This window comes from Lactuca sativa, chromosome 1 (assembly GCF_002870075.4).
Source record: "Lactuca sativa cultivar Salinas chromosome 1, Lsat_Salinas_v11, whole genome shotgun sequence".
Lineage (NCBI taxonomy): Eukaryota > Viridiplantae > Streptophyta > Magnoliopsida > Asterales > Asteraceae > Lactuca > Lactuca sativa.
In genome coordinates this window covers 199527259-199599347 of record NC_056623.2, presented here as the reverse complement: position 1 = coordinate 199599347, position 72089 = coordinate 199527259, and positions in this window count along the sequence as shown.

Genomic DNA, 72089 nt, shown 5'->3' with positions numbered 1-72089 from the left:
TGTTCTTGGTATTTTAACTTGTATTCCCCCCCCCCCCCCCCCATAAAAACTTGAGAAAACATGAAAATATAGGGGTATGAACTCACCTTGAGTGGTATCAGTAGATGAGTGTTGAAGAAGAGAAGTGTTCAACTCAAGAACACTTGAAGATTCGAAGATCTAACAAGAATGTGATGATGTTTGTGTAAGGAATCAATGATTTGAGAAAAATGAAAGTGTAATAATCATAGAGAGGATGAATTATACTTACCAAAAGTGTGAGAAAACTTGATAATCAGCCTTGAATCTCAAACTTGAGGGAGGAAATTGGAGAGAAAAGGTTGTTTGATCTTCTTGGTGAAAATGAGTAAAATGTGTGAAGTGAAGAGTGAAAGAGAGTTCTCCAGCTCTTTTGGATGTGGGTGGCTGGGGAAAAAGAGGGGTAGTGTCTTGAAGTGACTAGGAGTACAAGGATTGGTCAAAGGAATGGGCATGGGGTGGTGGTTTGTATCAAATATTATGGAAAGATTCACACTCCACCGCAAGATCTCACTTAAAAGATTTTATTCTTAAATAAATATTTCCATAAAAATATGCCCAAATTATGAATATTTAGGGTCTTATATTGTTAAAATATGATTTCTGGAGAAAATCCCGCGTTAAAATGATTAAAAACGGACTTAAAATAGAGAATTAGTCAAAAACCGGGTGAAAAACGTGAAATCCGAAGTCCAGGACCGGAGTCTCGGTCATCAGCAGCCAAAACCGGAGTGGCTTAGTCACCTGGGTGCGGTCCGAGGGCAAGGGGAGGCTGCGGATCCACGCTACTACTACAGGGGACTCGCTGGCTGAGGTCGGCTCCGTGCGGCTCGCTGACTGCAGTCGGCTTCCTTGGCTGCGGCACCGGATGGCTTCTCCTGGGGCCTCGGTTCTGCTCTAGACCTCGGTTCAAGAGGGACTTGGCCCTTATGGGGAGGCTTCGGTCCTAAAGGGTTATTTTCCAAAAAATTTCCCTTCTTTGAGTGATTCCTTATCAAGCCAAGTATCGGGATGCCCTAATTGATTATAAAAATTTTAAGAGAGGTTTCGGGAGAAATTTGGGAGAGATTTGACATACTTGGAGAGATTTCTCATACGGAGAGAGATTCCACATTCTTGGAGAGATTTCTCATACAAAGAGAGATTTGGGAGAGATTTCACATGTGGAGAGAGATTTGGGAGAGATTCCACATTCTTGGAGAGATTTCTAGATAAAGAGAGATAGAGTGAAAACGATTGTGAGAGGTTTCGTGTGTGACATTTGTGAGTGTTTGGTTCCGTAACCCAAGGTCCGTAAGCACCGTTAAGCCATGTTTAAGGATCTTACACACTCCCAATGAGTATGCACCATTGTTTTATCGGTTTGGTTTGTTACTTACCACAGTTTTAGGTTGAGGAAATCTAGATATACGAACTTTCGATTTATGATCTCTCATTAGAATAACGAGTTGTTTAGTAATTATATAACGTAAGCCTTAGTACTTGTAACACTCGTGTTTCTAGCCTAGGCATTTATATTGAGTTGATAGTCTAGGTTAACCTTTGTAACTCATTTTGAAGAAATGAAAAGGAATTATGTGAATATTATGTGAATTATGTGTTTTATGCTTAATTATTAGGAATTAATTAATTAAGAATAAAAATAAGCATCAAAATTAAAGTGTAAGATAAGTCTGATATCTTTACATAAAGTTGTAGTGGTCGAAACAAGGATTTCGGGGATATAAAGAATACCAGAATCCGAGTTATAACGAAGCAGTTATGACCTATCGAAGTTTCGCGACAAAACCGGCACGGTGCTGAATGTCGTAAAAAGTGAGTTTTCGATAAACTACTTTTTAGCCTTAGTGATCTAAACAAAAGTCGTAGTATTCGTTAAACCGAGAAGTTCGATAAAAAGAACGCCCAAATCTAACTTCGTATGACGAAGTTATGATTTTTCGAAGTTTCAGCTTAGCAGTAGACAGCTAAAAACTCGAATTTTAGATCGAGCGATTTTAGCCGACACAACCTAAACGAGAATTGAAGGTCTCGTCATTAGGATCACAACGGTAAAAAGTCTGATGAAAACGGACGTCGGATGAAGAAGTTATGAATTTTTAACGGATTTCCTATCCCGGTCTATTAAAAATAATAATATAAAATTTAAAGTCAAAATTAGCCGACGAAGTCTAAATGGAAGTTGTAGAGCGTAATTTTAGCTACGCGTGCATATAAAGAACGTCAAAAATGGAGCTCGTATGCGAAAATTATGGATTTTAGAAGTTTTGGTGCGAAAATCGAGAAAATTCACATAGTCACACTTTGCCACATCACCCTCGCCTTGCATGCGCCACGTGTCCTGCTGAGTCACCAAGCTGCTGAGTCACCGATGCTACTGAGTCATGCGAAGCCACGTGTCGGATTCTGATTTGACCGAAGGGAGGTCCAATCCGAGGCTAGCATATGGACCGAACCTCGCACCCTAGCTCCGAGCCTCCCATGTGTGATATGACACCGCGGTCCAATCAGCGAGTGCCACCGAGACCTTCGCACATGCTGACCACCTGCGCATCGGACACATGCCTTGGTCCACTTAGAAGCTGCCAACGAGCCCTCGCATGCGCAGACCATGTGCGAGCCACCCCCTCTGCGAGCTTCGGATCTGCGACGCGTGTCTTCCTCCTGACCATCCGATCAGAAGCCTCGCCCCTATAAATAGAAGGGTGCGAGACCTCCTGGGTAACTTTGAAATTTTGCCATATTTAACCCCTAAACCCATATTTTCTTCATCTTAACATCCCGCAAAGCCCCGATAAAATAAAATTGATGAGAGGCCTCGATGTGTTTTGAGATCTAGTCATCTAGCGGAGTTTGGATGACGACCACGGACTTTCTAGACAGTCCAGTGGGAAACATTAGCAGGTCCGCAACCTGTAGGTGTTAATGAACTGAGAGTGTTCATTTGCTGTACTCCATCCCCCTCATGGTTGCCTTTAGGACATGTATGGCTAAGGAAACCCCTTAGCAGTAGTGTCCATCCCGATGATATTCTTTAAGCTAGGTCCCTTGTGACAAGTGTTTAGGGACATAAAGTGAGGATAACGGGAACGGGTAATCAGGGTTATTGTTGATTGATGAACTTAGTAAGTTTATTATTGTTGTGGGTTGAAAACCCTATATGATCACCAGGCTCCCAAGCCTGACCCACTCAGCTTTTTATGTTACAGGTAGTGGACCCCGAGCATAGTCGGAGGACGACGAGAGATTTTTGGATTATAGGCCAGTAGTTGTAAATAACTGTTGAAAGGCTTATAATGTCTTGTTTATGCTTTTGATCTGTATCGGAACATGACATCCCGAGGTTTTGATATATATATATGGAAAACATATACCTTCTTAATGAAGGGGTTTGATAAACTTTTATCATATTTTGTTTGGGGACCAATTCCGCAACATCTTTTAAAAAGATTTCTCTGATTTTATTTTAAAAAGCATAAATTAAATCGGTCTTTTCTGGCCGAGAAATTAGGGGATGTCACAGTACTCATGGGCTAATTGAGTCGGCCGGTTTGACTTTTTGAGTTTAGTTGACTTTGACTTGACCGGAAATTGACGGTAGTCACATGCTATGAGTGTAGCTTCCATCATCTGGGTAGTTGTCGTCCGTTACACTGCTTTAAGTGCAACAAGAATGGACATACTACCAGCTGCTGCAGGACACAAATCCAACACATTACTTCAACCACCAATGTCCAAACCTCTCGGATATGCCATCTATGTGGCGTCATGGGACACTTCAAGAGGGACTGCCCAGCAGGGAAGAACGATGGCGAATCCGGAGGAGTTTGACCTCAGAGTGGAAAGAGGCAACGAAGGACCCTACTATAGTATAGGTTCCCTTCCAATCGTCAGTATTTTGTATGCTTTTAAAACATGTTTAAGACTAGTGCAACTCGAGTCTTATCTTTTACGATATCCCATCAGTTAAGGGACCCTCATGCTGCGTATACTTGCCTTTTGTAGTATACCTTGTTCGCAGCGATAGTCTTGTTGTAAATCTAAAGTATTGTAACTCTGTTAAAGGTTGCACTGTGTTATTTTTTTCTGTAACGCCTTATGTTCATTTCTAATGTCTTTATTTTCCATATGATTCCAACATTTTCGTGCAACTTGAGTCAATTCGAGCTTCACAATATCAGTTTCGTGCCTACATCTCTTTCTCCGAAAACGTCTTGCTAGCGAAACCATCATTTCAGAGCTCTGAAGTACTCATGCCAGAAGTACCTCATCTTCAGAGACCTCAATAGGACTTCCATTAGAAATCATTACTCTATGCCACGCATAGATGAATCAGTTGAGCAACCGCAAGGAAAGATGTACCTTTCAGAAATGGACCCGAGATCTGAATATCGCCAGTTTTGAGTGTTAGCGAAGGATATCCCAAAGACTACCTGCCGAACTCGATACGGACACTTCGAGTCCGTAGTGATACCCCTCGGATAGAACCAACACGCCCATAGTATTCATGAGCTTAATGAATAGGGTACGCCATTCTTACTTGGATCAGTTAGTCATCCTCTTTGTAAATGACTTACTTATCTACTCCCGTAGTAAGAAGGGAATCGTAAAGAGCATCTACAACAAGCCATGGAAACAAGGCAATTAGAGAAGCTTTGCACGAAGTTCTCTAAACTCGAGTTTTGGAATTGAAGAGTTAAATTCCTAAGACACACTTTTAGTGAGGCGGAAATCCTTGAGAACTCTTTCAATTTATCAAAACCGTTGAGGATTTGTCGGCACTGAAGACGCCGACAGAAATTCGCCAAATTCTAGATCTTGCAGACCTACTATCGTAGTTCATTTAGAACTCCTCGCGAATTACAGAACCCCTTACGACTTTGACTCAGAAGGGAGTAGCCCTTGACTAAGAAGAGAAGCAAGAGGGAGAAACTTTGGAATCCCAAGTGAGACAAAATCCTTTTGGAAGCCTCACCCTGGGAATGCTTGATACGCTTCAGAAAAACATGAATAGCTAAATCCAAGAGAGCTAGGACCTCTGAGATTCTTACCCGAATCGGCCCTGTAACTCATAAACAAAACCTACATCGCGAACTCAGTAGCGTACATTTTACCCTTCACATCTCAAAATTGAAAGACGTACCTTTCCATTAGGACTCTCGTAAGTCCACTCAATGAGATCGAGATTAACGAGATCCTTGCCTACATGGAAGAACTATAGTGACCATGGACCAAGAGGTCGTGCAAACGATTCATAGTCGTTTCCCTTTTAGTGAAGGTTCGCTGAGATGCCAACCAGGGACTCGAATTCACTTGCGAGTGCGAGAATCGATCGATTAGGAAGTATCCCCACTTCTTGGCTTGATAATGCATGCCTACTTCCTTACCTAAATTCTAATTTCGGGACGAAATTCCTTCTAATGGGGGGATGATGTGACAACCTGAAATCTTCATTCAGTAAAACCCTAAAGTCAATCATTTCAATTTATAAGTCAAGTTCACTTTTATTTGTTTTTAGAAAATTTAAAGTTCGTTTGATTATTTTACATTTAATCTTTAAACGAACGGGTGAAAGGAAATGCTGTCTTGCGTCTTGAAATTTCAAGACCACAAGTATCACGTAGTTGAGAAATTCACAGCCAAACTTTTATGTTTGGGTCAAAAACTTTCTCCAAAAGCGTAAACTCATGCCTTAAGCATGAGTAAACTCCAAAAACTCTCTCAAGTATCATCCAATTTTTTGTTCAATATCTTCAATCTAGTAAGTGTTTCTAGCCCTTTCAAGTTAGTATATCACTTAATCTAGTGATTGTACATCTTTTCATCCATCCATTTATGTGTTTTGACTAGATTTCCAAAACACCAAAAACACACACTAGTGTTCTTGGAACCTTAGCACCTTTTCGAGCTTCTAACTTGTAAGTGCTTTTATCCTAGAGTCTTACAAGCTTTGTTACACTTCTATACATCTAGAAATAGTCCAAGAACACCACGATCAAAGGTGTTTACAGTCCAAGAACACCTTGGACCGTAAACCCTATTTAGGGTGCCAAAGTGTGTTTTCTCTTATCCTAAGCCTTGGGTATTAACTTAGAATCCTTCCTTGATGTGTTTAGCACATGAAAACCACCAAAATCCCTCATTTATATGTGTTTACGGTTTGGGGATCTCCCAAAACCGTAAACACCCCAAAGAGGTGTAAAAATGGCCCTAGTCCCTTCACAAGCTTAGGAAACTAGTCTAGATTTATTCCTTGTTATGCATGGGACTTGAAAACATCAAAATACCTTAGTCCATAAGATTTTACGGTAGTAAACTCATGGAGAAATGGTCCATGGACCGTAAACTCCATTTAGGAGTGTGTTGATGCCACAAAACACTTCCTAAGGCTTAAACATGAAGTAGAAATGCTTGGATTAGCTTAGAAGGCTTCAAATAACAAATGTTCACAAAGAGGGTGAGCTTACGACCGTAAACCCTTTTGGTTAAGACCACAAAACCATAAACTCCTTAATGGAGTTTTCCTTGAACCCCAAACACACTAGCCTTTCCCTACAACACTTAGATGCAATCCTTGAGACTTATAACACTTGTATAAGGTGTTTAGCATGCCCTAGGGTGTCTTGACTTTGTTTATTAGTTGTTTAAAGACTAATTGGATACATATATGTAATATTATATGTTAACTAGGATCATAGAGTGTGTTCAAGACTTCACTTGACACCTAGCAGTCCTACATCTTCAGTTCATCCAAACCACCATCTACAGGTGAGTTCATATCCCTTGATTTAACCTTTTAAATGTTCATAAATGTTTATAAATGCTTTATGGGGGATACAAGTTGAATCATGTTTAGTTATTATATCAATCACATGTGATTAATAACTAACACGTGAATGGTTTTACTATACGTTAACTGTTTTACCAATCAGATTTCTTCAATGTTTATCTTAAACGTTTTAGGTGTTTAAAAACACTTTATTAAACTGTTTATTAAACACTGTATGTTCATTTTAAACCATGTTATATTTGTGTTTCAAACAAAGTTTCCTTTATACTTAAACCGTTTTTGTCAAACAAATACTTTCAAACCATTTTATAAACTGACATCAAGTCCATCTTTTCTTACGTATTAATCTTTTTCAAAGGTTTTATAAAACTCCTTATATGCTTTTATATTGTAAATTGCATGCATGTATATGTATAGTTATATAAATAATGTTTAAAAGACTTAGGAAGGCTAACCCGCTCTATTTCCTTTTCCTCGATGGGATGTGGTTTGGTAAGGTATCGGGTATCCGTCCGAAGGTCGTTTAACTATCAGTTATATATCATGTATACCTATAGAGACATAAAAGTTTATCCTTGGTCAGTTCAGTACCTTTGGGTAGCAAAGGCATACTTCAGGTTATACATGTACATGGTTAGTAACTATTATAGGTATAGTTAGGAGATACCACTTACCATTCCAAGTACAAGAAATCACACAAGAGTCAGTTCATTCATGAGTCTATACTAGTACATTACATGATACATGAGTACGTTTACATAGATACGCTTACATGAGTACATTTACATAGATACGCTTACATGAGTACATTTACATAGATACGCTTACATGAGTACACTTACATAGATATGCTTACATGAGTACATTTACATGGATATGCTTACATGAGTACGTTTACATGAATACTTTTACGTAGATAATATATGAGGAGTTACTATTACATATTATATGTATAGATACTGTTATATAATTCTCCTCCTTATCTTTAATTTGTGATTCAATCACATGATCGACGAGATAGATTGGACTTTATATCCTCATTCCAAAGGATACTTTGCGGGACTAACTATTCCTATCACCACTGTTAGCTACAGAGGTAAATGCACATCTACGGATGTCTTAGGTTGATACCTTTACAGGTATACTTTAAGTGACTAACTATTCCTACACCCAGCTGTTAGCAACAGAGGTAAATGTACATCTACGGATGTCTTAAGTTAACAGTGTTAGTTATCCTAGTACAAAAGGATAATACTTAAGTTATTATGTTTTTTTGTCCCTTTACTTTGTGACACATTCACATGAACAACGAGGTAGGATATCTTTGATATAGAGAACTATTTTCCTTATTACCTTTATATTGTGACTCATACACATAAACGATGAGGTATACTATAGTTTTATACTAATGGTTAAGCAGGGAAAAACCCTCACATGTACCGAGATACTTGCTTTCAAAATAGTAGGATCTTGGTAGAAGACTGCTTTCAAAATAGTAGCGTCTTGGTAGAAGACTGCTTTCAAACATTAGGGTCTTGGTAGAAGACTTCTTTTATAGGGATCATAGGGATTTCTAGGGTCATTCAAACGCTTAACATTACTTACAAACATTTCCGTACTTATACGAACTTTCTTTCAGAACAATGTCAAGTCTTTCATTACAAGTTTTACAAATCAAAGACACATTAATACTTATGAATTCACCAGCTTTTTGGATGATACTTGCTTTCAAAATAACTTGTATTCTCAGGTCACAAATAGACAGATACGACGACCAGGTTTTGTGAAGACGGAGTTGTTTAGACTCGTCTTATATTTTGATGATTCATTATGTTGTCTTATATTATGAAGGAACACTCTTGTAATTAAAATTATACTATTAATGCAATGGATGATGTTGTTGCTTGTTTACTAATTTGCATTGTTGTGATACATTACAGGACGTCCTCCGCCCCAAAACGTTTCCTTCGTTCTCGGTTTTGGGGTGTGACATACAATCATGTTCTGACATTAGCAAAATCATGGTCTTACATAAAAATGAAGGGTTTTGAGAATTCTAACACTTGTATGGTGTATGTGCAAACCTAGATGCTTTAGATCTATGTTTTCTCTAATATACATGTAAATTTCTCTTTTTCAAAGCATCATCCTAACTAGCATACAATGGAGTATCTTTACTACAAAATTCTAGTTAGATAACATATCTTTTGTTGTAGTTGGAAGCCTTGGACCTTTAAGAACTTATTGCCCCAAGTGTTGCATCTTAAATAGAATCACACAACACCACCAACAATGGAGGACTTGAGAAGAGATTTTCTTGCACACACAAAAATCGACTAGCCCTCTAGTGTCTCACTTAAGTGTCGATTTCATGCACTAGAGAGGTTCTTATATAGTGTGGCTTAATTAGGGTTACACCATGCAAACCCTAATGTGCATGACCTTCCATATTCCCCATGATCCATGGGTTTAAACCTCCATGGATTATCCATGGGTCACCACATGGGTTTAGCCCAACATAAAGAACTATGGATCATAATCCCACATTATAAGAATGAATGATTTACATAATCAATCCCTATGTATTTAATTAGTCTCTTTTGATCACAAAATTAATTCCAAATTAATTCTTGATCAATACTAATTAAATAATATGATTTCATATTAATATATTAGAGCTTATAATATATTAATATACCATAAATAACCTATTCTCAATTATCCATCCTTCAGATTGTTCTGGTGCCATGCAGCCCAAATGGACCATGCTATTCTCGGTTCAAGTACATACCAATTATATTTATGGACTTAGACACTAATCCAACAGTCTCCCACTTGAATAAGTCTAATAACTATTTTTACAAGTACGTCTCCACAACCCGACTAGCAATCGTAGCTCTTAAAAGCCGATGTCGAACTCTGACCTTGTTAATGACGCATCTATTAGATAAGGGATCATATATTCCTCCATTTTGGATATCATATGGACTGAGACATGGATTATAATATTTCTAGTTGTCCATCTTTGGTTTCCTGATTTCCGATTTATGACGACCGACTAATTGAACAAATCAAATCAGTCCACGCTTGGCCAAGCACATAAGGGTGTCATCACTAAATCATCGACGGGCCCACAAGTATCGCTTTTATCCACATGGGGTAAAAGGAACGGATAAACTTTGACCCAAATGCTCGCTTGTACGTACTCGTCAAATCACACACAACAATATGTTTTATAACACCATGATACTGGTGCATTTACATATGTCAATGTGCAACCGACTCGCAACTACAACTCACATGTCTACGTTTGAAGAATATAAGATATTATCGTCTCACAATCACTCGTGGTAAAATCCATGAAGTGATTCATATGAGCGTCGGTTGAATCCAATACACGAATCTTATTCCAGGAGTACTCATGAACATTGTAGCAAACTTGTGATATGACTAAAACACATCTACATACCCATTCATCACAGTCTTGCCTCAATACCTACTTCCAAAGTATGATTGACTGTGGATGGTTTGAATAACCTAGTTATTCGGGAAGTAAAAACATGCAAAGTGAAACACATGAATAATACTAACCCTATATGACCCCAAAACTTTTGAGTGTCATATTGATTACTCATTATTCATTATATAATGTTTCGATTTATCAACTTAATATTTGAATTAAAACAATAGCTATGCCATGCTCCAAGCATGCACACTATGTTTGTCTATGGTCCTGACTTTGTGAAATAGATCAATTGAAAAATATTTCAATGACACTCATTTCACAATTCCAAATCCTTATTGCAAGTGTAAAAATTCCATATTCTTGTCACTGCTAGAAAGTATTAGATTCTAAACTATCATGCAATGATTCTTTTGTAATGTTTAGGTACCAAAAGTCACAGAAACTTGACCAATGATATTACAAATATTCCTTTGGAGATTGTTACAAGACAATTCCATGCAAATGAAGTCTCAAATTCAAAGTACATTCCTTTGAACATCCTTCATTCATAAAATTTTCTAACTTTCTCATCTATTCTTCAACTCCCAATATGGAAACATTCCATATTTTCCAAATGACAACTCATTATTAATAGACTCCTGTCTATTCATAATAATGTCAATATGGTCCGTCCATTACTATACTTCCCACTGTCCTTAAGCGGCCAATCCTTGGCGAACCTTAGATTGTCCTTAACAGTTGTTTAACCACTTTAGTCATGTCTGGTTCTATTCTTTTTTCCTCTTAATGCCCTAGTCATTTTGAAAATTAGAACATAAGAATATTATACCATATGCAATCGATCCTATACCCGAAGCATATAGGACATGATTCATAATGTCTAACATAAAGACATGATACTTGATCAGTCATTTGCTACAGTATTTCTATTTGCCATGTTATCAAAATTTTGATTATGAAGAGGGATGTCGTAATCATAACCAAATTTTGAGAACGCAATTAACCTTTCCATGTATAGAATTTGCTTATGTTGAACCATTCCAACATAACATTCATATATATATATATATATATATATATATATATATATATATATATATATATATATATATATATATATATATATATATATATATATATATATATATGACTAAATTTGATTAAAAACTCAATCTAAGCATTTAGATTTTGAAATGAAGTATAATTTCCTCTCCCTTAATTATAGCAAAACAACTTTTCAAACCTTGCAACTTTGCGATTTGAAACCTTTTGTTTTTCTATAATTAACATTGCTAACTTGCAACACTTTCCGTAATAATTATGCTCCCACTAGCAAAATAATCATTTACAAGCATAACACTTATGCTCCCATTAACTTCGACATGTATTCAGAAATCAGTTGGACTTATAGAAATCAATGCATATTGACTTTCATTACCAAAGTTCATATTTTTGATACGAGATGCTTCAGTAAGACTTTATCTAGGATTCTCAAACTCATACACCTTTCCTTTGATAGCTCACATGTGTGTCTAAACAATTTCATAACTTACAACAATAAGTCTCAAGTGTTTAGACCTTTTCCATTTCTTGTAATTCGAACTGTCAAGAGGGATGTCGTAATCATAATCGAATTTGAGAATGCAAATATCACAAATGCTATCTCCTTAAAAACCACTTAGTGAAAGCATTTCCTCACAATCATTTTCATGAAGCAGAGAGAAACCTTATGACACTTAGATTTTATGGTGTATGTGTTCCTATCCATGTGAATTTTTCAAAACCATAATCACAAGACAAGGTTAGTGATAAATCCAAATTCATCTGGATTGAACTTGTTCAATCTTAATTTCTTGCTACCCAGTAGCACGAGGGCTTGTCATTACTTCCAAGTTGTTATGCAACCAATTGAGAACTCATAGAACTCACACACATAGTCAACCAACTGGAATGGCACAGAAACAAGAATATGTCAACTCGATAGGTTGCAAACCTCAAGTCGTGTGCTAGTGTTTAACAACAGGTTCACTCTTGATTAGTTCTTGAAACTTTCTAGATCTTTAAGACTCCCACTGACCTCTTGACATATAAGATTGACTTTGTCAAGGAACATTACTTGACACATAAATATTCAAGAGTTAGTGCGGATTCTAATCAAGACTAACACTTCTCACAATTGGTATTAGTTGGTCTCTGTTTTATCCAAAACATCACAACTTACCAATTTCAAATGTACAGGAGTATAAAACATTTTACTCTACATTTAACAAGTGTTATAAACGTTTCTTAAGATTATGTCAACCAACTTACAATCTTGGAGTGTGACTCTAAGACTTGTTTTGGAACAAAGTATGACTCATCTTCTTGATTTAACCATTTCAACAATTCACGATTCCTCTTGTTAGCCATATAAATGCACTAAGATATCCTTAGAGGGTCAATCGTGATATGGTTTTAAATAATCATTAAGATGATCAGAAAACACGATACTAAAGTACTCCCACATCTTTTCAGATCGGAGAAACTTTTATCTTTCTGCCTAATTCGATTCTTCTCATCATTCTGCCATACACTGAACCTTTTCCAATGTTTCAGAATTATACTTGAACTGGTAAGCATAACCATATTTACCAAACTTTAGTAAATCATGACTAATAATCTTATTGATCCTTGTGGTGGACCTTACCAGCGCACAACCAAGTGTACCCAATCTCATAGTCCTTCACTTGACTCACACATTCATGTAAACAAGGAATTAGTCTTAATTTTTAAAAGACAAAGGTTCTCATTCATCACACAATCCGAGTTGCATGATTCCAAGTTTCTATCCAACTGAAACTTGGGTGATGAGAATCTTTCCTTATTTGGCAAATTCTCGACACTACCACAAAAGAAAGTATCAAATTCATATTGCTAACATAGAAACATACAAACATCAATTTTTCATAGATGCCATTGTAATGAGTTGTAATAAAATAAAAAATAAAATTTTATTTATTTATAAAATACAGAAAACTTTTCCTTACAATGCAATTACAAATGAAAACTATGTTATTACAAATTGTTGGATTAGTGTCTAAGTCCATAACTATTATGGAATGTACTTGACCCGATTATGAGCATGGTCCATTTGGGTTGTCTTCACCATAACAACTTGTAGGATGAATTATGGAGAGAGAGGATTAATTATGATTTATTAATATATTATATGAATAATATATTAAAGGAGAAATCATATTATTTAATTAATATTGGTCAAGAATTAATTAAGAATTAGTTTTGTGACTAAAAGACATTAATTAAACTTAGGGTACTGGATTTGTAATTATAAGATAATTGCAATTGGGCTATGGATCACCTGATAATATAGGTTGGACGAATTCTATGGGAAGCCCATAAGGACTTCGTCCAAGGGATATAATTAAAGGAGTCCGTGGACTGCTTAGGGCCTAAGCAGTCAAATTAGGGTTTCCTAAGTTCAAAACCCTAATAGCCTAAGTATATAAAGACCCCTAAGGCCCCAAAAGCGGGGGGAATGAATCCTTTAGGGTTTCTAGTCATTTTTGGTGCCTCCTCTCTCCTTCTTCTTCATCTAGTTGCTTAGTGGTGTTTGTGACTCCATTAGAGGTGCAACACTTGAGGCACTAAGCTTTATGAAGCCAAGGAATTGATTGTTATTACTATATAATAATCAAAGGTAATCTCTAAAACTTATTTCAGTTCATTATATGTTAGATCTAGGGTTTATGGATTTGGATAGTCAATTGCATGTTCATTAGACAAACTAGATCCAAAAGCTATTAGGGTTTGCATGTACACCATAGGAATGATGTATTGCTCGAAACCCATTAGTGGTATCAAAGCCTAGGATGGCTTATTCTAATGTATTTGATGCAAAGTTTTTTCGTTCATAGCTGGAAGTTTTCATTTTTTCGAATTTAACCAGTTTCACGTCGTGAACATGTTGTTCATGTCGTGACATGTTGTTCATGTCGTGAACCCAGTCTGACAGCATGATTTTGAAAATCTTGCCTTAATTTGCTTTGGATAATTACCATAAATTGCTTTATTCAAATAAAAATCATATTATTTGTTATGGTAATTGATATCCTAGTCAAATTAATGGATAATTGTCAAAATTAAGATAATTATTTGTTTTATTAGATAAAGATTGAATATTTGTAATTTTTATTTGGATTATCTTGTAAAAAAATTTAACTTAGGTCAAATTTAGATAATTCAAATTATTTGATTAATTTAATTATTTGTATTTTGAACTAGATAGTTTTGAAAAGTTTCAAAACTTGCCTTCAAGTTTTGGAATTTAAATTTTGATTAAAATTTTAATTTTGAAATATTTAAATTCTAATCCCTAATGTTTTGAAAAATTTCAAAACTTGCCCTCAAGTTTTGGAATTTAAAATTTGATTAAAAGATTGATTTTGAAATATTAAATTCTAAAACCCTAGTACTTTGAAAAGTTCAAATTACACCCTTATGGTTTTATTAATTAATTAAAGTGTATAATTTATTAAATTAAACAACTTAGTATTTTAAAAGTGTAAAATACACCCTATACTATATATATATATATATATATATATATATATATATATATATATATATATATATATATATATATATATATATATATAAAATTAAAAGTCTAATATTATATATATGTATAAATAAACAATCAGACTTACCGTTAGTAGGCCTCATTCACGAAGCTGGTCTATAAGTGGTGTTTAGGGAAATTGCCTATAAAATAGCGATTGAATGGGTATCCACTCGTACCCACCGCACTCTTGACTAGTGGAGGGTCGTTAGTCGAACGGGTAGGATAGGATGAAACCTTCCATTATAAGCATAATGAAGTACAAAGTAACTAAATGTTTTTCAAATTCCCAAATCATAGTTACTTTAGGCAAAATGTGAAATTGTATGCTAATCCATGGAATGACACTTTGTACCCTTATCGAGACGTTAGTGGAGCGTGTGTGGTTAACCGGCACACTAATTTGAGTTTGGCGTTGGTGGTCAAGGGTGACTCGATGTTTATCGTAGATCAATGGAGCGTGTGTGGCTAACCGGCACATTGATTAAGTGATAGTAGCATTGAGTGCACCTCATAGATTCGTATGGTTATTCACACCTTTTTGTGATCATCGGCATCCCAGTCACAAACTTAAAGGGCATAATCAAGATTAAACATGCCATTGAAAGGTTTAATGAATCTCAAAAGATCTAGAAATTTCAATTCCTTTAAAACTTAAACTTCTTTTTCGTTTTTCATGGTGGAAGTTGGTAAATCGTCATTTATCTACCTTCAAATATTCTGCAACTAGATTATTGCATCAATCTTCTAGGTTGTAGAGTATTGTTTTGGATCCTAGCATTAATATCACATTTGGGTGTTTTATTAAGGACTCAATCAATTTACCTTGAATTTTCTCCCGTTTTTGTAGATGTCTAGTTCTGACAATCATGGTCTTCCTGAATTCTTTGAAGATGATATTCCATGATATGATCGAGGAACAAGAGATCATGCTTCACTTCCTCCACCTCCTCCAATTCTTCTCCCTAACCCACAAGTTCGAAGGCTTGAAAAGTTCATGCTCGCTCAAGCCCTTTTAGCAAGTAAACACGAAGATGGGAAACATGTGTGTGCACACGTCTTAGAGATGAAGTCACACATTGATAGGTTAAGGATGTTGGGTGTCGAGATTCCAGGTGAGTTGGCTGTTGACTTGGTTCTTCAGTCACTTCTTGAATCATATAGTGAGTTTGTAAAAGAGTACTATATGATGGAGCACGATGTGACCCTAATTGATCTCACATATTTGCTTATAGCTGCTGAATCAACAATGATTTGGCGTGCTGGTCAAGCAAATTTGTCTGGTGAATCAAAATCCCAAGATTCAATGGACACTAGGAACATTGGATGTCCAGAAAGGACTAAGTATGATATTGTCCTATGTAATGTGCCAAACGAGTCCATTTGCTTTTATTGCCAAGAGAAGGGGCATTGGAGACAAAGTTGCCCAAACTACCTAGAGATCTAAGAGATAGGAGAGTCATGGCATATGGCTCTACTACAGGTAAAATCCACTATCTAGCTCCTCTTAAGTTCCTATTCTAGATTCTTAATACATGATGTGCTAAGATTACATTTTGATGTTTTGCAGGATCGAAGAATAGAAAGGAAGCTTAAGAAAGAAGTGTGTTGAATTTGATCATGAAGAAATGGATTTCAATCGCATAGATTCAAAGATCAGATTTTTGAGCTGCTACTTTAGAGTTAGAATAAATTGCTTAGGAATGTGTAATAGCATAGTTTTCAGTTGAATTGCATTGTAAGGACAAGTTTTTCCGCAATAAAATTAATTTTTATTTTTATCTTATTTATTTATCCTTTCAATGGCATGTGTGAAAATGGATGTTTGTATTTTAGCAATGTTGAGTTGGATATGATTCTTGTTTTTTTGCTATTTGTGGAAATGTCGAGAATTTACCAAACAATGAAAGATTCTCATCGCCCAAGTTTCAATTGGACAGAAACTTGGAATCATGCACCATGTATTGTATGATGAATGAAAAACTTTCATGTTTGGAAAATTAGACTAATTCTTTGAAAATGTATCAAGTGAAGGACTAGGAGATCAAGTACACTAGGTTGTGCGTTGATCAAGTTCACCACAAGAGTGATAAAGATATTCGTCATGACTTACTAAAGGTTAGTAAATATGATTATACTTATAAGAATAAGTGTAATTCTGAGTTGATTGGAAGATTTTCAATGAATAGCAGAACGAATAAGAAGAATCAAGTAGGTAGAAAGATAAAAGTTTCTCTATTCTAAGAAGAAGGGAGAGTGCCTTTTATTGTGTTTTATGATCATCTTAATGATTGAGAACCATATCACGATTGATCCTCTAAGTGAGTCTTAGTGCATTTGCATGTCTAAGATGAGGAATCGCTAATTGTGGAAATGGTTAAATCAAGAAGTCAATGATACTTCGTTCCAAAAAATCAAGTCTTAGAGTCATACTCCAAGATTGTGACTTGAGTGACAAGTCTTAAGTAGGTTTGTAGCACTTATCAAATGTAGAATAAGAAAGTTTCTTACTCTTGTACATTTGAAATTGGTAAGTTGTGATGTCTTGGATAAGACAAAGACCAACTAAGACCAGTTGAGTGAAGTGTTAAACTTGATAAGAAGCTACACTAACTCTTGAATATTTGTTTTGTCAAGGAATGTTTCTTGAAAAGAGAATCTTATATGTCAAGGAGTCAGTGGGAGTCTTAATGGTCTTGAAAAGGTTCAGGAACAAATCAAGAGTAAACCTAGTTGATCATCACTAGCACGTGACTTGAGGTTTATAACTTGTCATAATCTTATTTATGTGCCATTCTGTCACACCCCGAAACCGAAGGCGGAAACGTCTCGGGGCGGAGGTGACTTCATGAAAATCATAACCAATGTACATAGTAAGCGAAGTAAAACACAAACATTTACATTACATAGATTTCATTACATCAGTTGAAATGTAAAATAGTACAAGTTTTCATAGATACATAAATTAAACAAAAGAGAGACGAATCTTCTACGCTTTCCGTCTTCACCAAAAGAGATCGTTGGGTACCTGTCTAAAACGGACCTGAGAATACAAGCGGTTTGAAAATCAGCATAAAGCTGGTGAGTTCATAAGCGGTTTGTTTTATGAAAAGAACGAGTTCCTTTAGTTTCCTGAAAAAGCGGTTAACCAAGAAAATCCCATATTTTCTTATATAAACATAGTTTGTAAATCCGAAAGTAAAGTAAATGATGAATAATAAAAACATGATTATTCATTGATTTTGTAAATTATAATTATTTAACTCATTACACTTTTAAGGTTACAAACTACTGTTACTCAGGAAAATCCTATATTTTCCTATGCGTGTAAGTGTGTGTGCTATTACTGATTTCGATTATGTTTATTATTATCCATAGGAAAACCCCATGTTTTCCTGGATGTGTATGTACCATTACCAATTCTGATTATGTTCATTATTATCCATAGGAAAACCCCATGTTTTCCTGAATGTGTGCCATATCCCTAAATGTACCTTAACTTTACTACGTACATAAAGTTAGTAAAAGAGTCTAAAGTGTTAATAATCTAGATTGCGAGTCCTTAACCATACTCAGACTAGATATGACTCGCGTCGGGGCCAGTATCCTTTTTTTATGACTTTTGTCACCCTTTAACCTTTCGGTTCGGCTGTAGCTAGCAGCCAGGTGCGGGATTGTCAGTCCCGTATAGATCTATACACTCAAGCCACGCTCTCCTACGAACGGAGATTCTGGTTACAGGGTTAGTCCTTCACTATCTCGTGCCGAGGGACGTGTTACCAAGGACGTGTCTCCAATCTTTAAGATTACTCATCACATCTCGCCTAGGGAAGTGGTATCTATGACTAACTAGGTTCTAACGTACCTGTCCTTTACACTCGGGCCTAGGTGTTTTATTTAAGACATTACACTCGAGCCTAGGTGTTTTATTAAAGACATTACACTCGAGTCTAGGTGTTATTTAATGTTAATTACTCATTTACACTCGAGCCGAGGTGCATTACTAAAGACATATTGAAGTTTTCTGAGTTCTTTATGGTGTCTGACTTATATACTCGTACCTAAAGTATTTTATTACAGACTTTACAATGTTTTATGTTTTCTATCAATATAAGTATGAACAATCAACTGAGAAGTATACAATATGACAGTATATAATAAGAATTGAAAATCGGTTTTAAACAAACAACCTGGAAGTCAAAATAGTTTACTAAAAGGGTTTTCAATCCTTAAAATGTACAAGTATGAAATTATTTAACTAAAATCATAAGTTTAAGTACAAGATATTCTTGTACTCTTGCTTGTATTCCCCCCTAAAAACATTGAAAAAACATTAAAAAAAAGGTAGGGGTATGAACTCACCGGACGCGGAAAGTGTCGAATGGGACGCTAAACGTCGAACCGAGGCTTGAATACGAGCGAGGTTCCTATGTAATATTAAATAGCATACAAATATATCTAATTAGAGTCACAATTTCTAATTAGATATGAAGTTACACTCCAATGAACGAAAACGCCTCAAAACGGTTGTTTGGAGCGACCCAGGTGACATCTACGGACGTGTATTGGCATTAGGGACTCGGGACTTGAGTTTACTCCCCAAGAGTAAACATTTAAATGAGTTTACAACCACAAAACACACCCATACATGAGTTTACGGCCGTAAACTCATGTTGGTGTGAGTTTGGGTGTTTAATGGCTTGTTTGGACATGGGGATTGTTGGAATGGATTTCTAAAATGCATTGGAATGGTTTGTTTGGATTTATAACATTTAAAAAGGGAGTTTACGGCCTTAAACATGGAGTTTATGGTCGTAAACTCTATTATGGTCAAAAACAATTCATTTTAGGTACAAAGAACAATCACATGTGATTCTAGTTAATTTTCTAAGCCTTGTTATGAATTTAGAACATCATTTAACATACTTTTAGGAGTTTACGGCCTAGAAGCATGTTTTATGGCCGTAAACTCTCCTATGCTCTTGAAAAAATAGTTTTTGATGTTTAAAATAATCACATGTAATTCTAGAAATTTATGCAAGCCATTAGAGTGAATTTGATGCATCTTTTGACCAAGTTTCATGAGTTTACGGTCAAGGGTATGCTCCTAGGCCGTAAACTCTTATATGTGACATTTTTAATGTGTTTAAGGCCTCTAATCTATTTTTGGTTGGTTCCCTAATTTATTCCAAGGCTTTTGGTGGTGTTGGATGGCATTCTAACACTTTAGAAGTGATTTTACACACAAGTTTGAGGAGTTTACGGCCCAAGCATATGCCTTGGCCGTAAACTCATACAAACCTCTCAAAATTGATGTTTAATGAGTTCCAAGTCCATTACACATTTTCTAAAAATCATATCTAGGGCTTGATTGAGTCTAGGGAGGGTTAAATGGCATAAAACCCCATTTTAGAGGAGTTTACGGCCCAAGAAGGAGTCTTGGCCGTAAACTCTCTTTTGTCTCATATAATTCATGTTTTAATGGTTGAAAGTCTCTATTTGCAAGCCTTAAGGTCCTATCTAAGTCCCAACTATGATTTGGAAGGGTTATTTGGCTCCAAAAACCCCTTTTATATGAGTTTACGGCCTAGGCTAGTTCTAGGGCCGTAAACTCATGTCTATGGTCTTGTCCCATGATTTAAACACAAAAATGAAGCCTAAGGTTTTTATACTAGGAGCTAAGATGTTTACCTTGAAGTTTTAAGGCTTGAAATGGTTGATTTTTGGCTTAACAATATGGATTTTAGGAGAGAGGTTAGAGAGAGAGTGAAAAAGCTTCAATTGAGGTTTAATCCTCTTTAAATATGGTTTGACTTGGATACACGGTGGAATTTTACCCGATACTGACGTTAATCAATGCTTTGGGTCGCACCTGATTAAGTTGCCGTTACGCGATATAGTCGAATCTAAAATTTTTCAATTTACTAGTCTGGGACGTTTTCTCTTAATTCCAACCTATTGGGATACTTACCAAGTCAAATTAAAGGTTTTGACTTAATTGACTTAGTTTCGGACGAAATCGGAACACTTTGCTTAAGACGAGTTTTGGCGGAAATGGCTACGGCGAGGAAGCAAAGGTTCGGGTTGTTACACATTCCAGTTGAGTTAATTATGCATGTGAGTTCTATGAGTTCTCATTTGAAGGCATAAAGAAAATGAACCTTGATCAATGGAAAGTACATTGATATGTAAGGGTGAGTTGCTTGGAAGACATGGTGGGCATTCATGGTACCATGAGGCAAGGAATCAAAATTGAACAAGTTCAGTCCAGATGAGCTTGAATTTGTCGCAAACCTTGGTTTTGGCAAAATTCATATGGATATGAACACATACACTATAACATCTAAGTGCTATAAGGTTTCCCTCCTTCATTAAAATGATTGTGAGGAAATGCTTTCACTAAGAGAGATTTTAAGGAGATAGTAGTTATGTAAATTGTATTCTCAAATTTGATTATGATTACGACATCCCTCTTCATAGTTCGAATTGTGAGATTTGACAATTAGTCTGAACATTTGGGACTTAGTAACATAAGTTCTGAATTTGTTTAGACACACACGTGAGCTTTCTAAGACAAAGGTGTATGAGTTTATGAAGCTTAGATAAAGGCTTATCAAAGCATCAGGTATTAGAAATATGAACTTAAGGAATTCAATAAGCATTGTCTTCTGGAAGTTCAATTGTTTTCTTATTACATGGCAAAACTAGTGGGTGCATAAGTGTTATGCTAATAAGGAAATAATCAGCGTGTTAGTGGGAGCATGATTATTATTTTAACTATTGCAAGTTAGCAATATTAATTATAGAAAAACAAAGATTCAATTTACAAAGTTGCAAGGGTTGAAAAGTTGTTTTGCTATAATTAAGGGAGAGAATATTATACTACATTTCAAAAATCTAAAGCTTAGATCGAGAAATGTTAATAAATTTAGTCAAGGATACATAGTGCATTCTCAAAATTCGATTATGATTACGAAACTCATCTTCATAGTTCGAATTGTAAGAACATGGCACATAAAATATTATGGCAGAAGGATTATAAAGTATCACGTTTTTATGTGAGACATTATGCATCGGGTATAGGATCGATTGCATATGCTATAATATTTGAACATTCTAAAATTTTCCAAATGCCTAGCACATTAAGAGGGAAAAGGGACTAGAATTGGTTTTGACTAAAATAATTAAACAACTATCAAAGGACAATCCAAAGTTCGCTAAGGATTGGTCGCTTGTGAGTAGTTGGAAGTATAGTACTGGATGGATCATATCGACATTATTATGAATAGATAAGATTCTATTTAGAATGAGTTGTCATATGGAAAATATGGAATGTTTCCATATTTGGAAGTTGGAAATTAAGAATGTATGTATATATTAGAAAATTGTATGCAAAAAGGATGTTCAAAGGAATGTACTTTCAGTGAGAAACATCACATCTATAGAATTGTTTTGTAACAATTTTTGATAGTGAACCTTGTAATTTCATTGGCCAAGTCTTGGTGACTTCGTGCTATGACATTATGAAAGGATCGTTCCATAAAATGTTAGAATCTAACGTATTCTGATAGTGGAAAGAATTTTGTATTCTTACACTAATAATGAGGATTGGGAATTGTGAAATGAGCATCATTGGAAAAGTTTTCAATTGATCTATTTCACGAAGCATGGACTATAGGAAACATAGTGTGCATGCCTGGTGCATGGGACAACTATTGTTGAAATTCAAGTGTCAAGTTGCTTATCCGAAACATTAAACAATCAATAATGAGTAATCAATATGGTGTTTAAATAAAAAGGTGTTTTATTTACGCTCAAAAGTTTTGAGGCCATATAGGACTAAGTATTATTGTTGTGTTTCACTTTGCATGTTTTGACTTCCAGAATAACTGGGTTATTCGAACCTCCACAGTCGGTCATACATTGGAAGTAGGTATGAAGCAAGATTGTCATGAATCTATCTGTAGATTGTCTAGAGTGTTTAGACATAGCACAAGTTTGCTGCAGAGTTCATGAGTGCTTTGATAAGATTAGAGTATTGGATTAAACCCACGCTCACTTGAATCACTTTATGGTTTTTATCACGAGTCATTGTGAGATGATAATATTGTATATTCTTGAAACCAAGACGTGTGAGTTGTAATTACAATTCGGTTGCACATTGATAATATGTAAACACACCAGTAACTTGGTGTTATAAAACATATTGTTGTGTGTGATTTGATGAGTAAAAGCAAGCGAGAATTCGAGTCAAAGTTTATCCATTCCCTTTACCCAAAGTGGGATAAAAGTAATATTTGTGGGCCCCTCGATGACTTAGTGATCACACCTAAGCGCTTGGCCAAGCCGGGACTAAGTTGATGTGTTCAATTGTAGTCTATTCTTAGTCGTCATAAATCGGATGTCGGGAAATAATATAGAGAGAATGATTAAAATCCATGTCTCAGTCTATATAACATCTAGAATGGAGGAATATATGATCCCTTATCTAAAGGACACACGTATCGGATAAGATCAGAGTTGACAGCGGCTTTTGAAAGCTACGATTGCTAATCAGGTTCTGAAGTCATGCAAAATAGTTCTTAGACTTATCCAAGTGGGATACTGTTGGATTAGTGTCTAAGTCCATAACTATTATGGAATGTACTTGACCCGATTATGAGCATGGTCCATTTGGGTTGCCTTCACCCTAGCAACTTGTAGGATGAATTATGGAGAGAGAGAGAGAGAGAGAGAGAGAGGATTAATTATGATTTATTAATATATTATATGAATAATATATTAAAGGAGAAATCATATTGTTTAATTAATATTGGTCAAGAATTAATTAAGAATTAGTTTTGTGACTAAAAGACATTAATTAAACTTAGGGGACTGGATTTGTAATTATAAGATAATTTCAATTGGGCTATGGATCTCCTAATAATATAGGTTGGACAAATTCTATGGGAAGCCCATAAGGACTTCGTCCAAGGCATATAATTAAAGGAGTCCATCTACTGCTTAGGGCCTAAGCAGTCAAATTAGGGTTTCCTAAGTTCAAAACCCTAATAGCCTAAGTATATAAAGACCCCTAAGGCCCCAAAAACGAGGGGAATGAATCCTTTAGGGTTTCTAGTCGTTTTTGGTGCCTCCTCTCTCATTCTTCTTCATCTAGTTGCTTAGTGGTGTTTGTGACTCCATTAGAGGTGCAACACTTGAGGCACTAAGCTTTTTGAAACCAAGGAATTGATTATTATTGCTATATAACAATTAAAGGTAATCTCTAAACCTTATTTTAGTTCATAATATGTTAGATCTAGGTTTTATGGCTTTGGATATTCAATTGCATGTTCATTAAGTACAAGATATTCTTGTACTCTTGCTTGTATTCCCCCCTGAAAACATTGAAAAAACATTAAACATCATTTAACATACTTTTAGGAGTTTACGGCCTAGAAGCATGTTTTATGGCCGTAAACTCTCCTATGCTCTTGAAAAAATAGTTTTTGATGTTTAAAATAATCACATGTAATTCTAGAAATTTATGCAAGCCATTAGAGTGAATTTGATGCATCTTTTGACCAAGTTTCATGAGTTTACAGTCAAGGGTATGCTCCTAGGCCGTAAACTCTTATATGTGACATTTTTTATGTGTTTAAGGTCTCTAATCTATTTTTGGTTGGTTCCCTAATTTATTCCAAGGCTTTTGGTGGTGTTGGATGGCATTCTAACACTTTAGAAGTGATTTTACACACAAGTTTGAGGAGTTTACGGCCCAAGCATATGCCTTGGCCGTAAACTCATACAAACCTCTCAAAATTGATGTTTAATGAGTTCCAAGTCCATTACACATTTTCTAAAAATCATATCTAGGGCTTGATTGAGTCTAGGGAGGGTTAAATGGCATAAAACCCCATTTTAGAGGAGTTTACGGCCCAAGAAGGAGTCTTGGCCGTAAACTCTCTTTTGTCTCATATAATTCATGTTTTAATGGTTGAAAGTCTCTATTTGCAAGCCTTAAGGTCCTATCTAAGTCCCAACTATGATTTGGAAGGGTTATTTGGCTCCAAAAACCCCTTTTATATGAGTTTACGGCCTAGGCTAGTTCTAGGGCCGTAAACTCATGTCTATGGTCTTGTCCCATGATTTAAACACAAAAATAAAGCCTAAGGATGTTATACTAGGAGCTAAGATGTTTACCTTGAAGTTTTAAGGCTTGAAATGGTTGATTTTTGGCTTAACAATATGGATTTTAGGAGAGAGGTTAGAGAGAGAGAGAGTGAAAAAGCTTCAATTGAGGTTTAATCCTCTTTAAATATGGTTTGACTTGGATACACGGTGGAATTTTACCCGATACTGACGTTAATCAATGCTTTGGGTCGCACCTGATTAAGTTGCCGTTACGCGATATAGTCGAATCTAAAATTTTTCAATTTACTAGTCCGGGACGTTTTCTCTTAATTCCAACCTATTGGGATACTTACCAAGTCAAAATAAAGGTTTTGACTTAATTGACTTAGTTTCGGACGAAATCGGAACACTTTGCTTAAGACGAGTTTTGGCGGAAATGGCTACGGCGAGGAAGCAAAGGTTCGGGTTGTTACACATTCCAGTTGAGTTAATTATGCATGTGAGTTCTATGAGTTCTCATTTGAAGGCATAAAGAAAATGAACCTTGATCAATGGAAAGTACATTGATATGTAAGGGTGAGTTGCTTGGAAGACATGGTGGGCATTCATGGTACCATGAGGCAAGGAATCAAAATTGAACAAGTTCAGTCCAGATGAGCTTGAATTTGTCGCAAACCTTGGTTTTGGCAAAATTCATATGGATAGGAACACATACACTATAACATCTAAGTGCTATAAGGTTTCCCTCCTTCATTAAAATGATTGTGAGGAAATGCTTTCACTAAGAGAGATTTTAAGGAGATAGTAGTTATGTAAATTGTATTCTCAAATTTGATTATGATTACGACATCCCTCTTCATAGTTCGAATTGTGAGATTTGACAATTAGTCTGAACATTTGGGACTTAGTAACATAAGTTCTGAATTTGTTTAGACACACATGTGAGCTTTCTAAGACAAAGGTGTATGAGTTTATGAAGCTTAGATAAAGGCTTATCAAAGCATCAGGTATTAGAAATATGAACTTAAGGAATTCAATAAGCATTGTCTTCTGGAAGTTCAATTGTTTTCTTATTACATGGCAAAACTAGTGGGTGCATAAGTGTTATGCTAATAAGGAAATAATCAGTGTGTTAGTGGGAGCATGATTATTATTTTAACTATTGCAAGTTAGCAATATTAATTATAGAAAAACAAAGATTCAATTTACAAAGTTGCAAGGGTTGAAAAGTTGTTTTGCTATAATTAAGGGAGAGAATATTATACTTCATTTCAAAAATCTAAAGCTTAGATCGAGAAATGTTAATAAATTTAGTCAAGGATACATAGTGCATTCTCAAAATTCGTTTATGATTACGAAACTCATCTTCATAGTTCGAATTGTAAGAACATGGCACATAAAATATTATGGCAGAAGGATTATAAAGTATCACGTCTTTATGTGAGACATTATGCATCGGGTATAGGATCGATTGCATATGCTATAATATTTGAACATTCTAAAATTTTCCAAATGCCTAGCACATTAAGAGGGAAAAGGGACTAGAATTGGTTTTGACTAAAATAATTAAACAACTATCAAAGGACAATCCAAAGTTCGCTAAGGATTGGTCGCTTGTGAGTAGTTGGAAGTATAGTACTGGATGGATCATATCGACATTATTATGAATAGATAAGATTCTATTTAGAATGAGTTGTCATATGGAAAATATGGAATGTTTCCATATTTGGAAGTTGGAAATTAAGAATGTATGTATATATTAGAAAATTTTATGCAAAAAGGATGTTCAAAGGAATGTACTTTGAGTGAGAAACATCACATCTATAGAATTGTTTTGTAACAATTTTTGATAGTGAACCTTGTAATTTCATTGGCCAAGTCTTGGTGACTTCGTGCTATGACATTATGAAAGGATCGTTCCATAAAATGTTAGAATCTAACGTATTCTGATAGTGGAAAGAATTTTGTATTCTTACATTAATAATGAGGATTGGGAATTGTGAAATGAGCATCATTGGAAAAGTTTTCAATTGATCTATTTCACGAAGCATGGACTATAGGAAACATAGTGTGCATGCCTGGTGCATGGGACAACTATTGTTGAAATTCAAGTGTCAAGTTGCTTATCCGAAACATTAAACAATCAATAATGAGTAATCAATATGGTGTTTAAATAAAAAGGTGTTTTATTTACGCTCAAAAGTTTTGAGGCCATATAGGACTAAGTATTATTGTTGTGTTTCACTTTGCATGTTTTGACTTCCAGAATAACTGGGTTATTCGAACCTCCACAGTCGGTCATACATTGGAAGTAGGTATGAAGCAAGATTGTCATGAATCTATCTGTAGATTGTCTAGAGTGTTTAGACATAGCACAAGTTTGCTGCAGAGTTCATGAGTGCTTTGATAAGATTAGAGTATTGGATTAAACCCACGCTCACTTGAATCACTTTATGGTTTTTATCACGAGTCATTGTGAGATGATAATATTGTATATTCTTGAAACCAAGACGTGTGAGTTGTAATTACAATTCGGTTGCACATTGATAATATGTAAACACACCAGTAACTTGGTGTTATAAAACATATTGTTGTGTGTGATTTGATGAGTAAAAGCAAGCGAGAATTCGAGTCAAAGTTTATCCATTCCCTTTACCCAAAGTGGGATAAAAGTAATATTTGTGGGCCCCTCGATGACTTAGTGATCACACCTAAGCGCTTGGCCAAGCCGGGACTAAGTTGATGTGTTCAATTGTAGTCTATTCTTAGTCGTCATAAATCGGATGTCGGGAAATAATATAGAGAGAATGATTAAAATCCATGTCTCAGTCTATATAACATCTAGAATGGAGGAATATATGATCCCTTATCTAAAGGACACACGTATCGGATAAGATCAGAGTTGACAGCGGCTTTTGAAAGCTACGATTGCTAATCAGGTTCTGAAGTCATGCAAAATAGTTCTTAGACTTATCCAAGTGGGATACTGTTGGATTAGTGTCTAAGTCCATAACTATTATGGAATGTACTTGACCCGATTATGAGCATGGTCCATTTGGGTTGCCTTCACCCTAGCAACTTGTAGGATGAATTATGGAGAGAGAGAGAGAGAGAGAGAGAGGATTAATTATGATTTATTAATATATTATATGAATAATATATTAAAGGAGAAATCATATTGTTTAATTAATATTGGTCAAGAATTAATTAAGAATTAGTTTTGTGACTAAAAGACATTAATTAAACTTAGGGGACTGGATTTGTAATTATAAGATAATTTCAATTGGGCTATGGATCTCCTAATAATATAGGTTGGACGAATTCTATGGGAAGCCCATAAGGACTTCGTCCAAGGCATATAATTAAAGGAGTCCATCTACTGCTTAGGGCCTAAGCAGTCAAATTAGGGTTTCCTAAGTTCAAAACCCTAATAGCCTAAGTATATAAAGACCCCTAAGGCCCCAAAAACGAGGGGAATGAATCCTTTAGGGTTTCTAGTCGTTTTTGGTGCCTCCTCTCTCATTCTTCTTCATCTAGTTGCTTAGTGGTGTTTGTGACTCCATTAGAGGTGCAACACTTGAGGCACTAAGCTTTTTGAAACCAAGGAATTGATTATTATTGCTATATAACAATTAAAGGTAATCTCTAAACCTTATTTTAGTTCATAATATGTTAGATCTAGGTTTTATGGCTTTGGATAGTCAATTGCATGTTCATTAAGTACAAGATATTCTTGTACTCTTGCTTGTATTCCCCCCTGAAAACATTGAAAAAACATTAAACATCATTTAACATACTTTTAGGAGTTTACGGCCTAGAAGCATGTTTTATGGCCGTAAACTCTCCTATGCTCTTGAAAAAATAGTTTTTGATGTTTAAAATAATCACATGTAATTCTAGAAATTTATGCAAGCCATTAGAGTGAATTTGATGCATCTTTTGACCAAGTTTCATGAGTTTACGGTCAAGGGTATGCTCCTAGGCCGTAAACTCTTATATGTGACATTTTTTATGTGTTTAAGGCCTCTAATCTATTTTTGGTTGGTTCCCTAATTTATTCCAAGGCTTTTGGTGGTGTTGGATGGCATTCTAACACTTTAGAAGTGATTTTACACACAAGTTTGAGGAGTTTACGGCCCAAGCATATGCCTTGGCCGTAAACTCATACAAACCTCTCAAAATTGATGTTTAATGAGTTCCAAGTCCATTACACATTTTCTAAAAATCATATCTAGGGCTTGATTGAGTCTAGGGAGGGTTAAATGGCATAAAACCCCATTTTAGAGGAGTTTACGGCCCAAGAAGGAGTCTTGGCCGTAAACTCTCTTTTGTCTCATATAATTCATGTTTTAATGGTTGAAAGTCTCTATTTGCAAGCCTTAAGGTCCTATCTAAGTCCCAACTATGATTTGGAAGGGTTATTTGGCTCCAAAAACCCCTTTTATATGAGTTTACGGCCTAGGCTAGTTCTAGGGCCGTAAACTCATGTCTATGGTCTTGTCCCATGATTTAAACACAAAAATAAAGCCTAAGGATGTTATACTAGGAGCTAAGATGTTTACCTTGAAGTTTTAAGGCTTGAAATGGTTGATTTTTGGCTTAACAATATGGATTTTAGGAGAGAGGTTAGAGAGAGAGAGAGTGAAAAAGCTTCAATTGAGGTTTAATCCTCTTTAAATATGGTTTGACTTGGATACACGGTGGAATTTTACCCGATACTGACGTTAATCAATGCTTTGGGTCGCACCTGATTAAGTTGCCGTTACGCGATATAGTCGAATCTAAAATTTTTCAATTTACTAGTCCGGGACGTTTTCTCTTAATTCCAACCTATTGGGATACTTACCAAGTCAAAATAAAGGTTTTGACTTAATTGACTTAGTTTCGGACGAAATCGGAACACTTTGCTTAAGACGAGTTTTGGCGGAAATGGCTACGGCGAGGAAGCAAAGGTTCGGGTTGTTACACATTCCAGTTGAGTTAATTATGCATGTGAGTTCTATGAGTTCTCATTTGAAGGCATAAAGAAAATGAACCTTGATCAATGGAAAGTACATTGATATGTAAGGGTGAGTTGCTTGGAAGACATGGTGGGCATTCATGGTACCATGAGGCAAGGAATCAAAATTGAACAAGTTCAGTCCAGATGAGCTTGAATTTGTCGCAAACCTTGGTTTTGGCAAAATTCATATGGATAGGAACACATACACTATAACATCTAAGTGCTATAAGGTTTCCCTCCTTCATTAAAATGATTGTGAGGAAATGCTTTCACTAAGAGAGATTTTAAGGAGATAGTAGTTATGTAAATTGTATTCTCAAATTTGATTATGATTACGACATCCCTCTTCATAGTTCGAATTGTGAGATTTGACAATTAGTCTGAACATTTGGGACTTAGTAACATAAGTTCTGAATTTGTTTAGACACACATGTGAGCTTTCTAAGACAAAGGTGTATGAGTTTATGAAGCTTAGATAAAGGCTTATCAAAGCATCAGGTATTAGAAATATGAACTTAAGGAATTCAATAAGCATTGTCTTCTGGAAGTTCAATTGTTTTCTTATTACATGGCAAAACTAGTGGGTGCATAAGTGTTATGCTAATAAGGAAATAATCAGTGTGTTAGTGGGAGCATGATTATTATTTTAACTATTGCAAGTTAGCAATATTAATTATAGAAAAACAAAGATTCAATTTACAAAGTTGCAAGGGTTGAAAAGTTGTTTTGCTATAATTAAGGGAGAGAATATTATACTTCATTTCAAAAATCTAAAGCTTAGATCGAGAAATGTTAATAAATTTAGTCAAGGATACATAGTGCATTCTCAAAATTCGTTTATGATTACGAAACTCATCTTCATAGTTCGAATTGTAAGAACATGGCACATAAAATATTATGGCAGAAGGATTATAAAGTATCACGTCTTTATGTGAGACATTATGCATCGGGTATAGGATCGATTGCATATGCTATAATATTTGAACATTCTAAAATTTTCCAAATGCCTAGCACATTAAGAGGGAAAAGGGACTAGAATTGGTTTTGACTAAAATAATTAAACAACTATCAAAGGACAATCCAAAGTTCGCTAAGGATTGGTCGCTTGTGAGTAGTTGGAAGTATAGTACTGGATGGATCATATCGACATTATTATGAATAGATAAGATTCTATTTAGAATGAGTTGTCATATGGAAAATATGGAATGTTTCCATATTTGGAAGTTGGAAATTAAGAATGTATGTATATATTAGAAAATTTTATGCAAAAAGGATGTTCAAAGGAATGTACTTTGAGTGAGAAACATCACATCTATAGAATTGTTTTGTAACAATTTTTGATAGTGAACCTTGTAATTTCATTGGCCATGTCTTGGTGACTTCGTGCTATGACATTATGAAAGGATCGTTCCATAAAATGTTAGAATCTAACGTATTCTGATAGTGGAAAGAATTTTGTATTCTTACATTAATAATGAGGATTGGGAATTGTGAAATGAGCATCATTGGAAAAGTTTTCAATTGATCTATTTCACGAAGCATGGACTATAGGAAACATAGTGTGCATGCCTGGTGCATGGGACAACTATTGTTGAAATTCAAGTGTCAAGTTGCTTATCCGAAACATTAAACAATCAATAATGAGTAATCAATATGGTGTTTAAATAAAAAGGTGTTTTATTTACGCTCAAAAGTTTTGAGGCCATATAGGACTAAGTATTATTGTTGTGTTTCACTTTGCATGTTTTGACTTCCAGAATAACTGGGTTATTCGAACCTCCACAGTCGGTCATACATTGGAAGTAGGTATGAAGCAAGATTGTCATGAATCTATCTGTAGATTGTCTAGAGTGTTTAGACATAGCACAAGTTTGCTGCAGAGTTCATGAGTGCTTTGATAAGATTAGAGTATTGGATTAAACCCACGCTCACTTGAATCACTTTATGGTTTTTATCACGAGTCATTGTGAGATGATAATATTGTATATTCTTGAAACCAAGACGTGTGAGTTGTAATTACAATTCGGTTGCACATTGATAATATGTAAACACACCAGTAACTTGGTGTTATAAAACATATTGTTGTGTGTGATTTGATGAGTAAAAGCAAGCGAGAATTCGAGTCAAAGTTTATCCATTCCCTTTACCCAAAGTGGGATAAAAGTAATATTTGTGGGCCCCTCGATGACTTAGTGATCACACCTAAGCGCTTGGCCAAGCCGGGACTAAGTTGATGTGTTCAATTGTAGTCTATTCTTAGTCGTCATAAATCGGATGTCGGGAAATAATATAGAGAGAATGATTAAAATCCATGTCTCAGTCTATATAACATCTAGAATGGAGGAATATATGATCCCTTATCTAAAGGACACACGTATCGGATAAGATCAGAGTTGACAGCGGCTTTTGAAAGCTACGATTGCTAATCAGGTTCTGAAGTCATGCAAAATAGTTCTTAGACTTATCCAAGTGGGATACTGTTGGATTAGTGTCTAAGTCCATAACTATTATGGAATGTACTTGACCCGATTATGAGCATGGTCCATTTGGGTTGCCTTCACCCTAGCAACTTGTAGGATGAATTATGGAGAGAGAGAGAGAGAGAGAGAGAGGATTAATTATGATTTATTAATATATTATATGAATAATATATTAAAGGAGAAATCATATTGTTTAATTAATATTGGTCAAGAATTAATTAAGAATTAGTTTTGTGACTAAAAGACATTAATTAAACTTAGGGGACTGGATTTGTAATTATAAGATAATTTCAATTGGGCTATGGATCTCCTAATAATATAGGTTGGACGAATTCTATGGGAAGCCCATAAGGACTTCGTCCAAGGCATATAATTAAAGGAGTCCATCTACTGCTTAGGGCCTAAGCAGTCAAATTAGGGTTTCCTAAGTTCAAAACCCTAATAGCCTAAGTATATAAAGACCCCTAAGGCCCCAAAAACGAGGGGAATGAATCCTTTAGGGTTTCTAGTCGTTTTTGGTGCCTCCTCTCTCATTCTTCTTCATCTAGTTGCTTAGTGGTGTTTGTGACTCCATTAGAGGTGCAACACTTGAGGCACTAAGCTTTTTGAAACCAAGGAATTGATTATTATTGCTATATAACAATTAAAGGTAATCTCTAAACCTTATTTTAGTTCATAATATGTTAGATCTAGGTTTTATGGCTTTGGATAGTCAATTGCATGTTCATTAAGTACAAGATATTCTTGTACTCTTGCTTGTATTCCCCCCTGAAAACATTGAAAAAACATTAAACATCATTTAACATACTTTTAGGAGTTTACGGCCTAGAAGCATGTTTTATGGCCGTAAACTCTCCTATGCTCTTGAAAAAATAGTTTTTGATGTTTAAAATAATCACATGTAATTCTAGAAATTTATGCAAGCCATTAGAGTGAATTTGATGCATCTTTTGACCAAGTTTCATGAGTTTACGGTCAAGGGTATGCTCCTAGGCCGTAAACTCTTATATGTGACATTTTTTATGTGTTTAAGGCCTCTAATCTATTTTTGGTTGGTTCCCTAATTTATTCCAAGGCTTTTGGTGGTGTTGGATGGCATTCTAACACTTTAGAAGTGATTTTACACACAAGTTTGAGGAGTTTACGGCCCAAGCATATGCCTTGGCCGTAAACTCATACAAACCTCTCAAAATTGATGTTTAATGAGTTCCAAGTCCATTACACATTTTCTAAAAATCATATCTAGGGCTTGATTGAGTCTAGGGAGGGTTAAATGGCATAAAACCCCATTTTAGAGGAGTTTACGGCCCAAGAAGGAGTCTTGGCCGTAAACTCTCTTTTGTCTCATATAATTCATGTTTTAATGGTTGAAAGTCTCTATTTGCAAGCCTTAAGGTCCTATCTAAGTCCCAACTATGATTTGGAAGGGTTATTTGGCTCCAAAAACCCCTTTTATATGAGTTTACGGCCTAGGCTAGTTCTAGGGCCGTAAACTCATGTCTATGGTCTTGTCCCATGATTTAAACACAAAAATAAAGCCTAAGGATGTTATACTAGGAGCTAAGATGTTTACCTTGAAGTTTTAAGGCTTGAAATGGTTGATTTTTGGCTTAACAATATGGATTTTAGGAGAGAGGTTAGAGAGAGAGAGAGTGAAAAAGCTTCAATTGAGGTTTAATCCTCTTTAAATATGGTTTGACTTGGATACACGGTGGAATTTTACCCGATACTGACGTTAATCAATGCTTTGGGTCGCACCTGATTAAGTTGCCGTTACGCGATATAGTCGAATCTAAAATTTTTCAATTTACTAGTCCGGGACGTTTTCTCTTAATTCCAACCTATTGGGATACTTACCAAGTCAAAATAAAGGTTTTGACTTAATTGACTTAGTTTCGGACGAAATCGGAACACTTTGCTTAAGACGAGTTTTGGCGGAAATGGCTACGGCGAGGAAGCAAAGGTTCGGGTTGTTACACATTCCAGTTGAGTTAATTATGCATGTGAGTTCTATGAGTTCTCATTTGAAGGCATAAAGAAAATGAACCTTGATCAATGGAAAGTACATTGATATGTAAGGGTGAGTTGCTTGGAAGACATGGTGGGCATTCATGGTACCATGAGGCAAGGAATCAAAATTGAACAAGTTCAGTCCAGATGAGCTTGAATTTGTCGCAAACCTTGGTTTTGGCAAAATTCATATGGATAGGAACACATACACTATAACATCTAAGTGCTATAAGGTTTCCCTCCTTCATTAAAATGATTGTGAGGAAATGCTTTCACTAAGAGAGATTTTAAGGAGATAGTAGTTATGTAAATTGTATTCTCAAATTTGATTATGATTACGACATCCCTCTTCATAGTTCGAATTGTGAGATTTGACAATTAGTCTGAACATTTGGGACTTAGTAACATAAGTTCTGAATTTGTTTAGACACACATGTGAGCTTTCTAAGACAAAGGTGTATGAGTTTATGAAGCTTAGATAAAGGCTTATCAAAGCATCAGGTATTAGAAATATGAACTTAAGGAATTCAATAAGCATTGTCTTCTGGAAGTTCAATTGTTTTCTTATTACATGGCAAAACTAGTGGGTGCATAAGTGTTATGCTAATAAGGAAATAATCAGTGTGTTAGTGGGAGCATGATTATTATTTTAACTATTGCAAGTTAGCAATATTAATTATAGAAAAACAAAGATTCAATTTACAAAGTTGCAAGGGTTGAAAAGTTGTTTTGCTATAATTAAGGGAGAGAATATTATACTTCATTTCAAAAATCTAAAGCTTAGATCGAGAAATGTTAATAAATTTAGTCAAGGATACATAGTGCATTCTCAAAATTCGTTTATGATTACGAAACTCATCTTCATAGTTCGAATTGTAAGAACATGGCACATAAAATATTATGGCAGAAGGATTATAAAGTATCACGTCTTTATGTGAGACATTATGCATCGGGTATAGGATCGATTGCATATGCTATAATATTTGAACATTCTAAAATTTTCCAAATGCCTAGCACATTAAGAGGGAAAAGGGACTAGAATTGGTTTTGACTAAAATAATTAAACAACTATCAAAGGACAATCCAAAGTTCGCTAAGGATTGGTCGCTTGTGAGTAGTTGGAAGTATAGTACTGGATGGATCATATCGACATTATTATGAATAGATAAGATTCTATTTAGAATGAGTTGTCATATGGAAAATATGGAATGTTTCCATATTTGGAAGTTGGAAATTAAGAATGTATGTATATATTAGAAAATTTTATGCAAAAAGGATGTTCAAAGGAATGTACTTTGAGTGAGAAACATCACATCTATAGAATTGTTTTGTAACAATTTTTGATAGTGAACCTTGTAATTTCATTGGCCATGTCTTGGTGACTTCGTGCTATGACATTATGAAAGGATCGTTCCATAAAATGTTAGAATCTAACGTATTCTGATAGTGGAAAGAATTTTGTATTCTTACATTAATAATGAGGATTGGGAATTGTGAAATGAGCATCATTGGAAAAGTTTTCAATTGATCTATTTCACGAAGCATGGACTATAGGAAACATAGTGTGCATGCCTGGTGCATGGGACAACTATTGTTGAAATTCAAGTGTCAAGTTGCTTATCCGAAACATTAAACAATCAATAATGAGTAATCAATATGGTGTTTAAATAAAAAGGTGTTTTATTTACGCTCAAAAGTTTTGAGGCCATATAGGACTAAGTATTATTGTTGTGTTTCACTTTGCATGTTTTGACTTCCAGAATAACTGGGTTATTCGAACCTCCACAGTCGGTCATACATTGGAAGTAGGTATGAAGCAAGATTGTCATGAATCTATCTGTAGATTGTCTAGAGTGTTTAGACATAGCACAAGTTTGCTGCAGAGTTCATGAGTGCTTTGATAAGATTAGAGTATTGGATTAAACCCACGCTCACTTGAATCACTTTATGGTTTTTATCACGAGTCATTGTGAGATGATAATATTGTATATTCTTGAAACCAAGACGTGTGAGTTGTAATTACAATTCGGTTGCACATTGATAATATGTAAACACACCAGTAACTTGGTGTTATAAAACATATTGTTGTGTGTGATTTGATGAGTAAAAGCAAGCGAGAATTCGAGTCAAAGTTTATCCATTCCCTTTACCCAAAGTGGGATAAAAGTAATATTTGTGGGCCCCTCGATGACTTAGTGATCACACCTAAGCGCTTGGCCAAGCCGGGACTAAGTTGATGTGTTCAATTGTAGTCTATTCTTAGTCGTCATAAATTGGATGTCGAGAAATAATATAGAGAGAATGATTAAAATCCATGTCTCAGTCTATATAACATCTAGAATGGAGGAATATATGATCCCTTATCTAAAGGACACACGTATCGGATAAGATCAGAGTTGACAGCGGCTTTTGAAAGCTACGATTGCTAATCAGGTTCTGAAGTCATGCAAAATAGTTCTTAGACTTATCCAAGTGGGATACTGTTGGATTAGTGTCTAAGTCCATAACTATTATGGAATGTACTTGACCCGATTATGAGCATGGTCCATTTGGGTTGCCTTCACCCTAGCAACTTGTAGGATGAATTATGGAGAGAGAGAGAGAGAGAGAGGATTAATTATGATTTATTAATATATTATATGAATAATATATTAAAGGAGAAATCATATTGTTTAATTAATATTGGTCAAGAATTAATTAAGAATTAGTTTTGTGACTAAAAGACATTAATTAAAATTAGGGTACTGGATTTGTAATTATAAGATAATTTCAATTGGGCTATGGATCTCCTAATAATATAGGTTGGACGAATTCTATGGGAAGCCCATAAGGACTTCGTCCAAGGGATATAATTAAAGGAGTCCATGTACTGCTTAGGGCCTAAGCAGTCAAATTAGGGTTTCCTAAGTTCAAAACCCTAATAGCCTAAGTATATAAAGACCCCTAAGGCCCCAAAAACGAGGGGAATGAATCCTTTAGGGTTTCTAGTCGTTTTTGGTGCCTCCTCTCTCCTTCTTCTTCATCTAGTTGCTTAGTGGTGTTTGTGACTCCATTAGAGGTGCAACACTTGAGGCACTAAGCTTTCTGAAACCAAGGAATTGATTATTATTGCTATATAACAATTAAAGGTAATCTCTAAACCTTATTTTAGGTCATAATATGTTAGATCTAGGTTTTATGGCTTTGGATATTCAATTGCATGTTCATTAGACAAACTAGATCCAAGAGCTATTAGGGTTTGCATGTACACCATAGGAATGATGTATTGCTCGAAACCCATCACAAATTTCTAATCAATCTATCATAACTCTCAAGCAGCCACTCAAAAATCCGATCATCTAACCATGCGATTGAAATCCATATTCGCGACCAGATTCGACATACTCTTCCTTTAAGCTTCCTTCCCTTTGTATGATCCTACAAAACATCAAAATGAAACCCTGTCACATCATGTATTAAGAATCAATAATTAGGAACTTAATAGAGTTAGATAGAGGACTTACCTTATGCAGAGTCAAGCTTTTTGATTCTACCTTCTTTCAGATCTTTCAAGTAGTTAGGGCAGCTTCGCTTCCAATTTCCCTTAAAATGGCAGTTGAAACAAATGTCTTCTTTTGCATTGGCACATGAGACAATATCAGACTTAGCATTTCTTTACCATTTGGTTAACCGGGTTGACTATGGCCGATCCCTTTCCATTGGGAAGAGAAATATTTTCTGGACTTCCAATGTTAGAATTGTCAATGCCCATGGAAGTTTGAGAAGTAGATATTCTAATCAAATTTTCTTTTCCAGTGCACCAAATCATTGTTGATTCAGCAGCAGCAAGCAAATAGGTAAGATTAATAAGGGTCATGTCGTGGTCTGTCATATAGAAGTCCTTAATGAACTCCTTGTATGAATCGGGAAGTGGCTGAAGAACCTACTCAATAGCCAACTTCCTCGAGACAACGACACCCAATACTCTCAGCCTGTCAATATGTGACTTCATCTCCAAGACATGAGTACACATAGGCCTTCCATCTTGATGTTTCATTGCAAGTAGGGCTTGAGTGACCTTGAACTTTTCAATTCTTCAAACTTGTGGGCTTGGTAGAATAATTGGAGGAGGTGGAGGAAGTGAAGTATGATTTTTATTTCCACGATCCAACCGTGGAATATCATCTTCAAGGGGAAATCTTGTTCCAAAAGATTTGGGAAGACCATGGTTATCTGGACTAGACATCTACAATGGGAGAAATTCAAGTTAGTTGATTTAAGTCCTTAATATAACACACAAATGAAATATTAAGGCTAGGACCCAACAAAATATTTTACAATTCGGAAGAGAAATGTCGTAATCCTATTGCAAAATATTTGAAGGTAGGTAAATGACGATTTTCCAATTTCCACCATGAAAAAAGAAATTGATTATTAAGTTTTAAATGAATTGAAATTCCTAGATTCTTTTGAGAATCATTGAACTTTTCAATGGCATGTTTAATCTCGATTGTGCCCTTCAAGTTTATGACTGGGATGTCGAGGATCACAAACAAGCTGTGAATAACCATGCAAATTATCTTGGTACACTTAATGTTACAACCACCTAATCAATGTGTCAGTTAACCACACACGCTCCATTGATCTATGATTAACATCAAACTACCCTTTTCCACGTACTGTCAGTCCAGATTAGTATGCCAGTGAACAACATGCTCCACTAACGACTTAACTAGGTGCAAAGTGCAATTACATGGGTTAGCACCAAATTCACATTTTCCTAAGTAACTAATATTGGGAATTTATAAGTGTTTAGTTACTTAGTATTTCATTATACTTTTAATGAGAATTTAAATGTCCTATCCTACCCGTTTGGCTAACGACCCTTCACCAGTCAAGGAAGCGATGGGTGAGAGTGGACACCCATTAAACTGCCATTTTATAGGCAGTAACCTTATACCTCCTTATAGACCAGCTTCGTGAATGAAGCCTACTAACGGTAAGAATGACTTTTACTCTTATACATACATATAAATATTAAGCCTATAATCTTATAATAGTATAAGGGTTGAATTTTAAACTTTTAAAATTCTAGGGTTTGGAATTAAATGTTTCAAAAGTTAGTCTTTTACATTTACAAATTCCAAAACTTGAGGGAAAGTTTTGAACTATTCAAAAACTTTTGGTATCCATAACTTATGAGTTTGATATAGGTTTTATGAAAATACTCTTGAAAATCCATAATTTGAGGACAAGTTATGGAGTTCATAAAACATTTATGAAAAGGACTCTTCACGTTCCATAACTTGAGGACAAGTTATGGATGACATAAAACCATTTAAGATGAAATTTAAAAAATGAGACACTTCAATTTCCATAACTAGAGGACAAGTTATGGAATTCATGAAACAACATTTAGATCACCTATTGTAACTTACAAAATAAAACAAATTTTCTATGATCTAAATTAAACTCATAAGAACAAGACAATAAATATCAAACAAATTTCATGTAATTAGCCTAACCATATAAACTAATACAAAACATGAAACTTTGACATTTATCTTTTAAATTGGATAAGCATGATCACTACCACGTCAAAAACAGGTTTATAAGTTCAAAAACAGTTTATGGTAATGATCCTAGTCCAATTCCAACCTTAGAACTCAAAAATCTGCATTCTGGAGCACCAACTCGTTGAGTGCATGAACTGACTCAGCAAGTTGGTCAGTTTTGTGAGGGGACTCGGCGAGTTCCCCAGTGGACTCAGCGAGCCCACTGTCCAGAAAGCAAAAAATCAATTTTTTAGCTTTTGAAAGCAAGTGGCATCAAGTATATTGGAAAACAACCCTAGGCTCTGATACCACTAAAGGGTTTTGAGCATTCTAACACTCCTATGGTTTACATTCAACCCTAGATGCTTTGGATCTATGTTTTCTCTAATATTCACGCAAACTTTGTTTTTTCAAAGCATCATCCTAACTAGCATACAATGGAGTATCTTTACTACAGAATTCTAGTTAAATGACATACCTTTTGTTATAGTTGGAAACCTTGGACCTTTAAGAACTTAGTGCCCCAATTGTTGCACCTCAAATGGAATCCCACAACACCACCAACAATAGAGGACATGAGAAGAGATTGTCTTCCACACACAAAAATTGGCTAGCCCTCTAGTGTCTCACTTAAGTGCCGATTTCATGAGCTAGATGGGTTCTTATATAGTGTGGCTCAATTAAGGTTACACCATGCAAACCCTAATATGCATGACCTTCCATATTCCTCATGCTCCATGGGTTTAAACCTCCATGGATCATCCATGGGTCACCACATGGGTTTAGCCCAACATAAAGAACTAGGGATCATAAGCGCACATTATAAGAATGAATGATTTACATAATCAATTCCCATATATTTAACTAGTCTCTTTTGATCGCAAAATTAATTCCAAATTAATACTTAATCAATACTAATTAAATAATATGATTTCATATTAATATATTAGTTCATATTAATATATTAGAACTTATAATGTATTAATAAACCATAAATAACCTCTTCTCAATTATCCATCATTCAGATTGTTTTAGTACCATGCAGCCTAAATGAACCATGCTACTCTCGAATCAAGTACATACCAATTATAGTTATGGACTTCGACACTAATCCAACAACAGGTGCCAGGGGCCAGATCTTGGTCTTCCATACAATTGTCAGGGGTCGAATCATGGTCTTTCATACAAGTGTCAGGGGCCAAACCCTAGTGTTTCGTACAATTTACAGTGGCCAAACTTTGGTCTTCCATGTAAGAGTTATAAAGACAATTATCATCCTACATAGTATAGTAAGAAGACTCACCTCCCACTCGAATTTGAAACAATCACAACTCGTAATGTTATCAAACCGATGCTACAGCCCACCTATCAAAACATTCAAGGTCAAATCTTAGTCTACGCTGTAAACTAGCAATTTGACCAAAAGTGTTCAGATCAAAAAGTCAACACTCAAAGTCAACACGAGCTGACCTCCACGTCATGGCCACCCATTGGCCACGTCGTGGCAGCTTCATGACAAAGCAGTCGTGACTGGACCAACCACCACGTCGTGGAAACTGCATATGAAGAGGTTAATGGATTAAGCTCGTAAATCCTAATCCCAAGAGCTCCAACGATTAGATCTTAATCTCCTCAAGGGCTTTATGGATAAATTTTCAAACTTTACCCATTAAGACACCCTAATAAGTCAAGATCTCTAAGCCTATGTTCTTAATGGTTGTACCATATGCATGGCCACCAAGCTAAGTCATGTAATACCACTTTCCAACCAACACCACGGTCTAGAAGCCAAATGATGCACTCAAAGGCTCTGGAGTTCACTCGAACTCCAAGAACAAGCAGATTGGGACCAAAAAGCTCATAAAATAACCTCGAACAAGATTTAGAGAAGTAATGAACAAGGTTAAGACTTTATACCTCCAAAATGTAAGAAATATGATGAAGATGTTGGATCTATGCTAGAACCAAGCTCACAAGCCACAATATGGACTCCTTCCTTCAACCTTCATAAAATTGGCTTCACACACTCAAAACTCACATAAAGAGGATAGGGTTTGGGTGGGGATCGATTTTAGAGTATGGAGGCTACCAAAGAGGCAGCCCTAGGAATTGGTGTCTTTAAATAGGGCACCAATCCCGGAATCTAGGGTTTTAAACCCCAACCATCGCCACGTTGTGGCCAATGCCTTGCTACGTCATGGTTCTTCGTGATGATGCGTTTCTTGTACCAAAAATGCAACGTCGTGGTCAGTCCATCATCATGTTGTGGCCAAGCTAACACCCCTAAAAACTTATAACTAAATGAAATAATCTTGGAAGAAGGATACCTAGAACATTGATGTTACAATTAAGCTTTATCATGGATCTTTAAAGCTCAAAAATAATTTAGATGCAAAATAATAGTAAATTCACATAGGGAATTATCAGAACAATAGTCATAAGATAAGAATAAAGTAGATGTAAATAACTATGTTGAATCTTAACAAAGCTTGCTTGCAAGACTTTTTAAGTTAATAAGTGATGAACAACAATAGTTAGGATGAAAGATTGCAATTTGTAAAACTGGTGAAAACTACAAGATATCCATATCATAAGACTATAATAGATATTACAAAGACACTTACCTTAATCATACTTCTACACACCCCAAAACCGTAATGGCGGAAACGTTCGGGGGTGGAAGACGTCATGTCAAGTATCATGAGATATGTATATGGTAAGCAAGTAATAAACAACAAAACAAGACTTGAAGCTATAATGCTTCATCTTCTAAATCCCCAGGGCGAGCGCCTATCTAATAGTCTCCTGAGAATACAAGTTATTTGAAAGAGTTGATCAACAATTAAGCTGGTGAGTTCATAAGATTTTAGTGATGTGAGTAAGATGTAAAGCGTTGTCGAAAATGTTTATGTAAAAGTGATGTAAGCTGTAAGTTCTATTTCGAAAAGTTCGCCTGTTCCTCTAGAAAATCATATATTTCCTACTTGGATGAAAGTTAAGTAAAATGACACTACAAGTCTTTCTATGGGTACTAAGTGAGTACAAGCTATATATACTCAGAGTAAACAAACAATCGATTGTGCGCATCTGCCCTAAGCTCACAACCCAACGGGGAACAGAAAGTAAGGCGGATAGTGCACATTCAATTGGTTGTTAGATCGTTGTCATATATAACCCTGGTGTACTCACTTGTTACTCATGGAGTTATTTGTAATGGTTCCTTTATATTTAATGAAAAGTTCTTTTAAGAAAACCTATATTTCTTATAGTAAAATATTGACCACAGTGACTACTTTTATAATAGCTTTGTTTATACTGCAATATATACTCTGATATCAGGTAGAAAGTTAATTGGGTGAATCTGCCCTAAGTCCACAACCCAACGAGGACAGGAAGTAAGGCGGAAAACACACATTTAACTATCTATTGGGTATTAGTTTTATATATAAAAATGGTGTATAAACCAAGGTGTTATAGAGTTACTCACCTAAAGTCTTTAAAATTGTACTGGCTTAATAAAATGGATTAAGCCCTTATCTAGGAAATTTCTAGTTTTGTAAACCAAAAGTAATGACTTTGAAAAGTATGCTTTGTAGTAGAAAAGTTTTGCTTTGACTCTGTGTCCTATAACCTGATCCATACCTGGTACCCTTATGATGACTTAATCTATACTAAGCATAAATATATATATATTGAATCGGGTAGATAATAGATTGGGTGAATCCGTTCCAAGCCCACAACCAAACAAGGACAGGAAATCAGGCGGAGAGCACACATCCTATTAGCTTTCAGAACCTATTGGTATATATGTATCCTATGGTGTATACATTAAGGAATCATAAGACTAGCATTATGTTCCTAACTTTTAAAAGTAGCCTTCTACCAAGACCTGACTGTTTTGAAAGTAGCCTTCTACCAAGACCCGACTATTTTGAAAGTAGCCTTCTACCAAGACCCGACTGTACGACTATTATTAATTAAATCTAACCTACCTCGTCAATTATGTGAATATGACACATGGTAAAGGAATTAATAATATTGAAACTGGAATTTTATATCCTTCTGTAATTGTCGTATTGACAGTGTAAGTACTGTAGTATTTGTAATAAGTGACTACTTTTAGTACTATTTTGCCTTAATTGAGGGTTAAGGCATAATGTGATGGCTATATCCTATGCTAAACGCTCCCTTGTCAAGAGATTCTAGGAACTACACGCGACCCCTGCATGAGTGCAAGCCACGAACATCCATATTACTATGATCATGTATACCCAATATAACTATCACAATGTGTTGTGATTCATTGGTATAGTTAGATCCTGAGCTTGTTCCATGCTATAGCACCTTATTATGTTATGTTCTGTTATCGTATATTGATATCGTATTTATGTAAATGTATTCATGTAAGCGTATCTACGTAAAAGTATTTAAGTGAACGCATTGCGTTAGTATAGACTCATGAACTGGACTAACTCTTCGTGTGCTTCATTGTACTAGAAGTAATGAACAGCATTCTCCTAAACTATACCTATAATAGTTCACTAATGTTCTACCTGGACTGTTACTGAAAAGACTCATTTATCCACTAAGTTATGCTTGTACTTTAAAAATGGAGTTTTGTATAACTATAAAGTAACATAACCTTTAAGAGTTTTGAAATGTTTTGACAACTTATAAATAACATTAGTAACATTTTGAAATATGTTTATAACAAACATTTACACAATTATCATTGTGTTCAACTTGTATCCCCCCCCCCCCTTAAAACAGTTAAAATAGTTAAAAGATTCATTACGAGGTATGAACTCACCTGATGTGGGTGATTCCAACGGGTATGCGCGTACGGATGAGAAGTTCCACGAATGAAGTCCCGAGACACAACAAGTCCTAAATAACATATAGTGACACATTTTGACATGAATATAGTGTTTATAAACAACTATATGAAAGAAAACACCTTTCGGGACTAGAAACACCTTGGTTAAGTGTTGGAATCACATGTGATTCATTAAAGGGAAGTGGAATGACCAAAACATGAGTTTAAGGCCTTATGACCATCACTCATTGAGTTTATAGCCGTAAACTCATTACTCTTTGACCATTTTGAGTTTTGAAGCCTTCCAAGTCATACTAAGCATTCCTATTTCATGTTTAAGCCTTAGGAAGTTCTTTAGGGCAACAATTCACTCCTTAATGGAGTTCACGACCTATGGACCATTTTGACATGTGTTTGCGGATGTAATCACCTATAGGTGATGTTATCTTGATTGTTTTGAGTCCTAAAAACATCAAGGTAAGGTGGTAGGCTAGTTTGTAGGCTTAAGGAAGGAATTTGGGGCATCAAAGCATGCATTTGGGGTGTTTACGGTTTTGGGAGGTTCCCAAACCGTAAACACATATAAATGGGGTATTTTGGTGACTTTTATGTGCTAAACACATTAAGTGAAGGCTCTAGGTTTGTTTCCAAGGTTTATAGGGACATAGGGCGCACTTTTTGGCCTCATATTTAGTGTTTACGGTCCAAGAGGATATTGGGCTGTAAACACCTTTTCCTTGAGATATTCGGATGATTTTAATGATATCTAGTCATGTAATACACTTTAATAAACTCTAGGGTTGAAGTACTTACAATTAGGGGCGAACGGTTGAAGATCCTTGGGAGAGAAATCGGGTTTTCTCTAGTTGAAATGGAATAAATTAACCAAAATGGCTAAGTCTTACTTATATAGCCTTGAGGGTTTACGGCCCTAATGCCATTTTGGGTCGTAAACTCTAAACTCTTGGGGTTTTTGGAACTTAATTGATGTACAATAAACACTAGGGCATCCTTGTAACAACGTAAATTTTAAAACAAATTTTTTTATTTCTAAAATTTGTATTTACATCCAAAATAAAGCATAAAAATCCAATGTATCATGTCATAAAACAAGTCATACAAATCCCAAGATCATAAATCCCCTATCAGTGTGTATAGATCACGCCGGCGCCTTCCCACGGTCCTCGCTGGTACCTGAAACACGTAACACAACAACTGTAAGCATAAATGCCTAGTGAGTTCCCCAAAATACAACCTACACACAAACGCCTTTCCAGGCCCTGACCTTCCGGTCCCTGTGTCTCAGGGGACTTCTGTCCCGACTGGGTAAACCTTCCGGTCCTACCCATGCCAACCTTACGGTCCACATTACAACGCCTTCCGGCCAATAACATATTCGCCTTCCGGCCCATACATAATGCCTTCCGGCCCATATCAAGCATATCATACATGGCACATATAACGATTAACTTATCACACATATATCTCATACCAAATCCGACCTTCCGGTCACACAGTCAAACCCTTCCGGGTGTAGTATAGTGAGAAGACTCACCTCATGGAAAGTCTAAGATCTCGAGTCCTTGCTAACACCGACCCCGAACGACGGCTCAACCTCGCCTAAACATAAAAATGTCATATATTACACAAGGACTTCCACCACTTAGAACTTTACTCCTTATCATCATTCCTTAGAGGGTAAAAGACCATTTTACCCTTCCTTGACCAAAAGTCCTCAAGTTGACCAAAACCCTAAAAGTCAACCAAAGTCAAACCCTGAGAGTACGCGGGGCGTATGTCGCCAACCCCTCCATGATCGGGGTCTCCACCCAGTACGCTGCGCGTACTGGGAGTTACGCCCAGCGTAACCCCCAGAATCAGCCACTCTCCATTTCTGGTCTTAATCGGTTAAGCCATTACTTCCACTTCTAGATCCGACTCTTCTAATGTGTCTTAACCCATAAAGTCGAGACCTTTAAGCCTTGGCACGACTGTAAAGGCTCAAACATCACAATACAACCTTTTATTCAAACTCAAGGACCTAGATATCATGCATGGTGAAATCCTCATGTCCAAGATGCCATTTTTATGAGTCTACAACTCCAATAGATCAGAAATATGAAGTATCTAAGCTTATGGAGGCCATTTGCACAAAAGTCTCCACCTTTGGGACTTAAACCCTAGAAAATGACCTTTTAAGCATACAACATGAACCAAGTGACAAGATCCGAACTTTATACCTGGAAATGAAGCTTTAGCCCTTGCAAACTTCAGATCTACACTTGAGCACCACTTCTAGCCTCACCAACAAGATCTTCTTCTTCTATGCAACCTTGAAATGGCACCACCAAGCTTAGAATACACACACAATGGCCTAGGAACGAGGGTACACTCTTTTTAGGGTTTCACTCTGAGGGATGGTGGCTGAAAAGACCAGCCACATGTTCCTTATATAGCCCCATCAAAGGAATTTAGGGTTTGGGTCTGAATACATTACGCCGGGCGTAACCTTAGGTACGCCCCGCGTACCTGAGGTAAAACGCATCCAAAATGAGGCGCACGAGTACGCGCAGCGTACACCTTGTACGCCCAGCGTACTCGCCTACCATGAAAACCCTAATTCACAAACTTAACCAAGATGCAAGGCCAAAAGAAGAATACTTGGATTTCGGGCTGTTACAATCCTCTCTCCAGTTATCTCTTGAAGTACTAACTTTAAACCACTCAAACTTATTCCAAAAAGCTTGAAAGTTATTAGAAACAGTTTTGACTTCAATTGAAGTTCATGGTTGTACATAATGGAAATTTTTGGGTTGTCACACCAAAGAGGCAGCCCTAGGAGTTGGTGTCTTTAAATAGGGCACCAATCCCGGAATCTAGGGTTTTAAACCCCAACCATCACCACATCGTGGCCAACACCTTGCTACGTCATGGTTCTTCGTGATGATACGTTTCTTGTACCTAAAATGCAACGTCGTGGTCAGTCCATCATCATGTTGTGGCCAAGCTAAAACCCCCTAAAAACTTATGACTAAATGAAATAATCTCGGAAGAAGGATATCTAGAACACCGATGTTACAATTAAGCTTTATCATGGATCTTTAAAGCTCAAAAATAATTTAGATGCAGAATAATAGTAAATTCACATAGGGAATTATCAGAACAATAGTCGTAAGATAAGAATAAAGGAGATGTAAATAACTATGTTGAATCTTAACCAAGCTTGCTTGCAAGACTTTTTAAGTTAATAAGTGATGAACAACAATAGTTAGGATGAAAGATTGCAATTTGTATTACTAGTGAAAATTACAAGATATCCATATCATAAGACTAAAATAGATATTACAAAGACACTTATCTTAATAATACTTCTAACCAATAACTACAACCTTTATTTATAGACCATAAAAGTACTTAGTTATAAAATACCATGCATATATATGGTGTACAAACATTCCATACTTAGCATGTTTTACTGATACCATATCCAAAGCAAAAGATCTTATCCAACAAACAAATAAAAAAAGTACAACTTCGGTGTACTGGACACCAGAAACCTAAGTCTTTAGATTTTGGTGGTCTTCATGAGCTTCAATTTATCATCCAAATCACTAACAACTCATTACCAAAAAAAACTTAGCTACTGATAGGGCCACTTCATGTACCAATAATCTCCTCCAAGTGACCTCTATAGCTAACATATCACTTTTTATCAACTAAGAGACCTTAACACTTGTTTCCAAAACTTATGAACTCCAAACAACAATTCAATTCTTTCAATAATATATGTCGTCTGATGAAGATTAATTCTCATAGTCATAACAAACCTAGTAATATTAATATAAATAGCAGTGTCCTTTTGGGTTATACGCAAGAACATAATAAAGAAAAATTAGAAAGATATTTATATGAGGGGCTTGTTTTATTAATTGATTAATAGTTTAATTAATTAATTAAAAGATAGTGGAATGTGGAATATTCATCATGATTTGATATCTAAATAACTAGTGATGTGACCTATGCTCCACATTTGGTTTTTTTGCAGATTCATTATTTTTCTATGTTTTTTTTAAGAAAACCTACAAAAATCAAGGAAAATAATAAATAAAAGTGGTTTTGGAAAAAAGAACCCTAAAAATGCGTACACATTAAGATTGATTACCAATCCTAGTTATAGTCAACATTTGTTACACCACTTATCAAAATAATAACATGAAACACAACCAAAACCGAATGAAAATGTGTGTGTGTATGTGTGTGTGTGTGTGTGTATATATATATATATATATATATATATATATATATATCCTGATTTGACACGAAAATCATATGTAGCAGGTATTATGCCTAATGGAGATCTTGTTGGGTTTTGAGCATTCTAACACTTCCTAAGTGTACATGCAACCCTAAATACCTTGGATCTATGTTTTCTCTATTATACATGCAAATAAGAACTTCCAAGGTATTATCCTAATCTAGCATACAAAACAATGACTATAGCAAGATAGAATACATACCTCTTTGGAGAAGAAAGTCTTCATGAAGCTAGAGTGCCTAGTGCCCCAAGTGTGACACCTCAAATGGAATCACAATCATCAAAACACTTGGAATGACTTGAGAGAAAACCCACACTTCATGAAATCGGCTAGCCCTTCTAGTACACTCACTAGTGCCGATTTTGGTGAATAATATGATGCTTATATAGTGTTACAATTAGGGCAAACCCTAATTGTCATGACTTTCCATTTCCTTGGATCCATGGGTACAAATACACCATGGAGCATCCATGGATCATCCTATGGGTTTTAGCCCAACTTGATTATCCATGGAGCATTAGCCCACTATACAAGTATGGATGATTTACACAATCAACCCATATATTTAATTAGTCTTCTTTTGATCACTTAATTAATCCTAGATTAATTCTTGATCAATACTAATTAAATAATCTTATTATTCTTATTATTAATATACTAGAACTTATAATATATTAATAACCATAAGTGTCTTATTTCTCTCATTCAAGTGCATGATGGTATGCAACCCAAATGGACCATGCCGGGTCGGGTCAAGTCTTACCAAATATAGTTATGGACTTAGACATTAATCCAACAGTCTCCCACTTGGATAAGTCTAAAACTATTATTGCATATGACTTCAGGAACCAACCGGCAATCGTAGCTCTCAAAAGCTTATGTCGAACTCTGACCTTGTCGATGAACTCTGACCTTTGTCAATGACTTGTCCATTAGATAAGGGATCATATATTCCTCCATTCTAGATATCATATGGACTGAGACATGGATTATAATCATTCTCTCTGTCCATTTGTTGTTTCCCGATTTCCGATTTATGACAACTGACTAATTGAACAAATCAAATCAGTCCTGGCCCGGCCGAGCACTTCCATTTGTCATCATCAAATCATCGAGGGGCCCACAGATATCGCTTTTATCCCGAAGGTAAAAGGAACGGATAAACTTCGACTCATATGGCTTGTTCTACTACTTGTTGAATCATACACAAAGGCACGTTTTATAGCACCGAGTTACCAAATGCGGTTTCGTGCAATCAATGTACTACCAACTCATAGTAACAACTCATATCTCTAGGTTTGAAGAATATAAGATATTATCGTCTCATGATCACTCGTGATAAAATCCATAAAGTGATTCCAATGAGCGCGGGTTGAATCCAATACTCAGAACTTATGAGCACTCATGATTGTTGTAGCCTTGTCCAACACCTTAGACCTCTACAACCCATCATGACAGTCTTAATTCATATCTACTTCCAAAATATGACTGACTGTGGATGGTTTGAATAACTTAGTCATTCCAGAAGAATAACCCAGTTTATTCGGGAAGTCAAAACATGCAAAGTGAAACACAATAATAATAGAATCCAATATGGTATCAACCCTTTGAACATAAATAAAACACCTTTTATTTATCACCATATGATTACACATTATTCATTGTATACTGTTTCAGCTATCAACTTTATTCTTGAATTTAAAACAATAGTTGTCCCATGCTCCAAGCATGTACACTATGTTTTCTTAAACACTAGTCATGCCATACACCAAGTATGCATACTATGTTTGTCTATGATCTTTACTTTGTGAACTAGATCAATTGAACATAACTTCGATGATTCTCTTTTCACACTCCCAAATCCTTACTGCAAATGCAAGAATTCCAAATTCATGCCATTTACTGAAATCTGTTAGATTCTAAACTTATATGCATTGATACTCTTGTAATGATTATGCACAAAGTCATAAAGACTTGACAACAATCATTACAGAGCATTCCAAAGGAGATCAACTCCTTGGAAATATCCTTCTTGCATTAAGTTTCCTTAATCTTACACAGATTGAAATTTCTAACTTTGAAACATTTCCAGACTCCATTCTGACTTATCACTTCTGAACAGGAGTTGCCTCCTTACAGACTATGTCAATATGGTCCTTCCAGAATTATCACTATACTTCCAACTGTCCTTGAGCAACCAATCTTTGGTAAACCTTAGATTGTCCTCGACAATTGTTTAATCCTTTTAGTCATATCCAGTTCTAAACCTTTTCCCTTCTTAATGCCCCAGGCATTTGGAAAATTTTAGAACGGATGAATATAGCACATGTAATAGCACATGTAATCGATCCTATATCCGAAGCATATGGGACACGATCCATGATGTCTCACATAAAGACTAAACCAGTCTTTTGCTATAACATTTACATTTCAATTTGCCAAGTTCGCATAATTCAGATTATGAAAAGGGATGCCGTAATCATAATCGAATTTTAGAACGCAAATAATGGACTCAAATATAGAATTTCCTTATGTTGAGTCATTCCAACATGAAATTCATATATATCCTTGACTAAATGATTAAAACCTCACGATCTAAGCTTATAGATTTGAGATGAAGCATAATTTCCTCTCCCTTAATTATAGCAAAACAACTTTTTCCCAATTGAAACTTTTGTTTTCTATAATTAACATTGCTAGCTTGCAATACTTATCATAATTATCATGCTCCCACTAACATGATGATTAATAGCATAACACTTATGCTCCCACTAGCTTTGACATGTACTCAGAAATCAGCTGACTTTCTTACCAAAGTTCAGATTTCTGATACTAGATTGTTTTGATAAGTCTTTATCAAAATCATACACCTTCCCTTAGATAGCACACTTGTGTATCTAAACAATTATGAAGAGGTATGCCGTAATCATAATGGTTAGACCTTTTGCCACTTCTCACAAGTCCATATTAGTGTGCCGGTTAACCACACGCGCTCCACTAACGACTTTGAGAATGCAAATATCACAATTGCTATCTAGCTAAAATCTACTTAGTGAAAGTGTTTCCTCACCATCATTTCCATGAATCGGAGAGAAACCTTATGACACTTAGATTTACTGGTGTATGTGTTCTTATCCATGTGAATTTGTCAAACCATAATCACAAGACAAAGATAATGACAAATCCAAAACCATATGGATTGAACTCAATCTTAACTTCTTGCCACCTGGCAGCTCAAGGGCCTGCCATTGCTTCCAAGTTGTTGTGCAACAAATTGAGAACTCTAAGAACTCATATGCAACACCAACTTTAACTGGAATGGGCACAGACTATGTCAACACGATAGGTTATAAACCTCAAGTCGTGTGCTAGTGAAGAACTTCAGGTTTTATTCTTGATTAGTTCTTGAGACTTTCAAGACCTTTAAGACTCCCACTGTCCTCTTGACCTATAAGACTCCCTTGTCAAACATCCAAGAGATAGTGCGGATTCTAATCAAGAAAAACACTTTACCCAATTGGCCTAAGTTGGTCTTTGTTTTATCCAAAACATCACAACTTACCAATTTCAAATGTACAAGAGTAGAAAACTTTTACTCTTACATTTGACAAGTGTTTTAACCTTCTTTTGAGACATGTCACTCAAATTACAATCTTGGAGTATGACTCTAAGACTTGTATTGGAACGAAGTATGACTCATCTTCTTGATTTAACCACTTCAACAATTCAAGATCCCTCTTCTTAGTCATAAGAATGCACTAAGATTTCCTTAGAGAACTAATTGTGCTATGGTTTCTTAATCATTAAGATGATCACAAAAACTGATACTATAGTACTCTCCCATCTTTTTAGATTTGAGAAACTTTTATCCTTCTGCCTTATTTGATTCTTCTTATCGATCTTTAGTGGTGGACTTAATCAGTGCACAAGAATGTGTACTCGATCCCTAAGTCCTTTACTTGACTCACACATCCATGTGAACAAGTAATTAGTCTTAATTTTCCAAAACTTGAAAGTTCTCATTCATCATGCTATACAACTTGCATGATTCCAAGTTCCGGTCCAATTGAAACTTGGGTGATGAGAATCTTTCCTTATTTGGTAAATTTAGACATTACCACAAATGAAAGAATCAATTTCATACTTCCACTCTTGCTACTAATGGAATCTTATAAGCAACAAAAATTTCCACAGATGCCATTGTAAGGATATTTTAAAATAAATAAAATCAAAAATTTCCTTTTATTTTAAAACTTTGCGGAAAAACTATCCTTACAATCCATATGAAAACTTGTTGTTATATATTCCTAAGCAATATCTCACAACTCCTAAGAAGTAGCTCAAGAATCCGATTTTTCAAACTATGCGATAGAAATCCATCTATGCGATCAGATTCAGCATATTCTTCCTTTAAGTTTCTTCACTTTTTCTTTGATTCTTAAAACATCACCATGTGACCCAGTCACATCATGTATCAAGAATCTCAGAATAGAAACTTAACAGAGTTAGATAGTGGATTTTACCTGAAGTAGAGTCAAACTTATTGACTTTAACATCCTTAGGTAAATTTGGCAGCTTCGCAACCAATGCCCTTTCTTTGGCAATATAAACATATGGACCCTTTGATAAAGGCACACAGGACTATCACAGACTTAGTTTTTCTCTTTACCATTTGGTCAACCGAGTTGACTATGGCCGATCCCTTTCCATTGGGAAGAGAATGTTTTTCTGGATTTCCTGTGTCACTATTGTCAATGTCCATCAAGTTTTTAAGAAAGTTGATCTTAGCAAATAGATAAGATCATTAAGGGTCTTGTCATAGTCTGTTTCATAGGTGTCCCAAAGGAACTCACTATGTGACTTAGAAAGTGATTGAACCACCAACTTTCTCAAGACTTTGACAACCCATCTCTCCCGGCTTGTCAATATGTGACTACATCTCCAAGATGTGATCACACCTAGACCTTGCCTTGCCAATAGGGCTTGAGTGACCTTAAACTTTTTCAAGAACTTGTGGGTTAGGGAGAATAATTGGAGGAGGTGAAAGAAGTATGATATCCATGGGACATCATCTTTATTAGGAAACCTTGTTTCAAGAGATTTGGGAAGATCATAGGTGTCTAAACCAGACAACTTTTGGGAGATATTCAAGATAGTTGATTAAAGTCCTTAATATGACACCCAATATGAAATATTAAGGCTAGGACCCAACAAACTATTTTATAACTTAGAAGAGGTATGCCGTAATCCAAGCTATAGAATATTTGAAGGTAGGTGAATGACGATTCACCAATTTCCACCAAGATAAACGAAATGAACTATTAGGTTTTAATTGGTTTTTGAAACTCCTAGATCTTTGAGATTCATTGAACTGTTCAATGGCATGTTTCAATCTCGAGTGTGCCCTTCAGGTTTTGTGACTGGGATGCCGAGGATCACAAAACAAGGTGTGAAGTAACCATGCAAATCACTTGGTACCCTTAATAAATTACCCCTCAATCGATGTGCCGGTTAACCACACACGCTCCATCGATACTATGATAAATATTAAGTCACCCTTTACCTACCTTGTTAAGTCCAAGTTAGTGTGCCGGTTATCCACACACGCTCCACTAACGACTTAGACAAAGTGTAAAGTGTAATTTCATGGATTAGCACCTTATTCACATTTTTCCTAAGTAACTAAGATTGGGTATTATTAAGAGTTTAGTTACTTAGTATTATCATTAATACTTTTAATGAAGGGAGAATTCTAGTCCTGTCAAACCCGTTCGGCTAACGACCCTCCACCAGTCAAGCAAGCGGTGGGTGAGAGTGGACACCCATTAAGTTGCCATTTTATAGGCAACAACCTTATACCCACCTTATAGACCGGCTTCGTGAATGAGGCGTACTAGCGGTAAGACTGACTTTACTCTTATACATATATATATTATTAACTTATAATATTATAAAGTATAAGGGTTGAATTTTAACTTTTAAAATTCTAAGGGCTAACTTGGAATTAAAGTATTCATACTTGAAAACTTTTTCAAATTCCAAAACTTGAGGGCAAGTTTTGAAACTATTCAAAACTAATTAATTCCATAACTTATGTGTTTAAAGTAGTTTTAATCCAAAAACTCTTCAAGACTTTAAACTAATAAAAGAACTAACTTTTTCCTTATATTATAACTTATGGATTTAATTATGGTTACATATTTTTCTTTAATGAAGTGACTCTTGAACTTTCATAACTTGAGGACAAGTTATGGAGTCATAAAAAAAAAATTATTCAATGACACAAGACTCTTCATTTTGTAACCATTGCCAACTATTATGAGTTTTATGAGTCTTTAATGTGACTGTTGGGCTGAAGTTCTGTTTTGTATTGCGTCTTTTGGGCTCGTAGTTTAGCCTAGTATTCTCCGGTTTGGGCCTGTCCAACCGAGAGCCTTTTATGTATAGTATATAAGTTATCGCTTGCATGCATATTAGGTTAAGATTTAAGATTCAAGATTTCTGTTTGAGCGTTTCAGAGTTTACGTATTTGCTCTCTTGTAATCTTCTAATCCTTTACAGTTGATGTTCTTAATCGAGCTCTTCTAAGGATTTTATTTAATCATTCAACACGTTTGATTCAAGCTGTTTGTTCTTAATATTGCGTTCTTCCTTGTTATTTATATTGTGTTCTTGCTGCTTCACATTCACACTCTTGTTCAAGATCTAATCGATCTTTATAGATTAAAAGCTATTGTGTTTTAAATCTCATCAATTGGTATCAGAGCAGGAGGCTGTGTAATCGATACACTTCTTTTCTGTGAAAAAGATTTTCATTAGGGTTTTCCGCAATCATCGATATTTATTGAGCCGTCATCTTAATTGACGTATCTTAGTATTTATTGTTTTGCCCTAATCTGCTTTATTACAAGTCTGATCTTTGAACAGGTTATTTCGATCATTATGGACGCAACGCAATCAAACCCTATTAATATTTCCAACAGCATTGGTTCAACTTCAAAGATTCCAATCTTATACACCCATGACTATGAAGTGTGGGCACATCATTTTGAAGATTACGTGATTGGATCGGAGGACAATGGTTTTCTCATATGGGAAGCCATTATCAATGGACCATTTTCTCATTCAGCGACATCCAGAGTTATTAAGACGCAAAAAGAATACAACGATTTGCTCAAAGACGTGACGAATCTTGCACAGGATGAGAAAGATAAATTCCAGTGCAACATTAAGGCACTAAGGTTGATCAGATTCGCCCTTCAGTCCGACACATTCAGACTAGTCAGCTCATGCACCACGGTGAAGGAAGTGTGGGATAGACTTCGCGAACTGTATTCAACAGACGAAGATCTTGAACACTCCATCCAGACCTTGCTTCTATCTGAGTTTGGAGAATTCAGGCAAGGAGCCGAAGAAACCGTGACCCAGACGTTTGATCGCTTCAATCATCTTCTCAGCAAGATGATCAAACACGACATTGAAAGGAAGCTCATCGAACAAAAGGTTACTTTCTTGAACGGACTGAGATCGGAATGGAGAGCAGTAGTGTCTACAGTCAAAGCCCATGAACAGTTTAAATCATACTCTTTGGCGAAACTGGTGGGTATTCTAAAGTCCCAAGAGAAGATTGTTGTTCAAGAGAAGAACGTGGTGTCCAGTCTTGGTTCGTTGGCCCTCCTATCTAAAAGTAAAGCCGTGATGGAGGATGAAGAGCTCAACTTGGAAGAATATGACCTCTCAACTGAGGATTATGCCATGATGGTATCCAATCCTAAGAGGTTCATAAAGAAGAGATTCCCCAGCAACAAAAACCGAAACTGGCAGGGGAGTTATAGCTCTGAAAAGGCAAATAATGAACCGAAGGCTGATGAGCCCAAGAAGGAACCGAAGGCAGATGGCGATTCCGGAGTAAGCTGCTTCTACTGTGGTGGCAAAAACCACTATGCTAAGGACTGTGTTCTTAAGAAGATGGCTGAAAAGGACGATGGAAAGGATGAGGAAGCTGTGCTGCAGAAGAGATTGGATGAGTTGAGGAAGAAAAAGTCTACCGCTAACCCTTCTATTAATGCTCTTATTGTGCAGGGTTCGGTTAATAATGATGAGTTCGGTAGCACCGAAGTTTGGTCTACTGACTCAGAAGACGAAGAAGTGAGGAAGCCTACTCATGGAAAGGCTTATTTGGCTAAGGAGGAAAGCAGTGGTGGAAAGTGCTTCATGGTGTCAAGCGCATCCCAGATGAGGGGATACAATACCGATGGAGGAAGCAATGGACCGAAAGCGCAAGAAGATATGTGCTTCACAGCCAAACCACTCAGCCAACAGTTCAATGAGCTTGATGAACTGATAAAGAAGGTACAATCTGTTTTTATTTCATCTAAAGTACCATCATCCTCATATGAGGAAGATCTAAAAAACGTTAACACAAGAATTTCTCATTTAGATAGTAGCTTAACTCAAACTAGAGTCACCAATTCTAACCTGACTGATCAATTAAGCAGGGTGGCGTCGAAGAGTGAGGAGCGCCGTATGTGGATTGAGTTAAAAGAATCGGAATTAATTAAAGTCAAAGACGAAAACATTTATTTGCAGAGAGACAATTTGAAATTGTTAAAACAGCGAAATGTCTTTTGTTTAATAGCTAAACGTTTATATTCCAATATTACTCAGCTGCACTTAGACTGTGAGATAGGCAAAAAGATTCACCGTATGATTTTACCATTCCTAGAATTTAAGGAGGATGAAATCGATGCCGAAGCTTACAATTGTGAGAGTGTGATTTCGTCTGATGATGTCAACCCAACTTATCAAATCGGACTGGACAAAATTGAGTCCTTTATTAAATCCAAAGACCATAAGGACATGCTCAAAAATCTGTTGGACGAAAATGATAGACTTAAACTGAGAACCGAAACCATACAAAAATTTGACTCTCTAAATGCCAAAGTAAGCTCAGAAAATAAAATTGATGTTGAAAATGCATCTGAGCTTAACGAGGATGAAAACATGAGTGAAATTTCCATAGAGGATACGGTTGACTGCTCAGAATTTGTGAAAAGCGAAACTGAAAACCACAAGAATCTTATTTCTGAAAATTCTGTGGAATTCGCTAGATTGTCCCAACAAAAGTCCCCGAAATTAGTAGAAAAGGCTGTTGTCTATCAAAAGGTCAGAACTACTCCGAATCAGGTATACAAAGTGACTGGAGTAACCGAACATCAGACAGCTGAACTCACGGCTATCGTTAATGAAGACAATGCTGATGGCTGTGACGAGTTCTTCTGGGAAGCTCCTATTGACAATGGAAACGAAACCGTTGGCCTATCTGAAAGAACCTCTTGGATGAAGAAAGGGAGATACATACCTGAACCTTTGAACAAGCCTGATAATTTCAGTGAACCAAGCACAAGTGGTACTAAAGACACTCCTCAAGAGGGTGATCATTCGGCAAAAGAAGACATTCCTTCAACGCCAACAGCTCGAAGTGAAACTTCATCAGATACTCCTTCCACTCCCTCAGGGCAAACTGAGTCTTCGTCTAACATTTCCTCTGCACCCTCAGCTCAAAGAAAAACCACTAAAGATCAAAAGGAACCAGCCAGGGTGACATCAAAAGCGAAAGCAAACGTTCATCATCAACCTAAACAGATGAGGGATAAAAAGATAGAAAGGAACCTAAGATACAGGAAAAACCTTTCTGAAAGGAAACAATTCTGGCACTCCCAAAATGCATACTATTCGCACAAGGACAAGAATCTGAGGTTTGAAAATAATGATAATTCCAACAACCGAAAGCCAAGGTTCGGTTCGCAAGAAGATATCAACCGAAAGCCAAGGTTCGGTTCGCAAGAAGATACCAACCGAAAGCCAAGGTTCAGTTCGCATGAAAATACCAACCGAAAGCAAAGGTTCGGTTCTGAAAAAGATCTCAACCGAAACCAAAGGTTCGGTTCCAAGAACAACTCCAACCGAACGCAGAGGTTCGGTTCTGAAGTCAGAAGAGAACAAAACTCAAAGGTTAAATCCACCCACGATCAAAAGCAAAAGGGTCACCTAGAGTCATCAGCAAGGAAGACACCTCCATCCAAATCCAAATCCTCTCTTCCTAATTCTTCTTGTTCATCTCCTTCTCGCCCTAAAGCTAATCCCACTTTTTCTCAAAAATCTCATTCATCAGCTGAACAGAAGGGAAAGCAAAAAGTCGATGAATCCAGGCCTGAGCCCAAAGGAAACCAACCTAATCTTAACAAAATAAAAGTTTTCACCATTAAAAAGAAAGATGAAACAACTTTGATTAAAAGAACATATCTTGTTGATATCTCTCTAACTATTCCTGTTCCCATGAAATCCTCACATGGACCCAAGAAACTTTGGGTTCCTAAATCTGCTTAATTTTTGCAGGTTATAAGTGACGAGCAGTTTGACGAAGAATGGTACATCGACAGTGGCTGCTCGCGTCACATGACAGGAAGGAAGGAGGAACTCAGGGAATACAGATCTCTTGCAAATGGTGGCAACGTTAAGTTTGGAAATAACTCTTACGGCACCATAAAGGGATATGGGATGATAACGAATGGTGATTTTACCATAAGAAAGGTAGCTTATGTGGAAGGACTTCAACACAACCTCATCAGTGTATCTCAGCTTGTTGGAGGTACAGGTCTCAAAGTTTCATTCGATGATGAAGGTTCTGAAATCATAGAGAAAACAACAAAGAAAGTGATTCTGAAGTCAGAGCGAAAGGGTGAAATGTTTCCTCTGAACATGAAACCCATCAAAGGAAACCCAGCAATCTGTCTGCTATCAAAAGCTCAATCCGACGAAAGCTGGTTGTGGCACAGAAGACTCTCTCATCTCAACTTCAAAGACATCAACCGACTTGTCACTGGAGGTCATGTTAGGGGTCTTCCATTGCTCAAGTTCGACAGAGAACATTTGTGTGCTGCATGCGAAATGGGAAAGCAGAGTCGTCAAAGTCACCCATCTATAATCAACACAAAAGTTGTTGAACCACTCGAATTGCTTCATATCGATTTGTGTGGTCCTTCATCTATAGAAAGCATCGGTGGTAGCAAGTATATTCTTGTTATCGTTGATGACTTTTCACGATTTACATGGGTGTTCTTTCTAAAGCTCAAATCTGAAGCGACTCAAAAGCTGAAAGTGTTTATCAAGCAAATTGAAGTCCAGCTCAAGAAGGTCGTTCGCAACATCAGGAGCGACAATGGTCTCGAATTCAAGAACAGGGAGTTTGAAGCGTTTCTTGCAGAAAAGGGAATCAGTCATAATTTCTCAGCTCCCTACACACCACAGCAGAATGGAATAGTCGAAAGACGAAACCGATCTCTGTGTGAAGCTGCCCGAACTATGTTAAGTTTCGCTTCCTTACCTCTTTATTTTTGGGCTGACGCTATTTCTGCTGCTTGTTATACACAAAACAGGTCCTATCTCAACAAGCGATTCACGCTCACACCATATGAGATACTGAACAACAGAAAGCCCAATGTGAAATTTTTCCACGTTTTTGGTTCAAGGTGTTTCATCTTTAACTCTAAAGAGCACCGCAACAAATTTGATGTCAAAGCCGACGAGGGAATCTTTCTGGGTTACTCACTCACATCCAAGGCGTACAGGGTCCTGAACAAACGCTCAAGAAGGATTGAAGAGACATACTATGTGACCTTCGATGATAGCTATGTCAAGAAGCTACAGGCCATAGATGACACTGCCAGGGAAATCTTCCCTCAAACTGGTCAAGTCACAATCTCAATCGCCAATATGTACGAAAATTTTCTGGATCTCTTTGATGAACCGGAAAAAGCTTCTCTCTCAGAAGCAGGGGCAGCCGACAACAAAATAGATCATATGAAGCAGATTGTCGAAGATGCTGCAAGAAGAATGCATGAAGGAGAATCGCCTACTGATGAATCTCCAACCAACAATGCTTCAGCCGAGGGGGAGCCAAATTCTCTTGTCGAGGGGGAGCCTAGCTCACAAATCCAGGGGGAGCGAAGCTCTACTACTTCAACCGAAGGTCCTTCATCAACCAAAGGTACTTCTTCAACCGAAGGTGCCCCTCCAAACGAAGGTGCTTCAATGCCTGAAACTCCAGCACCACAAGACACCCCTGAAACTCATGTTTCTCAAGACTCATCAATTGAGGGGGAGCATGATGATATGACACTTGATTTCGATAGCCAATCTGAACCTGAAGAGATGATCAACGCTGAACTAGATCCATCCTTTGATCCAAATTACCCTCCTCTTACAAAATGGACCAGAGATCATTAAGGGTCTTGTCATAGTCTGTTTCATAGGTGTCCCAAAGGAACTCACTATGTGACTTAGAAAGTGATTGAACCACCAACTTTCTCAAGACTTTGACAACCCATCTCTCCCGGCTTGTCAATATGTGACTACATCTCCAAGATGTGATCACACCTAGACCTTGCCTTGCCAATAGGGCTTGAGTGACCTTAAACTTTTTCAAGAACTTGTGGGTTAGGGAGAATAATTGGAGGAGGTGAAAGAAGTATGATATCCATGGGACATCATCTTTATTAGGAAACCTTGTTTCAAGAGATTTGGGAAGATCATAGGTGTCTAAACCAGACAACTTTTGGGAGATATTCAAGATAGTTGATTAAAGTCCTTAATATGACACCCAATATGAAATATTAAGGCTAGGACCCAACAAACTATTTTATAACTTAGAAGAGGTATGCCGTAATCCAAGCTATAGAATATTTGAAGGTAGGTGAATGACGATTCACCAATTTCCACCAAGATAAACGAAATGAACTATTAGGTTTTAATTGGTTTTTGAAACTCCTAGATCTTTGAGATTCATTGAACTGTTCAATGGCATGTTTCAATCTCGAGTGTGCCCTTCAGGTTTTGTGACTGGGATGCCGAGGATCACAAAACAAGGTGTGAAGTAACCATGCAAATCACTTGGTACCCTTAATAAATTACCCCTCAATCGATGTGCCGGTTAACCACACACGCTCCATCGATACTATGATAAATATTAAGTCACCCTTTACCTACCTTGTTAAGTCCAAGTTAGTGTGCCGGTTATCCACACACGCTCCACTAACGACTTAGACAAAGTGTAAAGTGTAATTTCATGGATTAGCACCTTATTCACATTTTTCCTAAGTAACTAAGATTGGGTATTATTAAGAGTTTAGTTACTTAGTATTATCATTAATACTTTTAATGAAGGGAGAATTCTAGTCCTGTCAAACCCGTTCGGCTAACGACCCTCCACCAGTCAAGCAAGCGGTGGGTGAGAGTGGACACCCATTAAGTTGCCATTTTATAGGCAACAACCTTATACCCACCTTATAGACCGGCTTCGTGAATGAGGCGTACTAGCGGTAAGACTGACTTTACTCTTATACATATATATATTATTAACTTATAATATTATAAAGTATAAGGGTTGAATTTTAACTTTTAAAATTCTAAGGGCTAACTTGGAATTAAAGTATTCATACTTGAAAACTTTTTCAAATTCCAAAACTTGAGGGCAAGTTTTGAAACTATTCAAAACTAATTAATTCCATAACTTATGTGTTTAAAGTAGTTTTAATCCAAAAACTCTTCAAGACTTTAAACTAATAAAAGAACTAACTTTTTCCTTATATTATAACTTATGGATTTAATTATGGTTACATATTTTTCTTTAATGAAGTGACTCTTGAACTTTCATAACTTGAGGACAAGTTATGGAGTCATAAAAAAAAAATTATTCAATGACACAAGACTCTTCATTTTGTAACCATTGCCAACTATTATGAGTTTTATGAGTCTTTAATGTGACTGTTGGGCTGAAGTTCTGTTTTGTATTGCGTCTTTTGGGCTCGTAGTTTAGCCTAGTATTCTCCGGTTTGGGCCTGTCCAACCGAGAGCCTTTTATGTATAGTATATAAGTTATCGCTTGCATGCATATTAGGTTAAGATTTAAGATTCAAGATTTCTGTTTGAGCGTTTCAGAGTTTACGTATTTGCTCTCTTGTAATCTTCTAATCCTTTACAGTTGATGTTCTTAATCGAGCTCTTCTAAGGATTTTATTTAATCATTCAACACGTTTGATTCAAGCTGTTTGTTCTTAATATTGCGTTCTTCCTTGTTATTTATATTGTGTTCTTGCTGCTTCACATTCACACTCTTGTTCAAGATCTAATCGATCTTTATAGATTAAAAGCTATTGTGTTTTAAATCTCATCAATTGGTATCAGAGCAGGAGGCTGTGTAATCGATACACTTCTTTTCTGTGAAAAAGATTTTCATTAGGGTTTTCCGCAATCATCGATATTTATTGAGCCGTCATCTTAATTGACGTATCTTAGTATTTATTGTTTTGCCCTAATCTGCTTTATTACAAGTCTGATCTTTGAACAGGTTATTTCGATCATTATGGACGCAACGCAATCAAACCCTATTAATATTTCCAACAGCATTGGTTCAACTTCAAAGATTCCAATCTTATACACCCATGACTATGAAGTGTGGGCACATCATTTTGAAGATTACGTGATTGGATCGGAGGACAATGGTTTTCTCATATGGGAAGCCATTATCAATGGACCATTTTCTCATTCAGCGACATCCAGAGTTATTAAGACGCAAAAAGAATACAACGATTTGCTCAAAGACGTGACGAATCTTGCACAGGATGAGAAAGATAAATTCCAGTGCAACATTAAGGCACTAAGGTTGATCAGATTCGCCCTTCAGTCCGACACATTCAGACTAGTCAGCTCATGCACCACGGTGAAGGAAGTGTGGGATAGACTTCGCGAACTGTATTCAACAGACGAAGATCTTGAACACTCCATCCAGACCTTGCTTCTATCTGAGTTTGGAGAATTCAGGCAAGGAGCCGAAGAAACCGTGACCCAGACGTTTGATCGCTTCAATCATCTTCTCAGCAAGATGATCAAACACGACATTGAAAGGAAGCTCATCGAACAAAAGGTTACTTTCTTGAACGGACTGAGATCGGAATGGAGAGCAGTAGTGTCTACAGTCAAAGCCCATGAACAGTTTAAATCATACTCTTTGGCGAAACTGGTGGGTATTCTAAAGTCCCAAGAGAAGATTGTTGTTCAAGAGAAGAACGTGGTGTCCAGTCTTGGTTCGTTGGCCCTCCTATCTAAAAGTAAAGCCGTGATGGAGGATGAAGAGCTCAACTTGGAAGAATATGACCTCTCAACTGAGGATTATGCCATGATGGTATCCAATCCTAAGAGGTTCATAAAGAAGAGATTCCCCAGCAACAAAAACCGAAACTGGCAGGGGAGTTATAGCTCTGAAAAGGCAAATAATGAACCGAAGGCTGATGAGCCCAAGAAGGAACCGAAGGCAGATGGCGATTCCGGAGTAAGCTGCTTCTACTGTGGTGGCAAAAACCACTATGCTAAGGACTGTGTTCTTAAGAAGATGGCTGAAAAGGACGATGGAAAGGATGAGGAAGCTGTGCTGCAGAAGAGATTGGATGAGTTGAGGAAGAAAAAGTCTACCGCTAACCCTTCTATTAATGCTCTTATTGTGCAGGGTTCGGTTAATAATGATGAGTTCGGTAGCACCGAAGTTTGGTCTACTGACTCAGAAGACGAAGAAGTGAGGAAGCCTACTCATGGAAAGGCTTATTTGGCTAAGGAGGAAAGCAGTGGTGGAAAGTGCTTCATGGTGTCAAGCGCATCCCAGATGAGGGGATACAATACCGATGGAGGAAGCAATGGACCGAAAGCGCAAGAAGATATGTGCTTCACAGCCAAACCACTCAGCCAACAGTTCAATGAGCTTGATGAACTGATAAAGAAGGTACAATCTGTTTTTATTTCATCTAAAGTACCATCATCCTCATATGAGGAAGATCTAAAAAACGTTAACACAAGAATTTCTCATTTAGATAGTAGCTTAACTCAAACTAGAGTCACCAATTCTAACCTGACTGATCAATTAAGCAGGGTGGCGTCGAAGAGTGAGGAGCGCCGTATGTGGATTGAGTTAAAAGAATCGGAATTAATTAAAGTCAAAGACGAAAACATTTATTTGCAGAGAGACAATTTGAAATTGTTAAAACAGCGAAATGTCTTTTGTTTAATAGCTAAACGTTTATATTCCAATATTACTCAGCTGCACTTAGACTGTGAGATAGGCAAAAAGATTCACCGTATGATTTTACCATTCCTAGAATTTAAGGAGGATGAAATCGATGCCGAAGCTTACAATTGTGAGAGTGTGATTTCGTCTGATGATGTCAACCCAACTTATCAAATCGGACTGGACAAAATTGAGTCCTTTATTAAATCCAAAGACCATAAGGACATGCTCAAAAATCTGTTGGACGAAAATGATAGACTTAAACTGAGAACCGAAACCATACAAAAATTTGACTCTCTAAATGCCAAAGTAAGCTCAGAAAATAAAATTGATGTTGAAAATGCATCTGAGCTTAACGAGGATGAAAACATGAGTGAAATTTCCATAGAGGATACGGTTGACTGCTCAGAATTTGTGAAAAGCGAAACTGAAAACCACAAGAATCTTATTTCTGAAAATTCTGTGGAATTCGCTAGATTGTCCCAACAAAAGTCCCCGAAATTAGTAGAAAAGGCTGTTGTCTATCAAAAGGTCAGAACTACTCCGAATCAGGTATACAAAGTGACTGGAGTAACCGAACATCAGACAGCTGAACTCACGGCTATCGTTAATGAAGACAATGCTGATGGCTGTGACGAGTTCTTCTGGGAAGCTCCTATTGACAATGGAAACGAAACCGTTGGCCTATCTGAAAGAACCTCTTGGATGAAGAAAGGGAGATACATACCTGAACCTTTGAACAAGCCTGATAATTTCAGTGAACCAAGCACAAGTGGTACTAAAGACACTCCTCAAGAGGGTGATCATTCGGCAAAAGAAGACATTCCTTCAACGCCAACAGCTCGAAGTGAAACTTCATCAGATACTCCTTCCACTCCCTCAGGGCAAACTGAGTCTTCGTCTAACATTTCCTCTGCACCCTCAGCTCAAAGAAAAACCACTAAAGATCAAAAGGAACCAGCCAGGGTGACATCAAAAGCGAAAGCAAACGTTCATCATCAACCTAAACAGATGAGGGATAAAAAGATAGAAAGGAACCTAAGATACAGGAAAAACCTTTCTGAAAGGAAACAATTCTGGCACTCCCAAAATGCATACTATTCGCACAAGGACAAGAATCTGAGGTTTGAAAATAATGATAATTCCAACAACCGAAAGCCAAGGTTCGGTTCGCAAGAAGATATCAACCGAAAGCCAAGGTTCGGTTCGCAAGAAGATACCAACCGAAAGCCAAGGTTCAGTTCGCATGAAAATACCAACCGAAAGCAAAGGTTCGGTTCTGAAAAAGATCTCAACCGAAACCAAAGGTTCGGTTCCAAGAACAACTCCAACCGAACGCAGAGGTTCGGTTCTGAAGTCAGAAGAGAACAAAACTCAAAGGTTAAATCCACCCACGATCAAAAGCAAAAGGGTCACCTAGAGTCATCAGCAAGGAAGACACCTCCATCCAAATCCAAATCCTCTCTTCCTAATTCTTCTTGTTCATCTCCTTCTCGCCCTAAAGCTAATCCCACTTTTTCTCAAAAATCTCATTCATCAGCTGAACAGAAGGGAAAGCAAAAAGTCGATGAATCCAGGCCTGAGCCCAAAGGAAACCAACCTAATCTTAACAAAATAAAAGTTTTCACCATTAAAAAGAAAGATGAAACAACTTTGATTAAAAGAACATATCTTGTTGATATCTCTCTAACTATTCCTGTTCCCATGAAATCCTCACATGGACCCAAGAAACTTTGGGTTCCTAAATCTGCTTAATTTTTGCAGGTTATAAGTGACGAGCAGTTTGACGAAGAATGGTACATCGACAGTGGCTGCTCGCGTCACATGACAGGAAGGAAGGAGGAACTCAGGGAATACAGATCTCTTGCAAATGGTGGCAACGTTAAGTTTGGAAATAACTCTTACGGCACCATAAAGGGATATGGGATGATAACGAATGGTGATTTTACCATAAGAAAGGTAGCTTATGTGGAAGGACTTCAACACAACCTCATCAGTGTATCTCAGCTTGTTGGAGGTACAGGTCTCAAAGTTTCATTCGATGATGAAGGTTCTGAAATCATAGAGAAAACAACAAAGAAAGTGATTCTGAAGTCAGAGCGAAAGGGTGAAATGTTTCCTCTGAACATGAAACCCATCAAAGGAAACCCAGCAATCTGTCTGCTATCAAAAGCTCAATCCGACGAAAGCTGGTTGTGGCACAGAAGACTCTCTCATCTCAACTTCAAAGACATCAACCGACTTGTCACTGGAGGTCATGTTAGGGGTCTTCCATTGCTCAAGTTCGACAGAGAACATTTGTGTGCTGCATGCGAAATGGGAAAGCAGAGTCGTCAAAGTCACCCATCTATAATCAACACAAAAGTTGTTGAACCACTCGAATTGCTTCATATCGATTTGTGTGGTCCATCATCTATAGAAAGCATCGGTGGTAGCAAGTATATTCTTGTTATCGTTGATGACTTTTCACGATTTACATGGGTGTTCTTTCTAAAGCTCAAATCTGAAGCGACTCAAAAGCTGAAAGTGTTTATCAAGCAAATTGAAGTCCAGCTCAAGAAGGTCGTTCGCAACATCAGGAGCGACAATGGTCTCGAATTCAAGAACAGGGAGTTTGAAGCGTTTCTTGCAGAAAAGGGAATCAGTCATAATTTCTCAGCTCCCTACACACCACAGCAGAATGGAATAGTCGAAAGACGAAACCGATCTCTGTGTGAAGCTGCCCGAACTATGTTAAGTTTCGCTTCCTTACCTCTTTATTTTTGGGCTGACGCTATTTCTGCTGCTTGTTATACACAAAACAGGTCCTATCTCAACAAGCGATTCACGCTCACACCATATGAGATACTGAACAACAGAAAGCCCAATGTGAAATTTTTCCACGTTTTTGGTTCAAGGTGTTTCATCTTTAACTCTAAAGAGCACCGCAACAAATTTGATGTCAAAGCCGACGAGGGAATCTTTCTGGGTTACTCACTCACATCCAAGGCGTACAGGGTCCTGAACAAACGCTCAAGAAGGATTGAAGAGACATACTATGTGACCTTCGATGATAGCTATGTCAAGAAGCTACAGGCCATAGATGACACTGCCAGGGAAATCTTCCCTCAAACTGGTCAAGTCACAATCTCAATCGCCAATATGTACGAAAATTTTCTGGATCTCTTTGATGAACCGGAAAAAGCTTCTCTCTCAGAAGCAGGGGCAGCCGACAACAAAATAGATCATATGAAGCAGATTGTCGAAGATGCTGCAAGAAGAATGCATGAAGGAGAATCGCCTACTGATGAATCTCCAACCAACAATGCTTCAGCCGAGGGGGAGCCAAATTCTCTTGTCGAGGGGGAGCCTAGCTCACAAATCCAGGGGGAGCGAAGCTCTACTACTTCAACCGAAGGTCCTTCATCAACCAAAGGTACTTCTTCAACCGAAGGTGCCCCTCCAAACGAAGGTGCTTCAATGCCTGAAACTCCAGCACCACAAGACACCCCTGAAACTCATGTTTCTCAAGACTCATCAATTGAGGGGGAGCATGATGATATGACACTTGATTTCGATAGCCAATCTGAACCTGAAGAGATGATCAACGCTGAACTAGATCCATCCTTTGATCCAAATTACCCTCCTCTTACAAAATGGACCAGAGATCATCCTATCTCTCAAGTAGTTGGTGATGTATCTGAAAAGGTTTTGACCCGATCTCAACTGAAGGCAAAACAGACATCCTTATTCTCAAAAGTTGAGTTCTGTATGTTTAACTCATTTGTATCAAAAGTCGAACCGAAGACAGTGAACACTGCCCTCGATCACTCTGATTGGGTTCAAGCGATGCAAGACGAACTGAATGAGTTTGAAAGGAACAAAGTCTGGCGCCTCATTCCAACTCCTCCAGATGCTTCGGTTGTTGGTCTTAAATGGGTCTTCAGAAACAAAATGGACAAGGAAGGTAATGTCATAAGAAACAAGGCTCGTCTGGTTGTCAAGGGATACTGTCAGGAGGAAGGGATAGATTACGAAGAGACGTTCGCTCCAGTAGCTAGGCTAGAATCGGTTAGAATATTTCTGGCCTATGCTGCTCACAAAAACTTTGAGGTCTTCCAAATGGACGTCAAGTGCGCATTTCTCAATGGAGAACTTGAAGAAACAGTGTATGTGGAGCAACCTCCTGGGTTCGTGAACGAAAAGTATCCACATCATTGCTACATTCTGGATAAAGCTGTGTACGGCCTTAAACAAGCTCCGAGAGCCTGGTATGAAACGCTTACAAAATTTTTAAAGATGTCCAAATTCAAACAAGGTTCGGTTGACCCAACCTTCTTTCGCAAAAAGGAAGGTAACCACCTTATGATCGTTCAAATTTATGTCGATGACATCATCTTTGGCTCTACGAATCCCAGCTTAACAGCTGAATTCAGAAAGTTGATGGAGACTAAGTTTGAAATGAGCTCAATGGGTCCTATTAATTTTTTCCTTGGTTTAAATATAAGACAGGGACCCGAAGGCATCTTTATCAATCAGGAAGCTTACACAAAGACTCTCCTAGCAAAGTTTGGCATGATGGGAGACTCAAAAGTCAAAGTCCCTATGGCATTCGGCACCAAACTTACCCCTTCACTGGATAAACCGGCCGTCGACATCACGCTCTATCGTCAAATGATAGGCTCCCTGATGTATCTAACTGCTAGCAGGCCTGACATCATGTTTTCTGTATGTTATTGTGCTCGATTTCAGGCTAACCCACGCGAACCTCACATGCTGGCAGTGAAGAACATCCTACGCTATCTCAAGCGAACCGCCTCCTTGGGTCTATGGTATCCATCCAACTCTGGCTTCTTCGTTCAAGCCTATTCTGATGCAGACCTTGGAGGATGTGGACTCGACCGCAAAAGTACAACTGGTGGCTGTCAATTTCTTGATGGGAAGTTGGTCAGTTGGCAATCCAAAAAACAAACATGTGTGTCGCTGTCTACTGCTGAAGCGGAATACATTGCCGCTGCATCCTGCACGTCACAAGTGATTTGGATCCAGAGTCAACTTCGAGACTATGGACTCAATATGAAGAAGATCCCTCTATATTGCGACTCTGAAAGTGCAATCAGGATCTGCCATAACCCGGTGCAACACTCTAAAACCAAACACATAGCACTGAGGTATCACTTCATCAAAGATCATGTGGAAGATGGTAATGTCGAAGTTCACTTCGTGAGAACCACTGATCAACTGGCTGACGTCTTCACCAAAGCACTTCCAGAAGCCTCATTCAATAAAATTTTGCAAGGCCTAGGTATGATGGAATCAGAGTCAGTACCACACACTACCTCTCAATCTCAACAGTAAGAAGCGAAACCAACCGAACGTTCGGGTTCGGTTCAACTATCCGACTCGCTCATTACTTCAAAGGTAGTTTTTTCTATGTTGTATATTTCTTGTGCAAAATTTATTTTCTTTATGTACTAAGTTTTTTTTTATTGCATATCTAAACTCCTTGGTTTTTCAAAATTTTCAAGAACCGAAACCAACCGAAGGTTCGGGTTCGGTTTTTCAAAATTTTCAAGAACCGAAACCAACCGAAGGTTCGGGTTCGGTTTTTCAAAATTTTCAAGAACCGAAACCAAACGAAGGTTCGGGTTCGGTTTTTCAAAATTTTCAAGAACCGAAACCAAACGAAGGTTCGGGTTCGGTTTTTCAAAATTTTCCTGAACCGAAACCAACTGAACGTTCGGGTTCGGTTTTCCATTTTTTTTTCTTTTTCAAAAGTTTTTTTTATTATCAAAAGTTTTTTTTTCTTTGTCTTATTTTTAATCTTTTCTATTTTTTTTCTTTTTTTTCCATGTTTTTTTAATTTTATTTTTTTATATAAATTTCAAACACTCCAAAAATATTTTTTTGTATGTTCGTTTATTTATGGGGATATATTTGCTGAATTACTTAAGTGTCCCTAGAAGCATGCTGCTGTATGTGTCCCAAGCCTCATAAGATTTTGAATAATTGCCTTCACGACTTGGTATACACAAACCTTGTCTTCCCAATAAGGCTAACTTATTTATTCTAATCGCGAGCTACCTCACACTCTTCTCACATGAGTTAAGAGTCTCCTGCTTGGTCCTTTCTTTCACAGCAGAGGTACTATGTCTTCTTTCACCATCCCCATTACATTTCTCCATAACATTCGTTTCATCACTGTAACCCTAGAGACTCTCAGAAACTACCACTGAGGTTTATGGTTACGCAACATCTGTGTTTATGATCTTAGTTTCGTGCCACTACGAGCTGAGTGAAACCCAAAATTCAACACCAATGAATTGACGGTGACAAATTAATTTGATCAAGTTTTTACCAATGAATTGACGAATGTACCTTTATGAAATCTCAATTTCTTTTCTTTTTGCGTGGTTCCAATGAAATTGTTACACACCATAACATTTCTTCCCAAGGGATCCAGTTTTATAATTTTTTTATCTGAGATTTTATACTTATCCTAGTCACTTTATAAACAACTCCAACCTACTTGTTCAACAGACTACACTGGTCTCACAAGTACTTTGTTCACATTCGTTCTTATATCAAGAATTGAATTGTTGAATCAAAGCAAAACCACCCTTATTTTATCTTATTAAAAGAAGCCTTTCAACATTTATTAATAAATGTTTGATCGTAATTCAACGGGATTCCACACTAACACTTTGAGGTCGTTCTTGACCTTGAAGGAAGAGATTCGTGCCCGGGATCATCAGTTTCGTGTCCTTATGGACATCACAGATTATCCTAAAAAGAGTTGCTTTATTTCTTTTTCTTTTACACTCTTTGCACGA